This window comes from Panicum virgatum, chromosome 9N (assembly GCF_016808335.1).
Source record: "Panicum virgatum strain AP13 chromosome 9N, P.virgatum_v5, whole genome shotgun sequence".
Taxonomy (NCBI): Eukaryota; Viridiplantae; Streptophyta; class Magnoliopsida; order Poales; family Poaceae; genus Panicum; species Panicum virgatum.
In genome coordinates, this window is record NC_053153.1 from 58,712,383 (window position 1) to 58,781,553 (window position 69,171).

Here is a 69,171-nt window from a genome sequence, read left to right on the forward strand (position 1 = left end):
AATCTCTTTTTCTCCCATTCCTCGAATGGTGTAATTTCTTTGTTCTTTGTGGGCACCCTATTCAGGACATGACACGCTGTCAAAATCGCCTCACCCCACCATTTCTTAGATAGTCCCGCAGTTTCTAACATGGCGTTAACCAAATCAGTTAGAGTACGGTTCTTCCTCTCAGCAATCCCATTGGATTGAGGTGAGTATGGTGGTGTCCTCTCATGAATAATTTCATGCTCCGCGCAAAACTCAGAAAACTCATTTGAGAAATATTCTCCACCGCGATCAGAACGTACCCGTTTAATTTTCTTTTCAAGCTGGTTTTCTACCTCAGCCTTATAGATTTTAAAATAATGCAACGCTTCATCCTTTGTTTTTAACAGATACACATAGCAAAATCTAGTTCAATCATCTATAAGCGTCATGAAATATTTCTTGCCACCTTTGGTCAATATTCCATTCATCTCACAAATATCTGAATGAATTAATTCAAGCGGTGCCAACTCTCTTGCCGCAGCAGCCTTGTGAGGCTTGCGAGGTTGTTTTGCTTCAACACACACATGGCACTTTGAATTTTTGACCTCATCAAATTTAAGAATTAAATTCAAACTAGCTAAGCGAGACATGCAACCAACATTAACATGACATAACCTCGAATGCCAAATATTAGTCTCAACATTACTAACCACATTGTTCACATATTTAAAGCAAGTATCAACCAAAGACAAGCGGAACAAGCCTCCGCTCTCATAGCCTTTTCCAACAAAAGTTCCATATTTAGAAACAACACATTTATTGGATTCAAATACTAGCTTATAACCTTCACAACAGAGTAAGGAGCCACTAATCAAGTTCTTCTTTATTGAGGGGACATGATGCATGTTCTTGAGCTGCACGGTCTTTCCCGAAGTAAGTTTCAGATCGACCGTACCAACACCATGAACAGCTGCACGCGCTCCATTCCCCATCAGCAAGGAGGCAGCCCGCCCTTCTGGTAAAAAGAAAACAAGGAAAAATCAGCACACACATGAATATTTGCACCGGTATCAACCCACCAATCAGGTGAATAACAAACTGAAAATGAAAAGGTAAAAATTTACCATACTCAGAAGTTGCAGCTTCAGTCTCAATGGTGTTGACTGATTTCTGTGCAGGAGGCTTCCATTTAGCCTCAGGACACTCTCTTGCAAAGTGCCCAGTCTTGCCACAGGTGAAACAGTTCATCTTTTCCTTAGTCATCTTTTTTTCCCTTCTTGAAAGAAGTGGAGGGCTTCTGCTTAAGCTCTTGCTGAAATTTCTTTTTATGTGGTTTGGGACAATTTTTTTGCACCACATGTGCGCTAGAACTCCCCTCAATAATCTTCTTTCCTTTGACATCTTTTGCTCTAGCCTTGTCCTCAACATCAAGAGTCCCAACAAGCTCAGCAGTGCTAAATTCTTGTCTCTTATGTTTCAGAGAAGTTGCAAAGTCAGTCCAAGATTGTGGCAGCTTTGCAATTATGCAACCCGCCACAAACTTGTCGGGGAGCGCACACCCAAACAGCTCAAGTTCCTTCCCCAGTGCCTGTATTTCATGAGCCTGTTCGACTACCGGATGATTCTCAACCATCCGATAGTCATGGAACTGCTCCATGACGTACAGCTCAGAACCAGCGTCAGAAATGCCGTAACGGGCCTCAAGAGCATCCCAAATAGCCTTACCAGTCGGAAGCTGAATATATGCATCAATGAGAGAATCTCCAATGACGCTCAGCAAGCCACCCCTACAATTGGTGTCATCATGATCGAACTGACGTTGCTCATCAACGGTTCGAACAGTGGCAGGTATCTCATTCACCACATAAAAGCAACGCATAGAGGACAACCACAGAATAGTTTTCTGGCGCCATCTCTTATAGTGAGTGCCCTCAAACGGCGGTGGTTTCAACATACTCGCAAAGCCAACAGAGGAAAATTGCCTATGATCACGTTTTTGGATTGTTAGAAATCTAGGCAATTTCATGTTAATTTATTCCATAAATATGACGTAAGCAAGAAATACATGAATATGATATCATATATGTGCTTATCAAACAAATTCATCATTAAAGACATCATGAATATGAAACTAGTGCTAACCAGCAATGCATGACATGTAGAATCTCTCAAATAAAGCATGTCAATCACAGTGTTTACGCTAATCACAAAGATTGCAATTTTGAGAATAAGATCAGCATACCCAGCGGCAGTGCCGGAAGCACCCGAAAGCGACATGGTGCTTTGTTGATGTAGTCGTCCCGCTCGATGCCGTGCAGATATGTTGCAGTGCCGATCGTCCGCTCGATGTCGTGCCGCCAGGAACAGGAACGAAAGCCGCAAACGTCGGGAACAGGAACGGAAGCGAGTATTCGTGCTGCCGTCGACACTCCCCAAAAACGTGATTGCCGTCCTCACCCGAGCAGGTGAACCCAGCGGACGGAGACGTTCCGGAGGCCTACTCTTCCATCTCGTGTGCGCGCAAGAGACGGAACGGGAAGAACTCAAAGTGCTGCTGGATTGTGGTGATTGCCAGAGAGAATTTTAACTGAATGAACCCTCTTCGATTTATATCAAAGAAGGGAGGAAAGCGAGGAGTCGTGCTGCTGGAGGCGGAAGGCCATGGGCCTCTAGTCATGCAATGGAGTGCCCGTAGAGTAAGGGAGAAGACAAGAAACTCCCATCATCAAACCTTTGATTGCCACTAATTTTGGTAACTCCCAACTCAAGGTGAGCAAATGGCAAAAATAAAGCCACGTCCGTCCACCATCCACCAGCCACGCCACGGCTCAATTTCTCAAATTAACCGGCCATTTAATGTGCAATATTGTCACGGCTCAAAATAACCAGCCATTTAATGACCATAGAGTTTTATTGATTTATTAAATATTAATGGGCTAAGCCCATTATATCTAACATTATGTGCTGCGGCTATGCCAAAAGAGCTACTGGCATGGCATGGCAGTGACTGGTCAGTTTTTGGTTACCACGAGTGTGGGAAAACATGCTGGTTCACTATTGCTGATGAGTTGTTCTGTTCTGTTCAATGCAATGGCCCGTGGCGTCCTTATCAGTGACTAATCGCTACCTGCAATTTGCAGTACTGTGGAAAAACATGCTGGTTCACTATTGCTGATGAGACTGTTCAATGCAATGGCCCATGGCGTCCGTATCATCAGTGACTAATTGCTAACTGCCCTTGTCTGACTTTTTTTTTTGTCTCGTTTGTACCTGTGCAACATAAGCTGAGGTACCTTCAAAATGTAATTTTATATACATGCTATTGAACATGCCTAAGCTAGGTGTTGTGTTTGGTTGCTTCATATGGTTCCATGAACTCCGAGTGGCTAGTTGAATTTGCTAGTATGGGTTTTTATTTCAAAAAAAAATTGCTAGTATGGTTTGCATGGATGATTTGGATGGGATGATTTGAAGTTGAAGACAACAAGTCTGAACTCTGAACTGCATCCAAGTCTAAAGAATAGTGGATGGGCAAGATGGGACTGCTCACGAATCAATTTTCTTCTTCTTTCATATAATCAGGCTTTCCATGGCCGGTACTGGGGTGCCTGTTCAAGATCGCCGGACTGACCACGCGCTTTGACCTCAAGATGCCCATCCTATTCCTCGTCGTCAACCGTAGTCGGGTTGACGAGTCAACCGGCAACGCCCGCTTGCCGCGAGCCCGGTCCCTGTCCCCCGCGGCGCTGCGAGACAATCCGTCGAGCATGTTGAGGGCTCGGCCCGCTCGTGCCCCTCATGCGGGGAGGGCGGCCGTGCCTACCTGCTGCTGCTCCTTTCCCCCACTTCCCCCACTTCCCCCACGCCGGGCGAGGCGCTCGAGCTCCTCTTCCGCGGCGCGCGCCCGTGCATGTACATCCCTGGCCGGCGGAGTGCGCGCCGGGCCACGACTCGTGTACCGCGGCGCCATGCCGAGCGTGAGCTTGCTCGGTGCTGGTGGAGGCCAGGCCAACATCAGTACGCCGGCCGCCGGCGCGCTCTGCATCGGCGATCGCCAGCCGTCAGGACACGATCCATTTGCGTGAGGTTTTGCTGCAGGTGAAGACTACGATCGATCATCTACGCATTGATTGGATGGAGGCGAATACAACTTTCCATCACTTTGCGTTTATTTGGGAGGTATATATTGGACTAATGTTTGGTTATTACTAACATGGAATTTCTTTTTTTTTTTTAAAAGGGAATGGAACCACACTGACACGCACAACTGAGAAACGACGATCAAACGATGTAGTTGTATTTCATATTAATGGATTGTTCATTCAGCTTACAGAGATAAACATAACTAGTACTCCCTTTCCATATCTGCCATACGTAATAAGGAAGCAAACTAGATTAAGCGTAGTAGCTCGTTCTTGGGTTATTATCAACGGTACTGTCCTCTCGTAAGCTTTAGTTCTTGATATCCGCCTTGGGCGTCTTCAGGAACTTCGGAATTGGCAACTCGCTCGGATCCGGAGACTTGACGAACAAGGGCAGGGGCAGCTCGCTCGGATGTGGCGCCTTGATGAATGCCGGGCCAGCGTAGTATTCCTCCACGGCCACCACTACTGCCACCGGCTCCACATCCTCCTCCGGCTTTGCCTTCTTGTCACTTCGCTCGATCTCCACTGATGACGCTCGGCTCAAGACCCTCTTGACTCCGGCCTGATTGATCTCCCTCGACGGCGATCGCCCCGCACGCTCGTCGTTGATCTCATTCTTTTCAGCATTACCTCCGATCTGACTGACGATCTCCCTCGATAGCAACCGCTCGACATGCTCAGTATCGGTCTCCTTGCTCTCGGTCTTGTCTCTTATCCAATTGTCACTCAGGGACCCACGGCCTGGAAGGCTCGACGAGGTACGGGCGACGAGCTTGTCCTTGGTCCAGCTCTCGCTCGTCGACGCGCGGCCGGGCTTCTTGTTGCTCCAAGCACAGCCTACACGTGACAGAGTAGCAGCAGGGGTGACCGTGCACACGGTAGCCATGAGTGACAAGCCACGCGCGTGCACGTTAACAGGAAACGGATGATGCAAGTATGAATGCGGAAAATAAAAGATATTAAATTGACGATGGAAACTAGACAAGCGCGGAAGTAATAAACTAGACAAGATCTAAGCTAGATGTGAAACACTAACGAAAGGCAAAAACTCACTAAAAAATTAGACGGAGACACCAAACGGAATCTAGTTTGACGGAAGTAGTAACAGAAGATATATAGAAACTAATTAACCTGCAGTAAACAGAAAAATAAACAAATAATAATTAAACTACACGAGAAAACTAAATAAAAGACTACTAAAACTAGATCGAAATACTAATACGAAAAGAAATGTACTAAATAAAAAACTGCTAAAACTAATAATACGAAAAGAAATACTAATAAATTAATTATCAGAAAAAAAGGAAAAGAGCGCGCGAACCGTTGCCTTTAGACGAATCGCAGAAGCTTTCAGACGCAAAGGAAAGTTAATGCGAGGGGGGGAGAGAGGCCTCGGTACCCTTGTTTTTATACCACCATATACCGTATTGTAGTCGAACTCAGCGTATGGCGTATGGCGGTTCGCCTTGTCCCCACCAATCCCGACCGGACCACCAATTGCCAGCGCCGTCCCCCTCGCCGGCGCACCCCGACGACAGCCCCCCTTGGCACCCGCCCCTACCCGCCCGCACCTCCGCGGCCTCCTGGTGTGCCAGCTGGCTACAGCGGGCTTCTCCCCATCCCTCCGCCATTCGGCAGACCGCGGCCGGCGCCCTCGCCGCCGCCGCCGCCCACCGCCTACTGGTTAAACCGCAACCAGCAGCGACCTTGCCGTCTCCCCGGCTCGCTGCCCCGCCACATTCCGCGCCACGCCCCCCCTCCGCGCCCGCTTCAACTCCGCCGCCCAACCCGCCGTCATGCCCAATTGCATTTTCCGGCTCCGATTACTCGGGTTTGTTGCTGCATTGGAAGATGCGCAAGGCTAGAAGAACAGAGCTGCGATCTCCATAATCGTGGATGCGGTGGACGCGTTTGGGCGAAATGTACTTGCCGGAAGATGATTCTGGGATGGTGTTTGCCGGAAGATGATTCCTGGGTGGTGTTTTCCGGAAGAGTTGGACCGATTATGCTGCGGCTCGGCCACTGAGCAGGCGACCCTCCAAGGTGGCCACGCTGATGTGGGCATGTGTCCATTCTTCATTGTTCAATTCACCTTTCTTCAGTGCAGAAGATTTATATTATCCTCCAAGTTACTGTTCTCCATAAGGAAATGGCCGACTGGAAGCAATGCCAGCTCTGTGTGCGTGTGTGTGTCAACATATTAGTTTATCTGCATAGAAGGGTCAGGCAAATTGCATTTGAAGGCCAAAGGGAGGTATGTCCAGAATTGGCAGAAGTGCTGTTGAGAAGTGAAAAGGCTTACCACTGGAATTATGCTGGTGCTTCATTGCACATATCTCCTGGCAAATGAGCTACGGGACATGGAGAAGTCACACGGTGGGATTAAGCTGGTGCTTAACATGAGTTTCCAGCGCATGCAACATGAATGGTGTCTAATTGCCCTGTCTGTCAGACACTCGTTGTCATGTGGTTCCCTTAAGAATAGACGCTTTGTAAAGATGAGGTAAGGTAACTTCTCTGCCTAAGCCACTGTATCCTTCATTCCTTCTCAATGCTTGTAGAAATGTTAATTGTCATGATGGTAATTTTGATCTCAGTGACTTAGTTCAAAATCAGTTCACGAACCTAGTCGCAATTTGTACACTGCGCTTGACCTATAAATGAGCTTGTGCATATTGTTGCTGTATTGCCCTTTAAAGATGTCTACTTGCAATTGATTCTGGCTAACATATCTTTGCACTCGCTTGTTTTAATAATCAGTTTTGACTATAGATACTCCATTAAGTTAATGCTATTCTTATTAGCATGGGTATTTTTCAATCTAGGTGTACATTAATATATCTACACCTAAATACCTAAGTTTTGGATTGCAACTTGTGCACCAACAGAGTTCTTAAAAGTTATACATGTAGAACAAGTGTGACTTCTCCCTTTTCATTCAATAAGATGGTATCTTGCTTCGAGGCTCCAGCAACCTGGCTATTTTGGTAAAACATATGCTCCTACATATTTTGACTTCCATGTTTTTGTTCTTGCAGATACCATACTGTGCATGCCTCCCTTTTCTCTACACAGGTTCAAACTTATTCTCTACGATGTTCTGTAATTAATCTTCTAGTAGATGTGTTCCATTGGCAAATTGCATGGTATGACCCATTGCTCTTCAAATGGCATAATCCTATATTCAGAGGGAAATGACTTGTGTCCTATTTTCCAAGTACAATACTACAATTTGCATAATAATCCTACATTCACTATCATAGCTACTGTTCTTTGTTTGACTTTGTATACAAGTTCTGTTTCGTGAGTGCAGGAGGTTGGTTTGTTCCTTGTCGACAGAGTGAGGATCCCAGTAGTACAGCGTCACGAGGCGTGTCACAGGAGGGGAAGCAGTAATAATAGGTAGGAGATCCTTCATCATTGCTGAAGTCTGAACAGATGGCTGGACTGATAAGTGGATTGCCTCCCAATATGTTCAGGATGCACTTCTCAACCTCCTCTATATGGCCGTGTCCCTAGGCATGGAGGGCACATTTTCAGGATCACAGTCCACAGCCATATCCAGCTGCTGCTCATGTTTAATAATATGGTTGACTGGAGTCAATGAGGTACTTCGTCTTTCTGTTAATATATAATTTATTCATCATCTTGTGTCCTAACTTCTATATTGCATTGTAACCTTGCCTGTCTATGGTTAATTAAAACTGTGCTTCGAACAATGCTGGTTCCAAAAAGAAGATATTTCCAGGGCTTAGCTGCCGTGCCTGGTCCAATTTAGACAGCTACAGGCTCAACACTACGTGTTGACTTTCTGCTTCTGTACAAGCCGCATTCCATGACGAGTGATGCTTCTTGTACGGATAGGTTGAAAATAATCACATGCAGTCTTATCTTCCGTACAGGGTACCCGTGCAGTAGTTAATCTGAACTGAGGGTGAAGGGGGAAGGTGGTTCTTCCCTTGGTTATTTCTTTTTCTGTTACTACAACCTCCGGTTGAGTAAATTTGATGTTTTCAGACAAGAAAAACAAGTAGACCACAAGCTCGTTGTGCTGTCTAAAACGTCAAGTAAAGTTGACTGAGGTAGTATTTTATTTCCTCCTCTTTCTCTCATTGTTTTTTTTTTCATTTGTTTGCTTTGCCTTGCGAGGCTTGTAAACAGTACCAACATTTCTTTAGCTTTCTCTAATACAATGAACGTTTGGCCTGTACGGATAAGACGAAGAGAAGTAGAGGCACACATGCGGACATGCCTAAGCAAGTAGATACCATCCATGTGACCAAGGTTGCAGTGTCTCCATGCTGAAGTTGACCCGTTTGAGAAACTCACATCGATTCTGAATCAGAGTCCCCATGACTAGCTGTCTGAATTTGACCAGGAACAGCATGTAGGCCCTGGAAATTTCCCCTTTTGAAACCAGCCTCCTGTTCGAAGCACAACTTTAATTAACAACAGATAGACAAAGTTATGTAGCAATATAAAGGTTAGGACACAAGATGATGCATAAATCAGCTGTTAACATAAAGACAAAGCACCTCATTGGCTCCAGTCAACCATGCTAAACATGATAGCTGGATATGGCTATAATCCTGAACACCTACCTACCCTTCATGACTTCATGCCCATGGGCACCACCGTATAGAGCAGAATTGAGAAGTGCAGCTTGGACATATGAGAGCTTGAGAAGCTGGTAAGACTACCTTGAGAAGTCTCAGGGAGCCCTCTCATCAGCCCAACCACCCATCTGCTCAGACTTCTGCCATGGCAACCTTCTCCTTAATCCTTCCGATCCTATTATCACTGCTTCCCCTCCCCTCTGGTGCTGTACCTCGCGACACTCTACTGCTGGGATCCTCGCTCTCCATCGACAAGAGTCAAGCTGACGTCCTGCGCTCGCGGGATGGTACTTTCACCTGCGGCTTGTACAGCATCTACACCAACGCCTTCACCTTCTCGATATGGTACACCAACTCAGCAAACAAGACTGCCGTCTGGACTGCCAACCGCGACCGCCCCGTGCACGCCAGGGGGGCGGCGGTCACCCTGCGGAAGGGTGGCGCTTTGGTCCTCACGGACTACGATGGTGCGGTGGTGTCGCAGGCCCAAGGTGACGAGTCAGTAGGCGTGCAGTGTGCTTAGCTCCTGGACTCCGGGAACCTTGTCATGAAGAACTCCAGCGGCATTGTTGTGTGGCAGAGCTTCGATTCACCAACAGACACCCTGCTTCCCACCCAGCGCATAACTGCAACCACGAAGCTGGTCTCCACCACAGAATTGCATGTCCCAGGTCACCACATATTTCATTTCACAGACTCGTCGATATTGTCCCTTATATATGATGATGCCAATTTTCATGAAATATATTGGCCAGACCCTGACAATGGAGAGTATCAGAATAACAGGAATCGGTATAACAGCACAAGGTTCGGGGGTCTAGATGAAATGGGAAACTTCTTTTCGAGTGATTTTGCCAACCAGCAAGCACTTGTTGCCTCTGATCAAGGTCTTGGGATCAAAAGAAGGCTCACTTTGGATCCTGATGGCAATCTCCGGCTCTACAGCTTGGACAGTTCAGATGGGAGATGGTCGGTTTCTTGGACTGCAATGTCTCAGCCCTGCAATATTCATGGCTTGTGTGGTCCAAATGGGATCTGCCGCTACTTGCCTGCACCTACATGCTCTTTCCCACCGGGTTATGTGATGAGCAACCCTGGGAATTGGAGCCAAGGCTGTAGAGCTTTAGTAGACATTGACTGTAATGTTGAGAAAGCGCAGCCTGTCAAGTTCTTGCGACTTCCAGGCACTGACTTTTGGGGATCTGATCAGCAGCATGTTGACCAGGTATCCTTGCAGGGCTGCAAGAACATATGCAGGAGCGATTGCAGTTGCAAAGGCTTTCAGTACCAGCAAGGAACAGGATCATGCTATCCAAAGGATTTCCTTTTCAATGGGAAGGCAGCCACAGCACCTAAAAAGCCATTTTGCACCATGTATCTCAAACTCCCCGCGAGTGTTAATATTTCAGACATCTCCATTCCCCAGATTGATTTGCATGTTTCAAGAGAGTACCATCCTGATTGTAGACAGATGAGCAAAACGCCGATGAAACTATTTCCGGATGTTCACGAGGCGAACCAGGGGGAAGTGAAATGGCTTTACTTCTACGGGTTTGCAGGTGCAATCTTTGTTCTAGAAGTTCTCTTCATTGCTTCTGCATGGTGCTTTGTTTTGAGATGGGAGCTGGGAGCATCTGAAATGCAAGCAGTTGAGGAAGGCTACAAGGTGATGGCAAGTAATTTCAGAAGGTACAGTTATAAAGAGTTGGTGAAGGCGACCAGAAAGTTCAAAGATGAGCTTGGAAGAGGAGGCTCAGGAATTGTCTACAAGGGAATCTTAGATGATGGTTGAGCAGTGGCTGTTAAGATGCTCGAAAATATAAGGCACTGTGAGGAGGAGTTCCAAGCAGAGCTGCGCGTAATTGGGAGGATTAACCATATGAATCTAGTACGGATATGGGGCTTTTGCTCAGACAGCTCCTCCAAGATGTTGGTCACCGAGTATATTGAGAATGGATCATTAGCCAACATCCTATTCAAAGACAACATTTTACTAGAGTGGAAGCAGAGGCTTAATATCGCATTGGGTGTCGCCAAGGGTTTGGCTTACCTCCACCATGAATACCTCGAGTGGGTGATCCACTGCGACGTGAAACCGGAGAACATCCTGTTGGACCAGAACCTAGAGCCCAAAATTGCCGACTTTGGCCTGGCAAAGCTTCTCAACAGAGGTGGCTCTAATCAGAACGTGTCGCGAGTACGAGGAACCGTAGGTTACATGGCTCCAGAGTGGATCAGCAGCCTGCAGATCACGGCAAAAGTGGATGTCTACAGTTACAGAGTTGTGCTTCTGGAGCTAGTTCTGGGACGACAGGTTCTGGACCTGGCTGTTGATGCCGATGAGGAGGTGCACAAGGTGCTCAGGGAGCTTGTAGGCACGCTTGCTCAGATTTTGGACGGAGAGCAATCATCTTCTATCAATGAGGTAGTGGATCGCAGGCTGAGTGGCCATTTCGACGACACACAGGTGAGAACACTGATCAGATTGGCCGTCTCGTGCTTGGACGAAGAAAGATGCAAAAGGCCAACAATGGAATCTGTAGTGCAGACGCTCTTTTTAGCTGATGAGTCTTGTAGCACGCGCTAGGGTGATGTTTTAGCGATTGATCATCGACAGGTAGGATGTGAGCTATCGAGATCTAATTTTCTAGCTTTTCACTGTATGGCTCTATATTTGTGTGCAATGTTGACTTTTATTTGTCTGGCTGGAGCCATTTGCTTTGTAATAAGTATCGGCCACATATATCTTGGTGTGTTTTGCATCACAGATAGAGATAGAGGCTGGGATATTGAGGTGCTATTTTTTTTTTGGGGGGGGGGGGATTTTGTATTCCATTAACTGAGAGGCTCAGCGATATTATTGGCCACTAGGTTCTCGACGCCCGGGGGCATGCCTTCCCAACATAGGTCGGCATTCTGAGAACACATATAACCTTGCGCCGCCAAAGCGTGCGCCACCTGATTACATTCTCTAGGACAAAAACTCAGAACACAGGAGACAAACGACATGTTCATAAGACTTTTGGTTTCATAAGCTATGCCTCCTATTGATGCTAGAGCAAAGGCATTTGTCTCCAATGCCGACTTGGCCAACAAGGAGTCTGTCTCCACAATCACCTTCCACATTCCTTGTTCAGCAGCCTTCTTTATTCCCTCCTGGCACGCCAACAACTCTGCATGCAAGGCATCCATCAGGTGCGAGCAATGTCCTGCTCCGGCCAAGACAACTTCACCTGCATCACTTCTGATTACATATCCCCATCCTCCCACAGCTGTATCAGCATGGAATGAACCATCGCAGTTTATCTTGTAGATGCCTTGGTCAGGTCGTTGCCACTTCTTTGTTTTCGGACCCGGAACAGTGACTGGCCTGCCTATTTTCATGAACTCATCCGCAGTATGTGCGATCAGCACAGCCAGCTGCACCCCTTCTCTACCCTTCTCGCCTTCTCTTCTTCGGTTTCTCTCCTGCCACCATAGCCACAATAAGGTGACAACCTGCAGCTGCTTCTTTTCCGGTAAGCGCAGAATATATTCTATCACCCCCCGAGCCGAGTTCATCTCACCCATTGTTCTCCTTTCTTCTTCCAGTAACATATCCCGCCAAACAGGTTTTACTGCTTTGCACTTGAAAAACAGGTGCCCCCCATCCTCATTCATCCTCTGACACACCACACAGCATGTGTCCACTTCCATTCCTCTCCTTTGCAACCCCATCCGCAATGCTAGAGAGTTGTGAGCCATTCTCCATAGAAAATGTTTAATTTTCCCTGAACATTTAATTTTCCACAGCCCCTTCCAGTGTTCTTCCTTCATCACGGATTCCCCCGATGATGATTGACACCCTCTCGTACTTCGTCTCTGTTCAGCAGCCCTCTGAACTTTGTATGCTGATTTTACTGTGAAAATCCCTCTTTTATCGAAATGCCATGCTAGCAAGTCTTCCAAATCTGGGTGGGTGGGGATAGCAAGAATGGTATTTACATCTTCCAGCCAAAAGGTTTGACTGACCAATTGTTCATCCCACTGTCCCGACTGTCGATCAATGAGATCTTCCACTTTACTTATCAGATTATTACTTCGTGGGGTAATTGGTTTTCTGGACCACTCCCTTGGCAGCCAGGGATCCCTCCATATGTTTATGCTTCTTCCATTTCCCACACGCCATACAACTCCATTTTTCAGAACCTGAATTCCTTTCAAAATGCTTCTCCATGTATATGAATAGCCCCTCACATTCTTGGCATTCATCACATCCCCGTCAGGGAAGTACTTCGCTGGCAACACCCTGGCACACAACGAATCTGGATTGTGGATAAGCCTCCACCCCTGCTTTGACAGCATTGCTAGGTTAAAAATGTGAATGTCCCTGAAACCGAGTCCCCCTTCTCCTTTTGGTTTTGTCAGGGTCTCCCATCCTACCCAATGCATCTTCTTTTCCGCTTTCTGATTACTCCACCAATATCTGCAAATCATAGTGCTAATTTGCTCACACATTTCTTTTGTAATATCAAAGCAGCCCAACGCAAAGGTAGGAATAGCTTGTGCCACTGCTTTGATTAAAACTTCTTTCCCAGCCCTTGACAATAATTTTTCCTTCCACCCCTGGATCCTCTGCCAAATCCTCTCTTTCAAATATGAGAAACAATTCTTCTTTGACCTGCCAATATACACCGGCAAGCCAAGGTATCTCTCATTCATCGTTTCCTTCGGTATACCCAGCACTTGCAGCACTTCTTCCTTCTTCTCTGAAGCTGTGTTTGCACTAAACATAATGGCTGATTTATCTTTATTTATGACCTGTCCCGAGAACTCCTCATACAAATTTAGAATCCCTTGTAGCTGCTGTGCATCACCTCCATCCGCACGAAACAGAATTAAGGAGTCGTCAGCGAACAGTAGATGAGACACACTAGGAGCACTTGGACAGATTTTAATACCCTTCAGTCTTCCCTCCTCCTCTGCCTTTCTCAAGAGAGCTGAAAAGCCCTCAGCACATATCAAAAATAAATATGGTGACAACGGGTCTCCTTGCCTCAAACCCCTCTCCGGAACAACTACATCAGTGAGCTCACCATTCACTTTAATCCGGTACGAAACTATTGATACACACTTCATCATTAGTGCAATCCACCTCTCATGAAAGCCCAATTTCTCCATCATTTCCCTAAGGAATCTCCATTCCACTCTATCATACGCCTTACTCATATCAAGCTTAACAGCAGCGCACCCCTCCTTTCCTCTTTTCTTTTTCTTCATATAGTGTGTCATTTCATACGCAATTAGGATATTATCCGAGATGAGGCGTCCTGGAACAAAGGCACTCTGCGCACTAGAAATGATATCAGGAAGGATTTTTTTCAATCGGTTTGCTAACACTTTTGACACAATTTTATATAACACATTGCACAAACTTATGGGACGCAGGTCCTTGATTTTGTCCGGCCGAGATACTTTTGGGATCAGCACTATTGTCGTGTCGTTCCAACCTTCTGGCATTGGGCCCCCATTCAGAACAGCAAGTACCTCCTCGGTCACCTTAGTTCCCACCACTTCCCAAAAATTCTTATAGAAAATCGATGACATACCGTCCGGCCCTGGTGCTTTCAGGTTACCGATTGAATCCAAAGCTGCTTTCACCTCTCCTGCGTCAAACTCCTTCAGCAACAGCAAGTTCATATCAGGGGTGACCTTCCTCTCCACAGCTTGGGTAAGCTGATCAGAGTTAGTACAATTATTTGACCTGAAAAGATCAGAAAAATAGTTAGAGATAAACTCCTTCTTTTCCTCCTCCTCCTGCACCCAATCTCCATTCTCCCTTCTCAGCCTCCCTACTTTATTTCTCCTTCTCCTTTCTTTACAAACAGCATGGAAAAAAGAAGTGTTTCTATCCCCTTTTTCCAGCCACCGAACATGTGCACGCTGGCGCCAATACATATCCACCTGCTCCTCTAATTTCTCCAGCTTGTATCTTAGCACCTCTTCTCTCATCACCTGTTCTTGAGATATCCGTTGTCTTCTACACATCTCCAATTCCTTTTTGGCATGTTTGACCCTTTTCTCCAGGTCCCCTAGAACATTTCTGCTCCAATCCGTTAACCCCCCTGCCACCACCTTAAGAACATCACGGATTGATCCTGCTCCCCCTTCCAGAGCCTCCTTCCATGCATCCACCACTACTTCTGCACATTTTTCCTCCCCCAACCAACTAGCTTCGAATGTGAAAGATGCACCCCCCTCCATTTCCTCGTGTTTACCGGTTCGTCCGTGCTTATGATCACTGGCCGGTGATCAGAATGGAAAGGATCGCCATTAATCACCCTTACCGATGGGAAGTGTGATCTCCAACTATCATTAGCTACAGCTTTGTCCAGCCTCTCCCGAATATATCCTTCAACACGGTGGTTATTATTACGCCACGTGAAAACATCCCCCTCGAACCCCAAGTCCCCCAACTGACATTCTTCCAACACCTCCCGAAACAAATCCATCACCGCCTGGCTACGCACTCTACCTCCCTCCTTCTCATGGGACATTAAGATTTCATTGAAATCGCCCGCACAGAGCCACGGTTTAGCCGGCGTCACCCTCAAATTGCGCATGTCCTCCCAAGTTTTGTACTTCTGATCCGACTGAGATTCACCATACACGCCTGTAAATCTCCACTCAAAACCATCCTCCTCCTTCACGTCCATGTCGATGTGATACTGCGAATAATTTCTCGGTGTCACATTAACTCCTCTCCTCCACAACACAGCCATCCCCCCCCCCTTTTCCAGCCGCATCCTTTACCACCATGTTCGTCAACCCCAACATCCACTTAAACTTCTCCATCCTTCTGCTGTCCAATTTTGTTTCTGACAGAAAAAGGATGTCCACCTGCTGCGACTTCTGAAAGTTCAGAAGTCCCCGAACTGCCGAGCGGTTGCCCAGGCCTCGGCAGTTCCACGCTGCTACCTTCATTGGTCCCCGCAGGGCTGGTCTGCCAGCCCCGCCTTCTTTGCTTTTTTGCACATTGGCTCAAACTCCTTCTCCCCCACCGCCTGCTCACCGTCCACCAGTCCACCATAACAACATCAGCATCTCTTTCACCTCCCCTCTTTGTCCCACAAACTTGTGTTACATTGTCATCAGTTTTCCCTGCATCACCAGCCCGTGGCTTCTTTTTATATGTACCACATTTTCTCCCTGCCACTTGTGCACCATCACTCTCCTTCTCCTCCCTTTTACCACGTTCTTTCTCCTGTTTATCACCCTCTTCCTTATCCATGGCCACATCTCCATCAACCTTGCCCCCCTTGGCACTTCCACCCTCACCGCCATCACCCTTGAACAGGTTCTTTTTTGCCTTACCTTGCCCTACAACTTCGACTTGTTTCTTTAAGGGACTAGTGACCTCCTCAACATCCCCTTTCCTCACCAATGCTTTGTTTTTTTCCTCGACAAAGCTCTTCCTCCAGGATGGTGCATCACTCCCCGACCTCCCTGTTGATCCCCCCGAGAGCGATCTCGCTCCACCCTTCCATGGTGGCACGTACATGTTCCCTTCAGATCTAGCAGAGGAGCCTGCATCCCACTTCTTTTTTTTCCGGTATAAGCCTCAAGTGCTTTGAGAACTGCTGGATTTCACCTTCTTTCAACAGTACATCACATACCTTATCAATGTGGCCAACCTTGCCGCAAGTGTAGCAAAAGTCTGGAAGGAACTCATACACCAGGGGGCACCAGAGTGGTTTTTCATCTACGCCAATACACAGTGACACCCCTCGCATCAATGGCTTACGTATGTCCATTCTCACCTTGATCCTTAAGTACTGCCCAACCGCAGTCCCATCCTCCTCCACCTCCATCTCTAGAAAATCACCGATCTCCCTACCGATCGCTACTCCTGTTCCTTTTTTCATCAATCCGAACGGCATCTTCAGAGCTCTAACCCAGATCGGTATATGCACAAACTCTAACTCCTCCAAAGTTTTCCTTTCATCATAGTCAACCACTACTACCAGGTCCTTCCCAAACATCCAGGGGCCCTCCTCTAGGGCACGCCGTTTGCCCGACGGCTGCAGAAAAGTGAACAGGAAGTGGTTCTCACCCAGGTCTTTGCAGCCAATTCCTTTCATCGGGCACCAGATCCTTCCCAGCGCCTGCGCCAACCCTTCCGCATTCACCGGATGTTCCGCTAGAACTTTGCCGAAAGCCCTAGGTGCGTGTTCTCCCTCCTTCGCCAGACTTCCCGATCCAATCCGGATTCCTTTCTTCTCTGCCTCCGACAACTGCATCCGCTTCATCAGATCTTCCACCGGTTCCATCTTCCCCACCGGGAAAACTTGCAAACCCTAAATCTAGTGGCGACAGGGAGGGCTAGCAAAAATGGTTGAGGCTCCAAACTGGAGATTTGACGTGGACGCAAATGCAGTATAGGACAGTGGACTCGAGATCACGTCGCTGGGAGCGATCGGATCAGGGAAAACAAGAAGGAGAGAGGAAGGAAACCCTAGTCGCCAAGTAACCTACCTCGAGTCGCCTAGGAGGGCCTAGGCGCCGAGGACGTATATTGAGGTGCTATTGACAATGAGCAAGGAAACCTCTTGTACTGCAATTTATGCTTTGGGTTTTCTTTTCCCTACTACTATTGATTGTTGAGGTGAAGTTCTGCTTTGCATTGTTCTTCAAACAATTTGAACTTTGTTGGAGGTCGCATGGATCCTCAGGGAGTCTTCATCTTCTCCGAAAAGAATATTATTTTTTATATCTAAAAGAACTAATTAATTTCCTAGGATAAGTGCCATATTAAATATCTTTTATAGTCTTTTTGTGCCCGTGCTGATTTCACTATTTTTGCTTGAAATTGTGCCGGTTCTGTTTTAGTTGAACACGGGGGCAAACAGACGACAACTTTGAAAAGATTGCAAAAGCAAATTGTATGTAGGTTGTTTGTACATATTCTTAAGTGCAGCGACGGAGATTTTATCCTTTTTCTAAAGAAACAATATTAGCAAATGTGTTTCGCTTCGCATCTCGTATCGGCGTATCGCCTCTGTCCTTTGACACACACAGCGACGGGCTGTTCTTTCGCCTGAAACCTTCACTACCCACCTACCACGGCACCCAACCTTTGAACATGAACCTCTCCTCCGCCACCGGCTCGGGCCTTCTGTCTCCTATGACACCGCACCATGCACGGGTTGGCTGTCCTCCTCACAGCAAAGGCTTTCGGCGCGCAGGCAACGCTTTGCATCGGCATGACAGCAGGCTGCATCGGCTTGACAGGCTGAGGGCGAAGCACGACGGGACACGCGAAGGTGTCGACCAGGACCAGCACGCGGGCGGCGCCCTGGCGGCGACGCGCTGCTCGGCGCAGGCCGCGCCCACGCGCGCGCAGATCGGCTTCATGCCCGCGACCACGGCGCCGCGGTCGAACGGGTGCGCCACCAGTGGGAGCAGCTCCTCTGTCAGAGCCCGCGTGAGGATCGCGCAACCCGAGCGAGGGGCGCCTCCGGAGCACGACGTCCTCAGAAGAAAATCACGTTCTCAGAAGGAAAAGAAAAACGGAAAGGCTAAAACATCTCTCTACGGGCTGCGAGTGGATGCGACGCCCATGACAGATGGGGCCTTCAAAAAGGAGCCGCAAGAATGTAACAAAGGATTCAATTTAAGATTTAATGTGAAGCCTGTCCCATTCCTAGTGTAAATTCTTTTTTTTTTTGAATAAACGGCACTTGACGAGTGCGTTTCTATTGATATAGCAGAAAAATACAAAACTACGGCCCTGGGAGGCCATAGGCAGGAAACAAAAAGAAAAGAAAATAACAAACTCGCCCGGTTGGATTGGGACGTCAATACGGATCCTATGTGTGAAGTCTGATGTATCATGATAAATATGCAGGATCCTAGGTGCTGAATGCAACTGTGAATGCTTATTTGCATGGTTTTCACCCATAAGTATATAATGCACCTTATGATGTGCGGTATGGTGTGTTGAATGCCAGAGTCTCGTTTATGCAGTGCTCTCGTTTACACTCCATTGTAAATTGACAGTCTGGCTACATTGTTCATATCAGGTATTTGGATTGTCAATAGCAACTAAAAACACTTCAGATCTTTTCAGTTCCGTTGCCTGTTCCATTGCAGGCCAGGTACGCTGTTGGGCGAATTATATCTAACGGTCAACGACTCAAAGAGCATCAGATCTTGCTGAATATGTCAAAACTCGAAGAATTGTTGCGCCATCTATGATCAAAGGTACGATCAAATGGAGATCAAATCCTGACAGCTACACTGCAGGCCATCAGTCACGCTAGTTCTTGTCTAAGTTTTCTGGTTGCCACGCCAAGATCAGCAGTATTGCCAGATTTTCGGTGAAAAGCAAGATCCCCATCAGCCAATCGCAAATGATACGACTTGTGATGACTAAGATTTAAGGACAGAAGCTGGTTGGCAGTTACAAGCACATGCAAGACAAAGAACTAGTATTTTGCAAAACTGAATTTGCATAGATAGGAGATACATCTCGTCGAAGCTACTCTGTCTTTTCAATTCAACGTACAAACTCGACCATTCTACATTCATATCCAGAAGAAATACATATCCGTGGAAAAGGGTAACCAAAAAGATTCTAAAGGTAAAAAAACAGGTTCATGTTTCTTTAGTAGTAGATCCTTCAAAGTTTCCTGCACGGGGCACTAGCGGCAGTGTCGTTCCACTACGCCTATAAACTGCGGAACTGCCTGAGTGTATCCTGCCTATGAACAATCTGACTACATCACTAGAACCAGACCTGACACTTCAGATTCCTCTTCGCAAATCCAAACGTAGTACTGGTTCTTCTTCATGATTGAAAGACGGAGAAGCTGTCAGTCCATCCTGCCATGGTGCCGAACCCTTCAAGTTTCGGCGCCTCCTCCACCACCAGCTTCGGCCGCCGGTCCCCGATTGCGCCGTATGCATTCGGCTTCTTCGTCGGCACCTTGATCTCCAAATCCATGCTCTGGGTTGCAGTCGCGGCGACGAGGTTTCCCGGCGCACAGACGACACGCTGCGGCGCTGGCTTGCGAGGAGGAGGGTGGAACACCACGGGGCAGGCGAAGGTGTCGATCAGGACAAGGACGCACGCGCCGCCGCGGACGATGCGCTGGTCGTCGCAGGCGGCCGCCACGTGCGCGCAAATCTCATCCCGGGCCGCGGCCACGGCGCCGCGGTCGAACGGGTGCGCCACCAGCGGGAGCACCTCGTCCGCGAGGGCTCGCCCCACGCTCTCCGGCAAGCGCAGTCTGCGCGACGGGCGCCTCCGGAGGGCGATGTCCTGGGCGACCTTCTCGGCGATCCGGGTGCCGCCGCCGGGGCCGACGACCGGGAAGTGCCTGCGGATGACGACTCGCACGTCGGCGGTCATCGCCGGGGGCGGTCCTGTCGAGCCGCGGCGCGACGACGGCGCTGGCTCTGCGCCGAAGGTGGTGGCCAGCTGCAGGCGGCTGGAGAGACGAACCGCCGGAACGCCGCGGGGAAGACGATGATCCATCCTGCGAGCTCTCGTGCTGCTGCTGCTTTGCTTGAACGGATGGAGTCGGTGGATGATCAACAGGGGGAGCGGAGGAGATGGATGAGGAATCGACGCCCGACGATCAGATTTATAGTCGTGGCCGGACATCCTTCTTCGACTCGGAAAACAATTCCGAGTTCCGACTCGCGGTACCGGCAGTAGGAGTGCACCATTGGCGAATGGCGATTCGGAGTCGGGTATTTGCCTCGGAACACGCCGTTTGCGTGATGGCCGCCTCTGCTCGTGGTCGGCCCCTTGCTCCCTGCAGCTGCAAGCGCACGAACGGAACGGGCGTGGCGGCTGGGTGGCGTTGCTGTCGGGGAGGGTGAGTTCGAGCCGTCCGGGGATGCAGCTCGTCGGCGGCGAGTGCGAATCGTATGCGGGAGCGGGACTCGGCAAACGGTGGCTGGCCACTGCGGCATCGTCTGTGGCGGACGCGCTGGTGCGGCCGAGTGCGAGCGGATGCAGTGCCTGGCGCGCCTGATACGAGACAAGGAGCGGAGCTGCACGCCGGGCTGAAGCCTGCCAAACAGCTAACAGGGGCCTCCCAAGTCCCAATCCCATCCCATTCCCATGTCCGCCACCGCGCTCTTCCTCCCCGCAAATCCAAACCCGACGCCTAGGCTCCTCCCCTGCTCCTTCCGCCAGACCACGCCGGCTTCCATATCCCTAGCTCCACTTTCGGCTCCGCCTCCCCCGCCATGCCCGCGCTCGGACCCGTCTCCCCGCCGCATTCGGGAGGGGATCGACTGCGGCCGGGCGCGGAGAGAAGAAGGACTACTACGCCACGCTGAACATCCGCCGCGATGCCACGCTGCAGGAGGTTAAGGCCGCCTACCGGACCCTCGCCCGCAAGGTTCCGCTCTCTTCCCTTCCGTTTCCCCTCCCATTGCGTTAGATTGGTTACGTTGTAACGTTGCGATAGTGTGGATAGTTCAGACGTTCAGTTTTGCCTATCTATGTCGATGTGACGAAATATAATGATGCTGTTGATTTGATCCATCTGCATAATTCTTCGATGTTCGATCCCGATGCGGGAGGGTATCATAATTCATAAGATATGCTTTTTATACTTTGTTTTGGGATAAACGGTGTTGGCTGATCATCTGTTATTCTATTGAGACGTTATATGAAATCATTGATGTGTTGGTATCTAAGATTTTCGCATATCTAGTTAATGCCGTGGCTAGAGACCTTCAACATACTTTCTTGGTTTGCTTTCTGTTGTAGTATCATCCTGATATGAACAAGAGCCCTGGGGCTGAAGAAAAGTTCAAGGAGATAAGTGCTGCATATGAGGTATCTTCTGCCGTCTGCATCAGCTAAAAGTCCTGAAGGCGATTGGGGCCACATATTAGATTATTCTACCAAAATGTGGTTATTTCTATGGATCTTGTGATTCTACCCACCGCAACTCTTCTCTGTCGCCATTATGAAAGAACATTAGGATGCTAGTCTCGTGGTACTAGTTTCACACTAGCAATTTTGTTTTCTTACGACCTTATCTATTTTCCCCTAGTCTTCTGGAGTAATATAATATGATCCCCGAGCGCTTCCTATTATTCTTTTTGCCTTTATCTGATATAGCTGAAACTCCATCTAAAAAGTTGCCTGTGAAACTCTTGAAGAACTGGTTTCTCATAACTATCCTAGGATCTTGCAAAGTAGTTATAATGTCTACCAGTTAATTTGGCTATTTTTGCAGAGTATATATGAGTAGAACACATAAAAACTTTGATGGTTGAATGCTATCAGAGGCAAGTGGTTTTCTCAAAACTATCCCGGGATCATAATGGACCTTAAGCCTCTAACTGGTGTGCTCAGAATGTCTGCCAGTTAACTTGGCTATTTCTACAGAGTATACATGAGTAGAACAGTTAAAAACTTTGATGTTCGAATGCTATCGGAGACCGTCCTTGTATGTGATTCATGTTATGAATAGCACTTGTATTCATCATGAGGGCTCTAGGCCCGAATATATACATGTACAGGTATTAAGAAATATGCACAAAACCCCTTATACAATGGGGAAACTACAAGATACACATATACATCTAACACCCCCCCTCAAACTCAAGGTGGATCAACGACACTGAGTTTGGAGAGATAGAACCTGTGCTGAACTCTGGTCTGTGTCTTCGTAAAGAAATGTGCCAACTGAAACTCTGAAGGCATATACTGAAGAGTAATAACATCATCATGTACATGTGCTCGTGTATATGAAGCATCAACACCAATGTGTTTAGTAAGCTCATGCTTCACCGGATCACGAGCAATGCTGATGGCACCTGTACTGTCAGACAAAAGAGGAGTCGGCCTAGAAATAGAAACACCAAAATCCTCAAGCAACCACCGCAGCCAAGTAACCTCTGCTGTCACAAAAGCCAAAGCTCGCAACTCAGCCTCTGCACTCGAACGAGAAACTGCTAGTTGCTTCTTAGTCTTCCAAGCAATGAGAGAACCACCAAGAAAAACACAGTAAGCAGAAAGAGATCGACGATCAGAGGAATCACTAGCCCAAATAGCATCAGAATATGCTTGAAGCTGTAAAGAGCTGGAGCGCGGAAAGAACAAGCGACGAGATATGGTCCCACGAAGATAACGTAGAACACGAAGGAGATGACTATAGTGAAGCTGAGTGGGAGCAGACACAAACTAATTCAGGATATGTACAGCATATGAGATGTCAGGATGAGTAACACCAAAATAGACAAGACTCCCAACAATATGACGATGACGAGTGGGATATGCAAGAAGCACCCCATTAGTGGCACGAAGATGAACATTAAGTTCCATGGGAGTCTCTACAATACGATGGTCAGTGAGAGAAGCACGATCAAGAAGATCCTGAATGTACTTTCCTTGAGACAGATAAAAACCCTGAGGTGTGGAAGAAACCTCGATCCCAAGAAAGTAACGGAGAGGACCTAGATCAGACATAAGAAACTGCTCACTGAGACGTGCCTTCACAAAGGCAATAAACTGAGGGTCATCTCCTATGATGATCATGTCATCAACATAAAGAAGGAGAAGAGTCCGACCACGAGAGGAAGTGTGAGCGAAGAGCGCAGGATCATGAGTACTGGCAGAAAAGCCAGCAGCAGTGACCACAGAGGCAAATCATTGAAACCAAGCACGAGGAGCTTGCTTGAGGCCATAAAATGAGCGGCGAAGACGACAAACCATACCCTCAGAGACCGAATACCCAGGTGGTGGCTGCATATACACTTCCTCACGGAGTTTACCGTTAAGAAAGACATTTTTCACATCAAGCTGAGATATAGACCACTCACGAACAGAAGCCACAGCAAGGAGAGTGCGAACCGTGGTCATATGAGCCACATGTGCAAAAGTCTCATCATAGTCCCGACCATACTCTTGCTGAAAACCACGCGCTACAAGACGAGTTTTGTAGCGCTCAAGAGAACCATCAGAGCGGGTCTTAACCTTGTAAACCCACTTACAAGTGATAGGACGGACATGTGCGGGAATAGGAACAAGATCCCATGTGCCAGTGCGCTCAAGGGCAGCACGAGCATCCTCATCCAACCATGCCCTGTATGCAGCAAACTGAGACACATAGGACTCCATACTGGCATCATAATCATTAAGCATCTTTGTCTTCACATCATCAGAAGCCTTATCAGGAATAGTAGGCTTGACATGAACAACAGGAGGAGATGGGCAGGGTATATCACCAGTAATGAACTCCCAAAGACGAAGACCACGCATGTGCCATCGGAAACGAGGAACCCAATCACAATAATTGGTGCCATTGAAAAGCACCGGACATCGCGTAATCTGCACACCACCGGATGACGGAACGGAAGGAGACGCCATCCTAAAACCTTTAATTGCTTGTTTTAAAACTTAAAATTTTGCTATTTAATGCCAACAGACATATATGTATGTGTTTCACATGCCTAGCTTATCTGCATTGCCCTCGTTCTGTAGAACTTGAATGTGCTTTTATGGTAAAGCTATTGAATAATTCCATTCTTACCATTCTATAGGGAAGATAAAGGGGATCAGAGATTCGCTTCAATCAGTGTCCAGCCTATTATTCCAGAATGGACTTCTTGCCGAGGGGCTGAGCCTGCTGTTCCATTGCTGTTAAAAGGATTACTCGTGATAGCAGCACTATTACTCGTGATCAGCAGAACCACTAAACCCAGGTTTAGTCAGAACCGTATGACCATCCATCTCAGGCCAAAGTAACTGCATAGCGATAGTGAATTTTTGTGGTCCTGTTGCCTGAACGTCAATGGCAATCGCAGTCTGGTGAGCACAAATTTTGCTGCTCAAAGCTGCTGGGGAAAAGTATCTGTCCTGGCTGGCTTTGTTTGTAGTGGTGGCGTCCAGAGTTTACAGTAATAGGCTAACAGCAGAAGTGTTATAGACTGTTTCTCACTAGTCACTTTGTCATTATGCCAACATGGGTCATCGACTCATCGTGTAGAAGAACTTGCGGCAGTTTTTATGAAAGGCAGAGGAAAGGATGCAGAAACATGATTGTGGAGTGTGGACAAATGTAAAGTCTTCCAGCTTGTCTGTACATTGACGTGTTTAAACAAAATATCCTTATTTCTCCTGGAAGTTTCATGGTTTGTTTTGTTTAAAGCCTTCGCCGCAACGAAGTTCATGAGCACTGATTTTTTGCAAGCAAAGCAAAGGATTCTGACGCAAGCCTAAACCTCATTCAATATGATTTTAAATTGGTTCGATCTCTTTTTTTCTCTCTTAGATGTAACGGTAGCGACTCAAATGAGTTGTTTCCCTTTCTCCGCTACCACATTCGATCGGCTTCGAGGCAAGCAGCATCACAACACCCGCCGGCGGACCGGATCCACCCCCGCGCCATGTACTCCCGGCGGCCGCCGCATCCGTCCCACCGGAGTCCACGGCGATCACCCGCCGCCTACTGTCTCCTCCTCACCCTCGCTCTCCTCTTCGCGTCCGCCGCCGCCAAATCCTCTCGCCGCCCCATCTCCGTGCGTCTCCCTCTCCTCTTTCCCCGCTGACGCCTCTTCCAGCCCTTCCTGCATCCGTCTCATCGTGCTTGCGGAACTTCCTGGTGCAGGACAACGAGATCCGGCAGAAGAAGGAGGCCTGCTACACCGACGTCGAGAAGTACGTGCTGTTCGTTCCCCCTTTCTGTTTAGTCGGACGCATTTGACGCGATGTTCCTGTGTTAGTCTGACAGTTTCCTCTCACGGCTGCGCCGCAGCGGGCTGTGGGGATGGGTGTGCAGGTCCTCGCCAACGGAGAAGGAGAACTGCGTGCTGCGCTGCCTCTCCCCGGAGTGCTACGACCTCATCTACGGCGGCGACCCGGTGAGTGGTGGCGTCTGTATGCGCGTTTCCGAGGCTGCTGTTTGTAGTAGGTGCTTTTGTTGCTGATTTTTGCCTGGGTTTGTTGTGCAGCTTGAAGAAGGGGAGCTGGATTATGTCCGCGGCCAGGAATACAAGTACTGCATGCACAAGTAAGAATCACTGAAACATCTGGATTTGTTCGTTGTGTTTTTCGGTTTTGAATTGGATGTGCGTTGTATTCGACTGATGAAGACTAACTCTGTGGATTCACGTGTAGAATGAAAGGAATGATAGTAATACTATTCCTCCCATGATTGTTTAGATTTCTAAACATAACTAAAACAGCCTGACAATGAACAGAGTTGAATTATTTTAAGATATTGGGAAGAAGTTAGAGAGGATTTGGACTTCTGAAAAGGTTCATATACTGATTCCTTATATAAGTGTACTTTGAGCAGTCTTCAATTACTGATTTCTTATAACTCTGTAAATCTCGGGAGTGCTGTGAGCAATTAAACTACAAGGTTGATGATGCAATACCTCATATGCCAGCCTAATTAATTATGTTCACTGCACTCTGTCTGTAACTATACGGTATGAAGGGGGTAAATAGATGTGGTCATAGGTGAGCATATCAGCATCTTTTAGTGTTCGTTCAATGTTATTCCTACCAAGCAAACCATTATGCTAGTCTGCCCAATTGCACATCATCTAAGTTACACAACCTTCATGAACTTCAGACTGCAGTAGAACAAAGGTTCAGTCCTGTTGCCCACTCAGCTATCACTATTATTTCAGTCTAAATATTGAGGTGTTGCTGCGTTCAATTTGGTGATTAACCACCATCTTGATACATCCTACAGTGTTGGTTGCCTGACTGACTGTCAACAATGACCTGTTGGTTCCATTTGGGTTCCAGTTTGCGTTGGTATATTTTCATTTAGTAGCTGCACCCTTGACCACTGAAAAGGTGAGGAATACACATCAGCCAGTTGACTTAGCTTTGTATACATAACTAAACCCTGCTGGCTAAGAAGAGAACTGGATTATTGCCCTTCATTAGTTTATTTTTTTGTACATTTTACCATAAGATAAATTTATATGAACTATTATAAAGCATGGCGTTAAGCATTTATTTCCTTAAGGAACCAATACGCTAGTTCAGGTGCTAGCGTATCAATATTCTTGGGTAATTGTTCTTAACAAAACTTGTAGGGAGTACTTGACTCAATCAAGCTCAGGCTCTGTTATTTTCTAATATTTAGAATAGCTGAGAAGATCACTTTGATCCCCAAGATCTAATGGTCCTCACAATTGTTTCCGCATAATTGATGTTTAAGCTCACCCAATAAGCCAATTATTAGTGTTTACACCTACTGAACTGCTGCACAATGCAGAAGATCACTTTGTTCAACATGGCCCTGTCGTTCTTATATTTGCTACTTACTGAACTAGTATTATGTGAAAGCTCATGGGAGAGGAAACAGAAATCATTTTATTGCTAGAAAACCATGCCATCAAAAGGATAGTATTCTAAGGGGCGCTTATTTGCAGTAATGCATTTACATTTGAGATTTTTTTTATCATTCATTCTGTTATGTTTTCGGAAAAAACTCTAACCTTGGACTCATAAGATATCTAAGTTGTAATTGTTATTACCAGTGTATGGATTTTCTTCTGTTAACTTTAGTCCCTCTGGCCTTGAAGTTGGTTACCTGACATGTTCTCTCACTCCCACATTTGTTATTGTATTTGTTTTGCTTTTCAGATCATCCCTTGGAGAAAGCTTGGATGGCGTTAAGGGGTCCTTCAGCTATTTCTATAGATGAAAGTTGGTTCCCACGGCGTAAGGGGAGGCCGTCCACGTCGTCCAAAAAAAATTACAACGTTCGATCTCATTTTTACGGTGTGGATGTGTGTTTCTGTACCAGCCTTCGGTCTCACCTTTCCCACCGCACCTTCCGCGAAACGGCTGCGTCCTCCGGCCGCCGCCCTCACGCGCGCCGGTTGCGGCCTCCGGCGGCCGCCGTGCCCCGCGGCCGGAGCCTCACAAGAGCCGGCCCCGCGGCCGCTGCCTAACAAGATCTGCTCCATCCCTCGCGGATCCGCCCACTGTCGCGCACGTTCTCCTCCGCCGCCCGCCCACCGGCCCGATCCGCTCCATCCCTCGCAGAGGCCGGCGGACACGAGCGTCGCCGCCGTCGCCGTCAAGAACGCCGACGCCTGACGAGGTGGCCGCTGTGCTCTACCCACGCGCGAACCCGATGGTGTCTGCCGTCGCGCCACCGCTTCCCCTCCGCGGCGACCGGCGAGGGCGTGGCCTGGGACACGACGCCCACGAGCTAGGTCTATTCTCCCTGTGCGCCGCCGCCGCCGTGATGCGCGGGCTGCAGGTAATTCCGTGCCTCGGCCGCCCCTCTGCCGCGGCTGCACCCGCGTTCTCCTACACACCATTGCCCTCTGCAGCTGCCGCCTCCACGCCGTGCGTGGCCGACGACTGCAGTGGCCAGTGGGCCGGGGATCCCTCTCCCTCTTCTTTTCTACTACTATCGCTTTCTCCTTTGCTTCTTCTTTCACTTCTCTGTGATTTGTTTCTCCGTTCAGTTGGCTGCTCCTCTGTAGCTCCAACATTGATTCCGGCGCTCGACAATGTGTACTTCACGCTCGTATCATTGGAGGCTCAAGATCAGATCAAGTTTTCGTCCTTTCAATTTTGCTTCTGCTCATGTTCTTTTCTTTTTCACGGAGTCTTCACATTTAGACTGGTTTTGTACTTTTCTAATTAATCTGGTGATACTGTCGCTGCTTGCTTTCCTCTCCCCTCTTCTTTCTTATCTTCTTGCCTGCAGCTTTTGCAACTTAGCTGTACAATATACCTATGCATATATGGTTATTAGCTTGATTTACCTTTTGAATACATGGTCGTGCCTTCGGATTTGATTTGTTTCTTCCTTTGATTTTAATCTCGATCTGATGTTTCTCCTCATTGTGCCTCCTTTGGTGCGGGCTGAATTGAGATTTGTATGATTCCAGTCCTCATCTGTTTTCTCAGAGATACATTACAATTTGCTTGCTACGTTTGCTGTGGTTGACGGTGTCTGCAACAACAACACTACAGTTGCAGGTAAACAATACAAACCACCCATTCCAAAGTTGCAAATACAGTTAAGAACTATACCTTTCCTTGCTTATATTTTATACCATTGATTCTAAGCTAGGAATTAAATTTAATGTATGCATTTGCCTTCCCTGTAAAACCTGTTTATTCACATCTGTCCAGTTCAGTCATTAACAGGCCTAATGAAATACTGTGGAAAGCTAATCTACCTCTGAAGATAAACAAAAAAAAATGTTTGGTTAGCCCAGCAAAATTACATCTTAACTAAGGACAACCTGTTAAGGAGGAAATGGCATGGGAGTGCTACTTGCCAAGTTTTATCTGACAATGATACTGTTAGTCATTTGTTCTTAGAATGCTCCCTAGCCAAATATGCCCGGAGCATTGTGGCCCTGGTTGTGGGTGTTAACTGCAAACCCTGCTCGGTGGATCAGTTCTGGGTCTTTGCTCAGAGGTTCATGGGTCAGGGAGGAAAATACCATATGGTTGGATTAGCTGCGGTCTGTTGGGCTCTTTGGAGGGCAAGAAACAATGTGTGCTTTGAAAAGAAGATAACTTGATCTCCGACCAAGACCATTTGTTTAGCCTCATCTTTCATTGTTTTCTGGGCAGATCTTCAGTAGGAAGTTCACAGAGATGCTCTGGTGGTTGGGGCTGAAGCTCTGAAAGTGACGGAAGAGATACTAGAGTGGTGCTGCTGAGGTGAATAAAGGAACACATCTTGGTGCGATTCTTTCAGATTATTAGCATAATTTCATTCACATCAGCATGTCTCCTAATAGCCATCACTCAAACTGTGATTTCAACCCCAAATGTGGGCTACACTATTAAAATCTTAAATCTGTTTACCTTACCTTCGCAGGCACCGCATCATGCCAAGCTTATCACCATTAAGGAAGCAGAAACCCTCATTTCCGCATCACAAAGCAGTGATGCCCAGAAAACAACATTTATATTGCCTCAACCCTGCTAACTAGAGTATATATGCAGCACCTTTGCCTCGGTAAGTTTCGCTTACTCCATGCATTATGCTAGGACCATTAACTGCTACTACTTATTTCCTTATCCTCTGAAAAAATATTGGGTCTATCCAAGTATGAACACATAGAAGAAAAACATATAGACAAACAGTATGACCATATAGAAAAATATTGGGTCCATCCAAGTATAGAAAAAAATATTGGGTACGCCGCCTCCCTGATCCAAGTATGAACACATAGAAAAAAAAATAGTCCTTTCACAACAGCGCCTGGCTCAGGTATGAAAACAAAGAAAAAAAATGTCCTTATCAATCTTGCCAAGCTCTTATTCGAATGTGGACGCTATACTCTGCTTCAGAGCCATACGTCAAGGCTAGGGACTAGGGAGGCGTACCTGACTAAGCTTTTCACATATGTAAATGACTCTTTACTTTATTCTGGTGCTCCTGTGTATTACTACTTACTATGCCAGTTCATGTTTTTGCTCACAACTAAATCGTTAAAGATATATTAAAACTGCTGCTTTATGAAACAACCTGTTTAAATAAAAATACATCAGAACTTTTGCGACACAATAAGGAACTAGCTCCTCAGGGGAAAAGTATAAAGTACATACCTTTCCTTGGGAGTTGGGACATAGCTCTTCTTGGTCAAATATATCCAGGTTAGGCATCTCTTAAAAACAGTATGAAGATTTAATATTTATAGCACCTCTGTCTAAATAATATTGATATGAAGTAATTATCATTGCTTCGTTAATGGCACCTTAGCATGCCTTCCAATTTTACATTTCCAGTTTCTACCGACATGTAATTGTTTTGAACTACATATCTCACCCATTAACTGCAACAGGCAAAGTCATTTCATTATAAGAACTACAGCCTCCTAAGACTTACTATAAGAACTCACTTCTGGCATACATATTCCTTTGCGGCTTCTTTAGCCAACAGGAATTGAAGCTGCCTCCAGTGTTTTGCCAAGCACCCAAATGCTACTATAACCTATGTAGGTTACTATCGCCGATGAAGCAATCTAGCATCTTATCTATTTAGTAAACTGTAATATTATGCTCTTTCAATTACATGGTTTGTGACCTACTCATTGCTACTGATGTGGAACACACATCCAGAATGCCCATCGCAGATAAACTGATGTAGAGGTTTGATCCTTTTCAAAAAATATGCTTTGTTTTTTATTTAACCTGCTCTTCCTGTTACCTTTGCAGACAATAAATCTACTCTGCCATTCTTACATCATTTGACTCTATACAACGCTTGTCGTAGACAGCTTGATGCCTAGATCATTTCAAAAACTGACGCATCTCTCACAGGTCCGCGTGCGATTTATGATTGAACCTGTTTTCTGTACATCCAATGCGGCCAGCTAATCCCTTTATTTTCGTTGTTCTCTTAGTATTGTAAAATGTGACAGATAAAACTACCTTAGAATGATTCTGTACTTCATGTTTAATTTCTTTTCTTTCTTTCTTTTTTTTCGAAAGGGAAGATGTATTAAACAGCAGCACAATACATCCCCCCACATTACAAACAGACCCCTGGAAAAATCAAGAATTACAAGTAAGTCCCTAAGGCTACTGTGCTTCTTCCCCCACTCCAGGTTCCTGTTTGTCTCCTCCACCACCTCGTTGATCCACCACCTCCCATCTCGGCAAGGAACTCCAAGCATTGGAAGAGCCGCAAAACGCAACGCCCAGTCCCCAACCAAGCGCATCAACACCATTGAACGCCCATGCTTAATTTCTTATTTACTATGCTCTTCCAATTCTTTTTGCACATAGCATGTCTCCTGCCACCATTACCTGCTCGATCTGTTAACCACGCTTCTAATAATCGGGTTGATGCCTAGATTGTTCCACAAAATGATGTCTGTTTTCCAGGTCCGCGTGCGATAGCACGCGTCATGCACTAGTTCGTGAAGTTAGCAAGAATAAAAGGTGATGTTAATCTGTGGTAAACTTTATTTCACGCTCTTGAACAGACATGCATATGTGTATTACTTTATTTAGACCTTGGACTGATGAGAGGGCTGCTTCTCAGGCTCCCATATGTCCAAGCTGCACTTCTCAGTTCTCCTCTATACGGTGGTGTTCAGCCATATCCAGCTATCAACGTCTCCAAGCATGGGCAATCGATAAGTTCATCGATGAAATCCAAATCGATTAAATGTGAAAATTTTCCTAAACCCTCCAAGCACTGCTGTTGTGCATCCTGATGGGAAAAGAAACCTCTTTGTAATACAATTTCTCCAGCTACATGGTTTGCTTTTTCTTTTCCAAGTAGCTAGTACTATTGATTGCTGAGGTTGTGCTTGCTGAGAGACAGTTTGAGGTTGCCGCGTGCCGTGCGCGCTGACGGCCCACGCAGCCAGGCGGGGCGGACTCGGGCATCCCTATACATCTTCCGTGCAATGGGAAGCTTCATCATCGCACGGCCTGCAGTCGGCCCAGGAGGAGGCCCATATATTTGCTTTCACGGTCTCATCCAATCAATCACATTATCACGGTTTTTCCCTTATGTGTTGTTGGATATGCAATGCCAAAGGGCCTCCACCTGAGATGGTTAGAGGAACCCAGCGGCACTCCTCAGGTCCTGGGTTCGACTCCCCGTGGGAGCGAATTTCAGGCTGAGGTTAAAAAAATCCCCTCGTCTGTCCCATGGCCAAAGCACAGGTCTAAGGCCCGGCCCCGGTCGTGGTCGTCTCACATGGGCTACGGTGCCGCTGTGTAAGGATGGGGCAGGGGTTCGGGGGTTTTCTTGACCTGCGTGAGAAGGTCTTCTCTTAATGCAATACCCGGGGGCTGTCTTACCCCCCGCAGGTCAAGTTGTTGGATATGCAATGATTCTCACTTATTATCCAGCCCAGCAGAATGTTCTTTTCTGCTTTTGTTTCCTAATATTCATGAGCAATACATTATTTGTAATTACTTTTTTGTTTCTGATTTCTTATATATTCAACATTTTGAAAGATTAAATACAACATTTTACATAAACTAATTCAACATTCTAAAAAAACAAGTTCAACACTTAAACTTGAAATGTTGAAACAATATACGCAAAATGTTGAATAGGTATCCACAAAATGTTGAAGTAATACATTTCAAATGTTGATTTTTTAGGTAATAAAAGTAAGTAAAATATATACATATGAGATCTTGTTTTGTTGCATTAATTCTAAACAGCATATTGGTCGAAACGGAATCGAAAACGGAGTCATGATTTGAGAGAAAAATGTGTTTGAAGATTGCAAATCAATTTAAACCTTCCCACCCGCCAGCCAATGTCATCCTAACACCTGTCATCTACTGTTCATAACGGCTCACCCCTCTTCCCACTCGCATGAATCTCAGTTGTCCGATTTAACTCTAGCACCAATTTTAAAGTGGAAGTTAGTTGTCCGATTTAACTCTAGCACCAATTTTAAAGTGGAAGTTTGATAAGAAACTTCCGGGTGTATAGGTTTTCCGGGCGGACTCGGCACAGGTGGGGCGCGCGGCCCAACACAAGGCCATCAGCCCAACAGCGCCAGGCAGCCACACGCGGCCCAGGCAGCTGCTTGGCCAGCAGGCCAGAGCAAGAAGCCCAGCATGGGATTGGCCACCGTGCGGCCCAAGGCATGAGCGTACAGGCAGTGCGGCCCCAAGGCATGACAGCAAGCCAAGCGTCAGGTCTGGGAGGAGCCCAGCTGTGAGCTGGCCAATGGCTCTCGCTTTGCATTTTTCTCTCCTTGCACTTATCAATTAATTCCTGATCTACTGTTTATATTAGTTTGTTGGTGTTGTTCTCTATAATGTTGATTAATATACTGCATGCTTAATTATTTTGTGTTTAATTAGTACTTGATCTTGCTAAATTTTTTTGGACCTTTGCATGCTTAGTTAACAGGACTCTTTAGGAGTAATTAGTTATAATCTTTTTAGTTTGTTCGGCATTTTGGACAAGCTTAGCTTCGTTTGGTTTTGAGAGGTGCTAATCTTTATTAGATCTTTGCATGCTTGGTCAAGTCTAAGTGAAGTCTTGGTAATCGCTTTACATTGGCTTCTGCTTTTGTGTCGTGTTTGTGGCATTCTGGTTAATCTTCGCATTAGATTTACGTTGAGCTTTCCTAACTGTTCCTATGATGAGCTCGTCATAAGTTGGCTTGTGTCAATTTGACGCTTGGAAGAGATGTGTACCAGGTTAATTTCAGGACATAGTAGGTCGAAGATTTTTTTTAAGGCTCTCATTCAGCCTCCCTCTCGGAGCCCGATCCACGCTAAGGATCGAGAGTCTTCATCTTCCCCAACAAGAATGTTAATTTTCTCTGGATAAGTATTTATAGGCTTTTGTGCATGCAGTGCTTTTCTAAAGTACTGCGAGCTTTCAATGACCGAGATTTATCCTTTTTTCTAAAAAAACAACATTAGCAAATGGAGGTGTCTGGCAAAATAAATAAATAATAATAATAATGCGCGAAAGAACGGTCGTCGCTGTGTGAAAGGAGACGGTCGTTCCCGTTCAAAAAAAGAAAGGAGACGGTCGTCGCCTTCCATTTGTCCACAACCACGAGGATCCGACTCGACCGTTGAGGCTGATCGAGCCGAGCCTGCTTCCTGCTGCTGAGGATCAAGAACAGAGCAAGTACTGGAGCAGCTGCATTAGTTAAAAGAGGACAGATCCTGTCAGAACCAAATGACTGTCTCATCTAGCTCTGCGTCTGCCTGCCCAAGTTATTGGTAACTTGAGGAAGCAGATTCTGACGGATCACCAAACAAGCACAGACTACACAGTAGCGTGCCCTTGTTGTGTAGTAGCTAACACTCACTCATTCATTTAGCAGAATAGTACATTGTCTCGACTCTTCCCGACTTTTCCCCTTGCTACAGTTGAGAGGGAAGGAAAAGGGGGGATCGCCGTTTCCGGCGGCGATTCCGGCAGCCTTCTCCCTCTCCGGCGGCCGCTACAGCTCCGGAGAGGGGGATGGGTCACGGAATCGTCGTGCGGATGTATATAGCTTAGGTAGTTGTCCTCCTAGGGTTAGGTTTTGCTCGTCGCCGTTGCTTGGTGGCGGAGCTAGGGTTTGCGTGCCGGTAGTGGCCGGTGGAGCTTGGGTTCTTGGCGTCGGTGGCGAGACGGCGGCGCTTTGGAATAAGTCCTCGCGGACTCGTCCCCGTCCCTGCGGCGTTTCTCTCCGGCGCCACTGGTGGGTCTGTGGAGGTGGTGCTCCCGTGGTGGAGTTGCTGTTCCAGGGAAGTTCGCCGGCGGCTCGTTGTCCTGCGTTGGAGGTGAGTCGTTGTCCGTTCGCTTGGTGGATAGAGGGGATGCTTCGGGGTTGGTGGAGGTCAGGAGGGTGGAGCGGGTCCAGTCTTCCTGCGGCGGCTCGGGTCGTCGACGGCGGATCTGCTTCCACGGCCACCGGGGCTCGGGGTGCGTCCCTGGCCGATGGTCTTCTCGCGGTGGCTTCAGATCGTCCTTGGTGGCGGTTGTTCTTTGCAGTCTGTTTCAAAAGCTTCATAGCGATGGGGTTCCGGCTGGCCATAGGTTCGAGGAGATCGATTCCGGCGGCGGCTGCTGTTCGACGACGGCGGAATCTGGAGCACAGAGGTTCTAGGGACCTAGTTGTATTTTCTCATTTTTTTGTGGACCTTTGTGCAATTTGTTTGGTGGTGTAGGTGTCCTCTGTATCCTGCCAAAATGTATCTATATTTGTACCGTTACCTGTACCGTATCTTTTAGTCTAATACATGTACGTTTGATCAAAAAAAAATACCACTCACTCATTCGGTACCCTCACGGCCTCACCAGCATCGAGCCAGCCACTGGCGAAGGTAGGGTAAAATGGAAGGGGTGCGACAAAGCTATGGCTGAGCTGCCAATCTGGGTGCAGAATATTAGGCTGGGGAGGTGCTTATAAGGCTAAAGTTTAGATGCAGCAACTGATTTTTATTTTTGGGGGTGCAGCTGCACCTACTTCTTTGTACTTGGTTTTGCCCCTACCAGCCAGCTAGCATAAAGTATCTGATTTCACCTTACCCCACAGCTACCACCGGTTGTAAAATAGAAATACCTTCTCATGAGTTTCTCTCTCTCTCTTCTTTTGTGGTCACCACAATTATAAAGTTCTTTATGTAAATATAAATAAAAATATAAATAGGATCAGATATCTACTTCAGTCCCTCTGTCTTAAGTTATTAGTTGTTTTGGCTTTCGTAGATTCATATAATTTGTTATGCACCTAGACATAATACGTATGTAGTTGTGTAGTAAAGTCTATAAATTTAGAAAAGTCAAAATAACTAATAATTTGGGATGGAAGGAGCTATTGTTTATTAGATCATTCGATGCATTTATAACGGGTCGCTCGTCTAGTCCCATGTAAGCCCTACTTAAGATATGACTATACGAGTGTGTTAGCATACCCACTGCACATCCATCATAAGCCTTATCCGAGATCTCATTATTAGGGAGTTCGTCTAAATAATACTTCCTCTGCTTATGCAATTGTATCCGGACATGTCTCATTCAAAAATACATCTTCTTTTTTTTTTTAGGGACAAAAATACATCTTCGAAGCCAATGCAAACGGTTCTAGTAGCCACCACTATTATTTGCAAATAGAAACATTTTAGTTACATGATTCATGATATTTGACCTTTTTTATCTCGTTTGTACTTGTGCAACATAAGCTACGCTGTCTTCAAAGTGTAATTTATACATGCTACTATTGAACATGCCTAAGCTAGGTGTTTTCTTTGGTTGCTTCTTGGAGCCGTGAAATCAAAGTGGCTAGTTGAATTTGCTGGTATGGTTTGCTAGACTTCCAAGAACACACACCGGTGGCGGTGTGAGGCATGACGAGCACGAGTTCAGGTTTGCAGCACCAAACCAACCCGGTGTGAGGCATGACGGGCCCAATTTGCAAACCAGCTTTGTATTTGGCTCGCTGAACTCGTGCGTTTTGATGTTCTAAAAGCACTAAAGTGATAAACTAAACTTTGTGGATTGGTTTGATGACTAGTTGCCTACATGGATAATTGATAAAGGTTGCATCACTTTAATTGGTTTGGCCATTTGACCAAATTTGATCGTCATTTGTTTGGCTATGGAAATTTTTCCAGCAGTTAGGAACTCCTTTTTAAACCGGCACGAGGTGAAACTTGGGCAACCTGCAGGTTTTCGTTTTCGTTTTCTTTTTCTTTTTCTCCTTTTGTGTGTAGGCGGAGTTTGGCTGCACGAACTTTGGTACTGCAAGATGGACGACAGCTCAGAAAAGATGCAGAGGAGCACTTTCGGTCTTGCTTGCCAAGCAAATTCCACGTACAGATTCCAAAGTTCTAAAAATTTTCAGCGACGGAGATTTCATTTCCTTTTGACAAAAAAAAAATCAATGTTGGTCTTAGCCTAGCCGTGGGGATCTTTTTGTTCAAAGAATAAAGAGGAGGGATAGAAATAGAACTTTTTTTTTGAAAAAAGAACGAATAGAAATTGAACTCTCATACTAGTTGGAAGCAAGGATCCGATTCGACTGTTGAGGCCGAACCTGCCGCTGAGGATCTACAACATGAGCAAATACTGGAGCAGGAGAAGCATCAGTTTAAAAAAAAGAATCCAGATCCTGTCAGAACCGGATGGTTTAACTTGAGGAAGCAGTAAAGAAGAACACAAGATTCTGAATTTCTTCTGATGGATGGAAGTAGCCGGCGCAGCGAACAAGGACAGAGCCGCGCGCCCTTGTCCTGTACCCACACGGCTCACCAGCCAGCCTGCCCTTGCGCCGCTGCTGGTGCCCTTCCCCTTCCCCCAGTCTATAACTAAAACTAGGCGGCGCATGTACAGGCTACAGAGCTGCACGGGCACCCCTCCCCTCGTGATTGAACTCGCTGGCTCGCAAGGAACGCTCCAGCTTCCATCTAGGATCCGAAAGGAACTGGCCACCAGCTCGTCCTTCGCTCCTCTTCTTCCCCCAGTGAGGAGCAAGCTTGCGACATCTGAGCTCGTTTCTTTCTTGCTCTGTTCTTCTTCTTCATCTCCGGTGGGCTGCGCGATGGCGACGGCGTTGGCGCTGGCGGCCGCCGTGCTCCTCTTGTCCTCCACGCTCGCTGCTTCAGGTACGCACCACCACCACGAATTCTCTCTCTTTCTCTCCCTTCCCTTTTCCTTTTCTTTTGTTTTCATCAGGGTGCAGGGAGACATCTCCGCCGCTTTTTCCTAGTGTAGTTTTAGGTGTCGGATTTATTTGTGGGAGCTTCTTTTCCTTTTTCATTCCTATATTCAAGATACTAGAACCGAAAAGGCTTTTTTTGTTGCTCCATGGATCATGTCCCCAAGTCCCAATAAAATCCCTCTTCTGTCCTCATTGTCTTCCCCTGACGCGCGCGTTCTGTCCATTCCTTGGCCATGGCAGAGTTCTGCGTGTGCCGGCCGGACCAGCCGACGACGGCGCAGCAGAAGGTGATCGACTTCTCGTGCGGGGACGGCGCGGACTGCTCGTCGATCCTACAGGGCGGCGGCTGCTACAACCCCAACACCGTCGCCGCGCACTGCTCCTGGGCCGCCAACAGCTACTACCAGAACAACAAGGCCAAGGGCGCCACCTGCGACTTCGGCGGCGCCGCCGCCATCTCCACCACCGACCCCAGTACGTGCTCGCTCCCTCGTCTCTGATCTACGCAGAGTTTTTTTCGTCTCATCTCATCTCTGTCACTAACAAATGAACGAACACCATTCTGATGGGCCTTTTTTTTCCTTTTTCTTTTTTTTTGCAGGTTTCTCCGGGTGCACTTTCCCTTCGACTGCCAGGTACGACATTGCCCTCTGCTCCTCCATCGCCAGAGCTCCATAGCACTTGCTCTTTTCTGTTCTTTGGAGATTCTTGTAGTAGAATAAGCTGTGCTCATTATGCCCTCCCTGCTGCCACCCAGGCAATGTGGTCAATTTCAGATTCTCAGAGACAACCTAGTCAATCAGTGTGCCCAGCACCTAACACATTTCAGCCGCCCTGTTAATCATGCATGGTTCACCGACACTAGCATGTAATCTACTACTGATTAATAATAGGAGCAAGATGCAGCAATCTTAAACTGAATGGTTTGCGCCGCATTCTCTAGATCAAGGTTGCAAGCAGCAACAGGCAGAAATCGGCGCTGGCTAGAGTCTACTTCTTGTCTGCATTGCAATGGACTGCATACCAATCGCGCACATTCACCACACATTCCCCACCGACCGACTGACATTGCTTCACAAGTTTTGGCAATTGGTTGGTTTGTTGCGACATCTGAACAGCTAGCTTTGCCCTCGAGCTGCTCCCCCAATCTCTCCCAATCAATTCGAACCGGAGCACACGCTTTATCGACACCCAGTAGCGACAGAAACTTATTTTCCTGGCTTACCAGGAATCCATGAAAGCGATCGGGTGCTCTAATTTAAGAGGGGGAGGGGTTGAATTAGGCACAATTAAAACCTTAACATATGGCTGCAACTAATTTGCATAAAATTTAAATTAAAACAAGCTATCTAGATGTGCAACTACGGTTCACCTTAGTGTGTAACTCTCATTCCAAAAAAGTTTTACAACCTATAGCCAATCCTATCAGAGCATCTCCAAGAGTTTGTCATATTTTACTTGGCATATCTTGTGTTTTGCCAACTTCTAAAAAGATATGCCAAGTAAAAAAAAGTTTATCTCCAACAGTTTGGCATAATTCACTTGCCAAATCCAGATCTAACATACATCAGGAACCCTGAGAGAGAAATAAAATTATATTTATGACCTTCCACCTCTTGAAAATTTAAATCAGGAACCCTACTCTGTTATTTATTTCTTTTTTCAACCTCCCACCTGACTAGAAACTACGATGCCAACCGCGCGCCGCGCGCGTATATTTACGCGCTGGATGCTGGTTTTTCCCAAGTTGCTAAAAATTATCAAGTCTTTTGCCAAACTGTTGGAGGAGTATTTTTAATATTTTTGCCAAAAATCAAAGATGACAACTCGATTTGCCAAACTGCTGGAGATGCTCTCAAGATACTACACTAAGAAAGTAAATACACACAAGTTGCAATAAAAAATGCGGAAGCTTAAAAAAGAGATGGGAGGAAGCGAACTCTCGACACGAGGATTTATCCCGTGGTTCGGATTGCCATAAAGGCGCCCCTACGTCCACGTTGTTGAAACACTCACGGAGAGTATCACTTTCCGGCAATCAAGTCTCTTCCATGAACACAATCACGGTCACCTTGATCCCGATCAACACTAAGGGAGATTGCCCACGAAGGAGGGGTCTCTATCCCCCGCACAATGTCGTCGACGCCGCTCCACACCAAGCCGGAGGGTCGTTGACTTGCCGGCGAGCTACCAAAGTTCCAAGGATGGCCGGCGCACCAAGATACAAAGATGGTTCACTATAGAACCACAGCATAATGATCTAAACCTTGCTTGATTACTCACTCAAGAGCTAACCTTGCACTAACACTCACAAAGCTTGTGCTAAGGAATAAGGATTTGATCTTTTATGCTCTTGGATGGCTTGGAGGTGTTCTTGGGTGTGTGTGTGGGATGTCCAGCAACTCCAGCAAACTCAAAATGACCGGGGTGAGGTGTATATATAGGCCACCAAGTCTTGTAGCCGTTGCTCCAACGGTCAGCAGAAATCAGCATACCATCGGATGAACCGATGCCTCTGCATGGGGTGGTGTCGGTTCATCCGGTCACTCTAAGACCTGAAGTAGTCGTTGAGCTTCTGACGCACTGTCTGCAGCACCATCGGTTTAACCGATGACTGGGTGTCGGTTAAACCGGTCACTCACAGCACTCAACTAGCCGTTGCACCTCTTTCTCTCCTGCTGACGTCATTACACCGGTGCTATGCTCCAATGCACCACCAGTTCAACCGGTGCTGAAGGCGTGGCTCCTGCACGCTTGACATCGTCTCTGGAACATAGTACATTGAATGCACCGATGCCTCTCTTGACACCGTCGGTTCATTCGGTGCTTCAATTCTTTCTTCACTTGATCTCCAGAGACGCACAGACATGTGCCAAAGTCAGGGCGTCGGATCTTCTGAAAACCATCGGATGCACCGATGTTATAGGCATCGGTTCTTCCGGTGCTCCTGATTTCAGTAGAACTCGTCCAATTCAACATTTCTTTGAGTTTTTTTTTCGTGTTTTGCTTTGTATAGCCTTTTTACTTCATCCCTGGGGTCTAGAAATGTTCACTTAACAAAATCATTAGTCCCATTGATTGTATTGTCATACGATCACCAAAATCACTCGAAATAACATAAAAGATGCCGTGTTTGTTACAATCCAAATCAACTACTTTATGCTGGACCCCTTTTTCCTGGCTGGTGGTTTTGTCATACTAGCTACTAGTGATTCTCTGTAAAAGAGAATGCACTGACTTTCCACCATTAGGCTGATTGCTGCGTCTGAACAGAAAAGAGCTAGACCCAGACAGCCTTTCTCCCACGTGCGTCTTGTGCGTAGTATGCAGCAGACAAAAGAGCGCTATTATTATTTATTTATTTTCAGACGGAACAAACTCCCATCGCATAAATCATCAGACACTGGCAACTGAATGAATATAAACGCAACCATATGCATGCTGCTGGATTGGTGGTTCCGTATTAATTCTCTATTGGGAGTGGGACCTGAAGTATTTTTCCTCCTGCTTTGCTGATGCGCAGTGCTTCCGGGACGACGGGCACCACGACCGTTGGCGGCGCGACGTCGACGGGCACCCTGAGCCCCGGCGTGGGCACCGGGTTCAACGGCACGGCGGTGGGCAGCGGCGGCCTGGGGCCGGCGGGCACCATGGACAGCGCCGCGGCCGGCCTGCTCCCCGGCACCTTCCTCGCCGCTGCCATCCTCTCGCTCCTAGCCCTGCACTAGCTCCCCCCTCCTCCGTTCTCAGTAGTTCCGTCCTTTGGTGTCCAGTAGTTCCTTCTCTGAACGACATCAAGAAAGGAAGAATGGGATGGGAATTGGTTGTTGGAGGGTTACAGTTTCAGCACTAACCCACTACCCCGTGTGGCTGCTTCTTCTTGTAGCTGCCTTGAGCCTTCCTAGTGGCATCGGTGGTTGGGTTGGGGTGTATTTTTGGCGCCTTTTCAGCATGATGGTGTATGATTTGATTTTATGCGGTGGTGGGATGGCTGGCTCTGCTGTCCTGCAAGGACCATTGTCTTTTTTGTTCCTTTCCTTTGGTCACATACATCAAGAGTTTTGTACTCTCCTTGTTTATGTGATTTGCTTGTATATAAGGCCTCGTTAGTTGCAGATGTAAAATTTTTGAAATGGAATCTTTGCACATTTAAAGTATTAAATATAAACTAATCATAAAACTAATTACAGAACTCGTCTATAAACTACGAGACGAATTTATTAAGACTAATTAATCCGTCATTAACACAGATGTACTGTAGCAATTACTATAGGAATTTAGTGTCTAATCACAGCCTAATTAGGCTCATTAGATTCGTCTCGCAATTTACAAGCAAACTATGCAATTCGTTTTTTTATTTCGTCTAGATTTAATACCCCATGCATGTAAGATTCCTTTTCGATGTGATAGTTTTATAATTTTGAATTTTGCAACAAAACAAGGCCTAAATGTAGAGGAAGCCAGTGGCTCTCTTTCAGGATCAGTTGGGATGAGGGTGGTGTCTGTCAGTCTCTGGATGACCTTAGGTCTCTTTCTGTTGTAAATCTCTCTCTATTGCTTGACGGTGGTGGTTGCTTGTCTCGCAGAATATGTTCATTCATATGGTCATGTACATATATTGTAGGGTTTTTTGTCTACAGGACACTGCGAAAACACTATTTTGTGCGCTGCACACTCTCATTGTTGAAATAGTCTGCAGCCCACCGTGACTTATAAATTTTGTGCGCTGCACATTGCTCCTATTAAACTAGTCATTTGCAATATGAAAGGAGAGAGAACAGGCCCTAAAAAGACTAAAATACCCCTGGTTGTCTAAAAGAGCATTCTGAAGCCATTACCCCGTCTTGCAGCCACAGCATCCGGTCAACATATTTGAGGAGACAATATATGTACAATAATTGACTAGCATATCATAATTGTAAGGATGCAAGTTCATGATGCAAGTTGCAGTGCCATTACAAGTCCAGTCAACATATTTGAGGAGACAACATGTCCCAAATTACATCAATTTGGCATGCCAAAAGACGTTGACTGGATGCAAGTTCGTGATGCAAGTTGCAGTGCCATTACAAGTCCATTTAGGGATCTAATTGCCATTAAAAATTACAAACAAACAACCACACGCATCAGGCATTCATTAGATAGTCAAGTGCCATTGTTCCATGCACCTCAGCCTCCTCCACTGCAATTCTCCTAGCTCGGCTGTGAAAGAAAACAAAGATTAGGGAAAAACATAAGTCTGGATATTGATATTAGAAAATGGTATAGATGGTGCATTGCAGTGGAGGAGTAGGAGAATAAAGTCTGGATGTTTACCGCCTAGTTAGTGCTCCAGGACTACAGTTTAGATCAAATGGGCTAGTTGGTGTTGATGGTGCATGTAGCAGCTTCTCTAGTGTACTTGGGCTGGCTCCTACTTTTGTGTTCACTTGCTTCTTGGTCTTCTTATTTTTAGGTGTGCTTGTGCTGGTTGCTACTTTCTCCTTCTTGGTTCTCTTATTTTTAGGTGTGCTTGTGCTGGCTACTACTTTCTCCTTCTTGGTCCTCTTATTTTTAGGTGTGCTTGTGCTGGCTGCTACTTTCTCCTTCTTGGCTTTGTTACTGTTTGGTTTTGGTTGTGCAGGAGGTGGATCATCTGAGTCATACACTGTCTCATTGCAAGTTTTTTGCATATGTCCCAACTGACCATATCTCTTGCATCTCTTTCTTTTCTTGCTACCACCCTCAGCAACTGATTTTATTCTCCTACTCCTTGGTCTACCTGCTGCCCTCTTGAGTACTGGAGGCCACAGCTTGAATTCTAGTTGTACTTGAGGCCACATACTCTTGTCTGGTATTGGTTCCATCCAACCTTCATATGCTGATTTGAACTTTGACACAAAGTAGCAGCTGTCGACATAATCCTCCAACTCTAGACCCCTATAAGAGCATATCAAACTGATTGCATGATTACATGGGAGTCCAGTGAGCTGCCATCTCTTACATGTGCAAGTTCTTTGTTCCAGATTAACAGTATGTCTCCAAGGTGTCAAATCCCTATAAACACCACTGATATCTGCCATGTGACCAACACCTTTGTGGATTGAATATCCAACCAGCCCTCTACTCTTTGCATTGAGAGACTTTATTATGTGTGGCAGGACTTTACTAGTCAACTTCATGGCTAGAGTTCTTCTTGTGATTGTCCTCAATCCATTTCATTGATTTTGTGGATGATGCCTTCATGATGTTATAGTGATTGTCAAATATGTCCTTCCTGTAAGCTCTTGCAGCTGGCCAGAGGTTCTTTTCAAAGATCTTTCCACGATATCGCTTCTTAAAATTTTTGTAAAGATGCCTCATGCATTCCCTATGCTCTACACCATTGGTGAAGACTTTTGTCAATGCTATGTCAATACCTTTCCCTGCATCAATTGAAATGACAAGTCCAGGTGGAGATCCAATTGCCATTGCAAGCTTGTTCATGAACCAGCCCCAATTATCTTGTGTCTCTGATCCAAATACACCATATGCCACGGGAAACATCCAGTTATGTCCATCAATGCCTATAGCTGCAGCTAGCTGCCCCTTCCACCTTCCAGTAAGAGCAGTGGAGTCAATGCCCAAATATGGTCTGCACCCATTTTTGAATCCATCAATACATGTCCTCAAAGCAACAAACATCTTACTAAATCTCATCTTGGACCCAACTTTTTCACAATCTATCTCTACTATGCTGCCAGGGGCCTTTCTCTCTATCTCTGCCTTGAATGCAAAAGCATAGTCAAAACTATCCTCCCATTTGCCCAAGACCTCATCAAGTGCTAACCCCCTGCCATTGTAGACAATCCAGTATGACAACTTGATCAAGTACTTCTCCTCCAACTTGTTCTTCAAAGCAGAAGCTCCAATTGTGGGATCTTGTCTTAACCATTGGATTACTCTATCCCTAACCCAGAATTGATTAGCCATGCAATTGTTCTGTACTTTACTTGTGCTCTTGCAATAATGCTTGTTAGGCATCTTCTTAATCTGCCATGTCCTTTCATCCTGCAGTTGTGATACATGTATTCTCCACTTGCACTTCTTGGCTTTACAATATCCTCTATACCTCCTTGCTTCATTATAACGAGCTACAATTTCAACCTCATTCAGAATAGCATACTGTCTAATAGCTCTCATGAAAGTGTCTCTATCTTCAAATGTCACCCCAACAGCAATCTTGGGGTTTTCTAAGTCAGTTATATGCTCAACCACATCACAACTTTCCTCATCATCAATAGCACATTCATCATTATCTTCTTCATCAGTGTCAGAAATGTAATCAAAGCCAATGTTAGAAGCAGGTTCAGCAGGCTCAACAGGCTCATCATCTACTCCAACGTACTCTATTTCATCATTTTCACCCCAAGGATCATTGGTACGAAAATCAGGATAATTAGTCTCATTAGTAACAAGATCAAGTGCACTGTCAACTAGATCTGATTTGATTTCAGTGCTGCATATCAAAAGCTGATTTGATTTCATATCAACAATATCAACTTCACTACATAAACTGCTATTATGATTGGGCTGGTTAATGATTGAAACTACCACAGGAAGCCGTCTAATGTCCCAATACATATCAATTGCAGCAAGCAATGAGGAATCAGAATCAATGTCGCTATACTCACATGCAACCTTGTCCCAAAAGCTCACCGATAAAGTTTGGGCACTGCTTCGCTTTATCTCAGCATCTAAGTCAGCATAGAAATCCATCCATGAAATTGTATCCTTATCACGAACCCAGTTCTTATTGCAGGTGGCATGAATCACATGTGTACCATGCTCCTGATAGCTAGGGATGCGGATGGCAAATCTACAAGCCGTGTTGCGGTCCATCCTACAAAACAAAAAAGAACAGACAAGGATGACCCCAACAGCAATCATGAACGCTACAACCTCAATGACAGCAAGAGTGACCTTAACTTACCCATCTGGAACCCATGACAAATCCAGCGCTTTCGTCGGAGATCCGGTGCTGTGTAGCCACCCCACACCACGTCGGGAAATTGGGGATCGATGCGACGACATCAGACCAAGCTGTAAACAAAGCCACCAGAACAGTTCATGTTTAGGTGAGGAGTAAACTTCTCATGGCCTTAAGTAGAATCCACCCATCGAATCCCCGCCCCCCAAATCGAGAGCAATCAGACCTAGCGCAAATCGCCGATAATCCCGGCCCCCAAAATCGAGAGCAATCAAACCTAGCGCAAAAATCCACCGATCGAATCAGGGCCACTAACGCCGCATCCATAAAATCTGCATTACCGCGAGCTACCTGCGAGAACTAGGCGCGGAATCACAAAATAACTAGGCGCGGAATCCACAAAATCACGAAAGAACTAGACGCGGAATCGGAAGGGGCAGAGCACCACTACCTGCGAGCGAGGGGGTGCAGACTGCGTCGTCGAGGGGGCCGCGCGGGATCCACGTGCAGGCCGCCGCCGCCGTCCCGGAGACCCGGACACGCGCGCGGGGGCTCCGGATCCGCGTGCTGGCCGCCGCTGTAGTCCCGGACCCGCGTGCAGGCCGCCGCCGCCGTCCCAGACGCGCCCGCGGACGCGCGCGCGGGCTCCGCGTGCAGGCCCAGGGGCGCGGTGTGCTTGTGCGTGGTGGCTGTCGCGGGCGCGGGCGTGCTGGCCGCCGCCGGGTCAGGGGCGGAGTTGACGAGGCCTCCGCGTGAGCACGCGAAGGGATAAGGGTCCGGGTGGGGAGCAGAGGCGTCCGTGTGCGAGACGAATGGATAAGGGGTTACGGTCACGGGGGCATTTTAGTTTTTTTAGGGTCTGTTCTCTCTCCTTCCATATTGCAAATGACTAGTTTAATAGGACCAATGTGCAGCGCACAAAATTTAGAAGTCACGATGGCCTGCAGACTATTTCAACAATGAGAGTGTGCAGCGCACAAAATAGTGTTTTCGCAGTGTCCTGTAGACAAAAAAACCCTATATTGTATATGCTCGCTCCACAGGGGGAATCTTGGGAATTTGGTGTCAACCTTGATGTGGTCATGTTTCTTTTCTAAGGACCATTACCCACAACACCACAAGGTACATACTCGTAGCCGGCGTACGTGCCTGAAGCGCGGCACAACACTTTGCGGGGTGGCGTCGTTGGACAGGAATCGCAGGATGGGGCCGTCCAGGAAAGAAGTAGGCGGAATGTCGGTGGGTTGTCGGAGCGGAAGCTGCCTGGCTTCCTCGCCTCTGGCCGCAATTGCAATGCAATGCTTGCAAGCAAGCAACCAGTGCTGCTCTCGTTTCGTTTCCACGAAGGGTGTGTTTAGTTCGCGAAAAAATTGTTGTAGCACGTTTCGGTTTTATTTGGCAACTATTGTCCAATCATGCAGTAATTAGTCTTAAAAAATTCGTTTTGTCATTTACAACCAAACTATGCAATTAGTTATATTTTTTAATTATATTTAATACTCCATACATATATTGCAAGATTCGATGTGATATACGTCAGTGAAAAATTTAGAGAACATTTCGCGAAACTCAACACAGCCGAAGCAGAGCAGGCACGCATCGCCGGCGGGCAACTACCGGATCCAGATTATCCCAACTCACTGGCTCCGCGCTTTCCGCGTTACCATACCTAACACGGTTTGAGACAAATGCCGACGCTTATGATATTTTTTTTATAAAAAAACGAAAGCCTGCATCGTCTCTCGCTCTCTTGTGGTGGATCATCGGACCCATGTGATGTGATGCCTTTCAGCCAACTAGCCCAACTCGACTAAGGATTCGCCTTTTCTTCCATGGGCCTGGCCCAAAACTTCACCGTAGTCAGCAGGCTCCGAGTGTCTTTCTCACCGCACCAAGGCGAAATCCTACCTGTCTCCCACAAAATTTATTCTGACACATGCACATTCTATTATTTAATAAGATAAAATACATGGCTGGTCTTGGAACTTGTCTCGATGTGTCATCTAGATTTCTAAACTCTCAAAATATATTTTTAAATATATCCATCTTCTTCGGTATGTTTTATTATTTAGGAAATTTTTTAACTAAAAAATAATAGGAACCTCGAGCCTAGTCCTAAGTTTCCTATCATATAGGATTAATTTGAGTTTGAACTTTAGGGATGAAGTTGGCCTGTGGCTACAGGACGGAATTGAGGGTGAAGTTTGGGCCTCATGTTAGATCTGTTTAGTTCCCAAAATTTTTCACGTGTTACAGTAATTTTGAACGTTTAACCACTAATTAGAAAAAATTAAATATGGATAACTGACAAAACTCATTTCATAACCTCCGAACAAAATCGCGTGACGAATCTAATGAACCTAATTATGCAATAATTAGACAATGTTGTGCTATAGTAAATGGCCTCTAATTATGGATTAATTAGGCTTAATAGATTCGCCTCGCAATTTTGCGTCCATCCGTGTAATTAATTTTATAATTAATCTATATTTAATACTCCTAATTAGTGCTGTAAAAGTTCCACAAAAATTTTGCAAATTTTTTTGAGAACTAAACGCGCCAGTTTTCGGCTCTCTCTGAAAAATGTTAATGTCTAATGGGTTATTTCGACCATTCTTATAGAAATGGTCTTTCAATAATTTTCCTTTTTCTTTATAAAATTCTCCCAAACTTTATAACTACAACTATTTTACATTTCATTTTCACTTGCTCGCTGCTAGCAGGAGTCTTTTCCAGGAAGGATCCCAAGTCTACAAGACAAACCGAGATTCCGAGAAATCTCAAAAGCACACAGAAAAAAAAGAAAGGCAAAAAAAAGGAAACATCTGAGAAGCTTTAACTTTTTTTTTGAGGGCCTGAGAAGCTTCAACTTGAGACTGGACTAGTACTTGAGTTCTTGACCCAACTCGCAAGCCACGACAAAGGCGCGCGAGGATAGGCACGGCCTTCGTCCTCGCCGTTTCGCCCGCCCCCCACCCCCTCCCTCCCGCATCACTCCCAAGCCGATCGAAACCCTAACCCGACCTCCCTCCCCTGGGCTGTAGGTTCCCAGGGATCCCCTCGCGATGTCGGACGTCACCGCCGACTCGGCGCAGAGCCGCCGCTCGCCGCCCCCGCCGTCGCCGGCCCCGTCGATGGCGCGCTTCCAGCAGCAGCCGAGCGGGCGCCAGCCGCCCCCGCCGGGCGCCGACCCCTTCGCCTTTGGCGTCGTCGCCTTCATCGGCATCTGCTTCGTCCTAGTGAGTGGCAACCATTGACCTCCCCACCCTCCCTAATCCCCGCCTGTTTCCGTTCTGTTTCGCCCGATCGCGAGTAGGTGGGTGCCTAATCGCGCGTGCGCTCCTGATCGGCTGCTCATAGGGGTCGGTCGGTGGGGCTGTGGTGTGGATTCGCAGTGGGACCTTGGGGGTTAAATGGTTACTGGTAGGTCGTTGCTTGTTGGGGTTTAGGTTTGGTGCGTTGGGGATTACGGGTGCTGATTTGGTTGAGTTCCCATATGGACATTTATGGGTCATCACATTCACATTGTGTGTAAGTGATGCATATGCCTGAATTAACTGGGCTAGTGATATGATCGGAGTGGTCTCGGTCAGGGGCGGGGCCAGAAATGGAGTTGGGCTGGGTCTGAACCAATGGAGATTGATCTGATGTATGAGTTACATAGACTAATTCGGAGATGCATGGGCTGATTTTCACTATATACAACATGAAGGTTAGCGGTCTGGATCTGGGCTGCGGCACTCCCAGTCTGGTTCCTAGATCCGCCCCTGGGGACTCTCGGTTATCTATTGCATATGCTAAAATGAGTTCATGCTTGTGCCTTGCGTTTTGCCACATTTGTTAGGGGAACTGTGATTTTAGATACTGCTAATGCTCCTAACGTCCACATGTTTAGCACCAACACACTTTAGGTCCGAATTGCATCAATATGGCCCTGCTGCCTGTTCGGGTATCTTTTTATGCAACAGTTAGTAACTATTGGCTGTGTGGGCCTGTTCACCATTTCCATCTTGTATTAATCTTATTGAAAAAGAATATGAAGATGATATGGGGATGCACCTTACCATGTTCATTTAACCTATGAAGATTGATTGAGGGAAGATGCAAGGTTTTAAAAAACGCTAGACGCTAGGTGAACGCTAGCCTATGGTTTAGAGTTTTTTGTGATTAAACGTAGATTAAACGTCTTTTGTGATTAAACGACACTGTGATTAAACGCAACGCTAGGCCAAAGTTTAGAGTTTAATCAAGATTAAACGTAGTTTTAAAACGTTTTTAAAACAGGGGGAAGATGGCACTTTCAATTGGCACCCCTTTGTAGAACAGCCATCATCCAAATATTTGTTCTTGTTAAATGTATTAAAGGATTTATTAAATGTGATACTGTTTGGAGATCAATTTACTAGAAGCGCATTGCAATTCTAAAGTTTATAAGTGCAAATTGACATTAACTGCACTACCTTAAGGCAATCAGCTGCATTATGGTCTTTTACTGGCTTTACATAGACACATTCTACTATTGGTTCAAAATGGGTGCCTCCAAGAGCACTCCTCAGGTCTTGGGTTCGACTCCCGGTGGGAGCGAATTTCAGACTGGGGTTAAAAAATCCCCTCGCCTGCCACCACGCCAAAGCACAGAAGGAAGGTCCTGGCCCACACTCACACGGGTAACGGCGCCACCATGTAAAGGTGGGGCAGGGGTTCGGGGGTTTTCTCGGCCTCCGTGAGAGGTCTTCTCTTATTCAATGCTGGGGGGTTTCTTCCCCCTGCAGGCCGAGTTTTTAATTTGAGCATGCTATTTTCCTATTTTCATGTGTATTTGGTGGGTGATTTATTTTAATCCAGTGACTTGCGTTACTCAGATAGGAATTTAATTAGTTTTACTGCCTCCTCAAACTTACAATGTAGTGGTTGGAGTAGCACTCAGAGTTCAAAACTCTGAAGGAAGGTTGATCTATTAGTGTACAGTGCATACATTCTTGCTCTAATTGAGGAAGCATATGAACTCTTTGGTATTAACCTTGTGTTTTGGTAAATATGCAGATTTCACTCTCAGTTCCATCAAGCGTTCTGCATCAAGTTCCTGAAGGACATGTTGGGGTATACTGGAGAGGAGGTGCTCTTCTGAAGACAATCACTCCTCCAGGTACCTCCTTATTATTGTCATCCTCCTTTTCTTTTTGTTTGAATGCATCTTCATTAACCTTTTTAATCTGCTTCTAGGGTTTCATCTGAAGCTCCCTTGGATCACCCAGTATGAGGCAATACAGGTTACACTTCAAACAGACCAGGCAAGTGATACTCTTTGCACTTTGTTTGCCATCCTATGTTTGCACTAAAAATGTAGTTCAGTTCACCTGCAAATGTTCTGTCTATTCCACTCAAACAAAAAGCCTCTTTCTCTTTATTTGGATCACACCTTGTTTGATTTTTGAACATATAAGTTGAAATGTTAATATTTTCTATTTCAGATGAGTTAATGATATATTTAGATTTAATCCATCAAGGGTGCTAAACATATGTTTTAGAAATATATTTATTCTGTTCGTGATGATAAACCAGGTCAGAGATATTCCTTGTGGAACAAAAGGTGGTGTTATGATAAGCTTTGACAAGATAGAGGTATAGTGCTACCCTTCTTTTTATCATAACTTCTTTTAACAAAGATCATCTGTCTGTTTCTGAACTGCTTGACACTGACTGTTGCACATGCAGGTTGTAAACCGCCTCCGTAAAGACTATGTGCATGAAACACTACTCAACTATGGCGTGCACTATGACAAGACATGGATATATGATAAAATTCATCATGAGATAAACCAGTTCTGCAGTGCTCACAGTTTGCAGCAAGTTTACATTGATATGTTTGATCGGGTTAGTAATTGTTTTAGTGCAACAACTTCTGACTGCCTTGTACACAGGCGTGCAATGTAGAAAACCTAAAACCCGTATCCACGGTTCATCTTCTGCCAAAATTTTCAGATTGATGAAACAATGAAAGAAGCTATTCAAAGAGACTGCACACGCTATGCTCCTGGAATTGAAATCATCAATGTTCGTGTTACAAAGCCAAATATACCTCCTAGCATTAGGAGAAATTTTGAACTTATGGAGGAGGAGCGTACAAAGGTATGTACTTCAAGTTACCAGATCACAAGTTTCACCTGAACTTTTCAAACATTATTGGCAGTTCATGTGGATTTTTAAACTTCTAGTGTCATTGTTGAGGACAGAACTTGTGGTACTATTGATGTCATTGCATATATATCTTACGAGGATTAAACAGTGAATAAATTTCTGTAATTGCTAGTAGGGTTCTTATTTTGCAATTAGCTGAATTGGAAAGTCACATAATTGAAGTCTACTAGTTTCTGAGGTGCTTCATGGACACCTTTTTTGAGGGGCTGAATGCATGTATGCCTACTGGCACCTCAATACTAAAGTTCCATTCATGTTTCTGTTCTATTATCTTAAAGCAGTGATGTTTATTTAGATCACCGAATTTTATTCAAACCACTTTGTTCATCATTAGACAGATACCGTACTACTGGATAGTTTAGTGAGGCTAACTTAAATACTTGAAGATAAAGTGCATGCCACATACTTGCGTGAATGAAATCATGTTGATTTAGTACTGCAAAAGCACAATGCTCATTTAAATCAACTTATCAGTTTGAATTGAATGTATAGTCCTGTATGCTTATGCTATCCTCAATGCATAGGCACTGATTGCTATTGAGAAGCAAAAGGTAGCAGAAAAGGAGGCAGAAACACAGAAGAAGATTGCGCTATCTGAAGCAGAGAAGAACGCACAGGTGAGCAAGATCCTGATGGGGCAGAAGCTGATGGAGAAGGACAGTTCCAAGAGGCAGGAGCAGATTGACAACGAAATGTACCTTGCACGAGAGAAAGCACTGGCAGATGCAAACTACTACAGGCATGACTGGCATCATTATATTCCTTCTCGAATTTGTTCTGACCATGCATCACACCTTTTGATACTCCTACTGATAGCTGAATTTGGGTTGGGCTGTGCAGGATCTTGAAGGAAGCTGAGGCTAATAGGCTCAAACTTACACCAGAATATCTTGAGCTGAGGTTCATTGAATCCATTGCCAATAACTCAAAGATCTTCTTTGGTGAAAAGGTACATACTCCGGCTTCCTAGTTACCATTTTTGTTTTGTCTTGCTCATATTTCCTGAAGCCTTGTGCTGAACTGTGAACTTCACTTCTCTGCAGATTCCAAACATGATCATGGATCAAAGGTTGCTTAAGAACTACCTTGATGATGTTTCGAGGAAGGACCATTCCGAATTATAGAAGCTCCTTTCCATGAATCAGAAGCAGCGCAGGCTATTTTTGTGACCCCACGTGGTAGATAGGATAGGAATCCCAGGAAGCCGCCAGGAGACCACAGAAAAGGAGGGGAGAAATCAGGAGTCGCCCCTAAAGATTAGAACTGGCAGTTGGTGTTATGCAAGAAAACCTTTGGTTTATTTTTTGTGTAGTGTTAGCGTTAGCATAGATGGAGCAATCTGCAATCGGCTGACATTGATGCTACCATCAGACATTGTTGGGCTTGGACGTGTCCTAGACGGGTGGCTAAGGTCACTCGTTTCTACTCCATCTTTGTTATTACGTAATAAGGGAGGCACGTGCGGCTGGCAGAGTTCGCCTTTAGATGTTAGCGTAATTATGCTATTATGTGACTTCTAAAGTTTTTACGTATTACCTGTCCACGGAGGAAACGTGAGGTCCTGATCCCCCTTCTTTCCTATGCTTCCTCTCTAAATTTCTGGGGGAGTTGTTCCTCTCTAATTTTCTAATTCCCTGTGCGGCGCCGACCTTCTTGGAGAAAGGGGTAAGAAAGCGAAACCGCAGTGAGGGGACACCACTAGTTTTGTCCTGTTCAATCCACCCGCCAATCGAATTTTTAGAACCATCCACACGGTAGTTGCGGTGCGGTGTGGCCGTTGCTAGCTCGTCGCTGAGTGGACTGACTTCAACACTGATAGGCAAAAGCAAAATTGCATCGCGCACAGTGTTTTTGCGATGAAAAACATCCTCCAACAGAAGAGGCAAATGAAGCAGGCATTTTGCCTCCGACGCCAACGGCGATGCAAAAATACATCTTCTCTCTCCACTGATGCAAATCGCTGGCGCGAGCTCCGCCGTCGGGCCTCGCCGGGGCGCGGGAGAGCTCTGCCCCTAGGCGCCTCCTCGCCGCTGCCCTTCGCCTCCTCGCTCTGGTCTTTCTCCCTGGCGGCCTGGAGGCACGGCGCTGTGGTGGCCCGCCTCTTCCGGCGCCTCTCTCCCTCGGCGGCCGCCGCACCTCCCGGCGGCCTGGAGGCGGGCGCTCGGCGGCTCGGTAGGGAGGGAGCCGGAGGCGAGCAGGGGAGGAGGGGGGTGCAGGCGGCGGCGCGTCGATTCGTGGCGACCGGAGACGAAGACGACGACGGCGACCGCACCACGGGGAGGAGGTGACCGTGGCCGTCCGTGTGCGCCTGTGCCTGCTGTGGCGGCAGCGTGACGCCTCGCCCCCAGACGCCACTGTCGCGGTCGCCGCTGCCGCCGCCCCGCCCGCGCACGCGCACGCCGCGGCCCCTGCTCCCTCCGGCCGCGCGAGGGTCGCGGAGCTGCGTCGGGAGAAGCTCGCCGAGATGCGCATGCGGCGGCCGGGGACCTGCGGGCCAAGTCCGGGTAGCGCTCCAGCACGCGCAGCACGTCAACGGACCTGACGTCCATCCCCTGGAGGTACTTGACGACGGGGGCGAGGTCGACGACGACGCTGGCGTGCAGGACCATGTTCTTGCGCACGCTGCAGCCGAGCGCGAGCGGGTAGGCGGCGAGGTCCTCGCGGGTGAGGCCGAGGGAGGCGAGGAACTCGGCGTGCTCCCGCATGACGTCGACGGTGACCGGGAGCTCGAGGCCCGCGAGCTCGCCCGGGTCCACGCCGAGGGAGGCGAGGAAGGCGTCGACGTCGGAGGCGGAGGAGCCTGCGGAGGCGCGGGGCGGGGAGGAGTGGGGGCGCGGGGCGATGGGATGCAGGGGAGGAGGCGGCGGCGGAGGCCGAGTCCTGCACACGCAGGATGGAGGCAGGGCCGGCGCGCGGGAGGGAGGCGGGGCCGGCGCGGATGGAGGCGGGCCGGCGCGCATGGAGGTCGGGTCGAGGCGGAGGGCGAGCGGCGCTGTGACGGAGGTTGATTTGCCTCTCCGATTTGACACCGCTGTTGGAGTCGTCTACGAAAATGGCTTCTTGGCGTCACTGTTCATGTGAGTTTGCCTCTCCAAAATGCATCTCCGCTGTTGGAGTCAGTCTAAGGAGGAAAGAGAGATTCCGGTGCTGGGGGTGAGTCGATGAGCCAGACGACCCTAGTGGAGCTGATCCCGATGCCAACGATGGAGGGGAGATCAAAGGGCAGGACATCTGGAACAACTGCACGGTCCACAGCATTGTCGGTGGCGTTGAGCGACACTCCTCTAGCTCGGAGGCTCCTAGTTTGTTTATTTTTCTTTAGCGTTGTAAGTCATAAATTTGTAGCTAGTCTCTCCAATGGGCGATGTGTTGCAAGAAAACATTTTCAGTGGGAGTTTGGAGCTATGTGATCTGAGTATACTATGAAGAAATTTTGCAGTTACATGCTATGGACCAAAAAGTTTTAATCTATTGGAGGCTTGGATATTGAATGGCTTCGACGAGGCCATCTCCAGGTACTTCCTCCTTACACTCTACGAGGAAATTAGCACTGGCCGCGTCTGGCCTCAGTTAGCGTATGAATGGTTCTTAAAGTTCCAGAGGTGGAAGGTTGAACACGACCCAGAGCGCGTAGTGTCGAAGAGGGTCGGCGCGCCGTTGGGAATAAGATGAAGAGATCGAATTACGGATCTCATGTGAGCCGCACGTGCCTCCCAAACAGGTAATGCGTAAAGATTTCAGAGTTCAAGTGCCGGGACGAGTCAGCGAGGTCTACTCCTGCTATTTGGTTCCCTTCAGCCTGACACTCTGCGATGGAGTTAGCACCAGCCACACCGCACTGCAGCTAGCGCTAAAGATAGTAATGGATAAATCTGCAAGGATATGCACTTCATAAACTCGTACCCACGTGCTAAAATCTGCATCCATACCTGCGCCCACAACCGGCTACGAGTAGGAAACGACACTCGTACCCTCTATCCGCGGATATCACATACATGCGGGCACGTCTATGTACCTGCAAACTTTAGAAAATCAAGCACACAAGCAGATTTTAATAGTTTGTAAATATTAATATATCAATGAATGCACCTCTGTATCTCAACATTAATAAATTATAGCCCAATAAGCAACATGTCGACACCATTTATTTGATGAAACATTAAGTTTGTGCAAATAAATGAACTAGTCTCATACATGATACATAATAAGAGTCAATGTTTGAGAGTTTACGGATTCGGGTATCAATATTTCAAATCCATTAGAAGATATCAGTTAGGTTTAAAATTGTATCTGTGCCCGTGCCCATGGGCACAAACTCATACCTGTATCCACGTCCATCAGGTTTGGTATTCGCAGGTACACGAATATTTTGTACCTGTTGCTATCTCTACGCAGCGCGTGGATGGTTCTGAAAATTTGAGATTCGGGTGGGTTGGACATGATCTGGTTAGCATCCTTCGGCAACGGCTTCGTTTTGTTACCCTCTTCTTCAAGAACAGGATCAGGCGCCGCTTATGAAATATGCAAAATTGGCTGAAGGACATCATTCAAATGCGACTTTGCTGGTAGCCACTAAAAAAACATACCTTTGTTAGAAAACGTTCTTCAATAATTGTAATTTACCACAAGACACCAAGTCTATTGTTTATTCATATTAATTGTCAAAAACATGAAATGACCAAATTACCTCGCTGCCAACAGCTGAATCGTCAATCCATTCCATCGCATCCCTGTAACACCTCAGGTGTTTAAAAATAATTAGCAAGGTCCTTAACCATGTCATCATGCATAATCATCAAGATTAAACTAAATAATGCATTTCTTGTATGTTTACAAATGCATGTGTATGTATGTATATGTATATGTGTATGTGTGCAAGTATAGTGTGCCTTGGTAACTTTTTATAAATAACTCAAAACAATGGCTAATAAAATGCATCTACACATTCCTAATTATAGGGTCTACAAAAGCCTAGTTGACATCATGATCAAAAATAATGATGACACCTCATGAAATGACAAGTATTTTTGAATCATAGTTTTAGAAAATTTAAAATAACTTTCAAACCATTGTTCAAATAAAATTTTGCCTAAAATTTTGCCTAAAATAACTTTCGTATTCAAAGTTTTTTGAGTTTCAATTGAAAATTTTGAGAAGATTTTGGTCAAACCTCGCTCTCTCTCTTTCTTTCTCTCTCTTCTCTCTCCCCTCACTCTGCTCCCCTGCTTCGGCCATGGCAGAGCAGCTCGCTGCGCCCTGCTGCTGCCTGTGCCGTCGCTGCGGCCACTGCCGGCCATGAGTGCCTCTTCTGCACGCCCCGCTGACCTTCCCTCCCGTCCCGTCGCCGCAGCAACACGCCTCCCACTCGCTGCGCCCCTAACCCGGCTTCAATGCCGCTCCACGACGCCACCATGGCGACAAGAGAGTCCTGCCGCGCGCATGCTCGCCACCACTGCAGCTCGTCTTTCCCTCTGCCGTGCCCGACCTCTCCTCCGCTCCCTGGCTCGCCTATAAAAGGGCCTGCGGCCCTCCAATGCCGCGCCCAAGACCCGGCGCACGCCCACGGCACCGCCGCCCCGCCATTGCCGCGCCAGCTCGAGCTCCACGCAGAGCCGCTCCTCCGGCCTCCCTCTGCCCGAGCCGGCCCGAGGAACCGCTTCCCCACCTCCCACCGAGCCTCCCCAGCTCCACGCCTCTGCCCGCTCGCCGCCGCCACCGGTCCCAACGGCCGCCGCCGTCACTGCTCCGTGGCCGGCCCTCCACAAGACACCCCGACCCCGATTCGACCCACCACGGGGTAGCTCTCGGTCTCCTCTTGCTCCCCCACCCCTTTCTCCTCGCCGCCGGCGAGCCTAGCCGCCGGAATCGGCCGTTCCCCGTCCGCCCCCTTCTTCAACCTCCATCCAGGGGCCTCCCTATAAATAGTTTCAGGATTTCAGTGGCCTCTGTGTAAAAAGTTCTTTTTCCTTTTTGTTTTCCAAAGCAGCGAAATTGTAAAATCAATATAAATTCGTAGAAAAATCAGAATAATGCAAATTCAATTTTTTTGTGTTCCTAGTCAATATATCTACAACTTTTGTTACATGTACTTTTTCTTTTTCCTAATATTGTTTGCTCTATTTTAAATACAAAGAAAAGGTAGCTTTTATTGTATCTCAAGTTGTATCCACTAAATGTCTACCATTTTTGGTCAGTATGTTTAATGCTATGGTAGTAGACTTGTGTGAAAATTTTGTGACCATTTGACACTCCGAGCTATAGGATTTATTTAGGTCTTGATGTATGCCTAGGATAAATAGTTATAATTATCCAAGTTGTTTTGCTTTGATTCATGGGATGAATATTTTACTGTACCTTTAGTTTGGTTTCCAGTTTCTACATAAAAAGTTTGAGAATTTTTAGTTAAACCCAACTGGACCAAATGATTTTTGGTAAGGAGAAATACATTAAATCAAGGAAAATAGTCTCTATACCTGGAAAAATATAGTATTTTTACCATAGGTCTATTATGTTCATATAATCACTCTTTAAAAATTTGAGACTCGGTATCTCAGTATAATGGTCTGTATAAATTAATCTTGATCTATGCCACTATAGTTTGCTTTATTTCTCATGCCTTGTGTAATGCTTAGTTAAATCTGAAATTTTTACAGAAGCTTCATAATAGGATCATCAACACTCAGGTTAAATCTCATTATTATTACTTGCATATTTTCGCCTATACAATTTAATCTTGATTCTAGTAGTAGCAGCTTACACTAGTTTTAATGATTAATATACTCGATGAAAATGGCTGAAAATTTGACAGCAAGTTTGTACTCATGTAGTGTACTCTGCATAAAAATTTCACCTTCAGCGGGTGCAGAGTCGTCGTACTTGTAGTCGAGGGCGGTGGGCCTGTCCCGCGAAACGAGAAGAAGGGGGAAATATTGCGTGGGTGACTTCGCTCCCCATGCGTGTGGGTTAGGTTTGCCTTGCAAGATTAATAAAATCGATTCGAATCGTTCCGCCGATCACGGACAATAAGACTGATTAACACTTTTGCCACATAGAGTAAGAAGTGGAACATTGATGATGAGGAATATGGTTGAATGATGAAAAATAATTATTTTCCACCATGTATGCTATTGGATAGATGCTCACTTAGGGGGGGTTAATTGAACTAGAATTTTGAAGCTAAAATCGGAAATTAAGGATTTACTCTTAGTTGCTTTTTCGGCGAAACAAACCCCTCCAGCCAAAAGCCTTGCATGTCTAGGTAGTGGGCTAAGTATACCCATAGTCGGATAAGCCTTACTGAGTATTAGTGTACTCATTCTTACTTGTGGCTCAACTTTGTTTTCAGGTGATACGTTTGAAGATCAGATAGCTAGCTTGACTTGGCCGTGTACTTTACCACCTGGTTGGTCGGTGGAGTGGCATCCGACTCCGGCCAACGATGACAATGCCGAGTGATGTCATGTACGGGCTTCATCATGACATCTTGTATCGTCGTTTAGAACTCGCTTTATTTCTGCTGTAGTTGAACTCTGAACTACTTTAAATTTGAATTTCACGTACCTTTCTAAGATTTCGAACTTGGTTTGTAATAATTAAGTTAAGACTCGGTAATGTAATATATTTGTGAAATGTTGTACTCTCTGGACTCACTTTCGTGTGAGTTGCATGTATGCTTTGGGTTTTGATCGACGTGTACGTGGATTATTCGGGATTTTACCCGACAACGCTGCCGGATTACTCCGTTTGAAGTGCGTGTTAACCCGTATTGCCTTTATGGAAAGGGTTAGCGCACTTGAGCCGGATTAATTAGGGCGGTTCTGCCACAGCTGGTATCAGAGCCGAACAAAGCACACACCCGAGAGTGCGACAAGATTTCAAAAGTTTTCCTTAAAACTTGGCCACAAAATCGCGTTTGGAAATGCGTTGGTTCGCTAAGGATTGTGCATAGTACGTAAAGCCCTATGGAAAATTATGAGAATATAACTAGGTGGCTATCTAACTTATGGTTTATTTATGACTGACTTCCAGTACATTTGTTTTAGTAAATTAAATTCAGTACTTTACAATCTGTAACGACGCACCTACGCTAAGGTAAGACGGTAAGGATCCTCAGTCAACTGAGAGAGGTTGACCTTCCCGTCGGTGATGCGAACCGAACGCTGCGCTCAAGTAGTGGCATACTTGAGCTGCTGCCAATATACCAACCATTGGTCGATTATATTGGGAGTGAAAGAAACTGGGAATACGTTGCCTCGGTAGCGTATGAGCGTTGTCCATGCAGTGTCGGACGCATGGATGCCTCTTCTATAGTGAGCGGTAATGTATGGGAACGCTTTCATGAGTGCTGGCATGGGAGGTTCAATGAATATATATCTGTCAATCTTCTGCAGGTACACTAACCACGATTACGTAAGTTAAGAATGGATAGAATTCGGCTAGATATATATGTAGGGAGAGACGCAAAATTGTGCCTTGCCACCGGCGCTAACCCCGTAAGTCCAAAGCTATTTGGCAATTATTTTATTTTGTGAGGGATGAGTAGGACGTGCATGCATCATGTCACCTTGAAATTGAATCTAAATTGATGATAAAATGATGTAAAAACGAGAAAGTTTACATGTGGGCACAGTTATAAATCACTTATGGTTTACCTAGCAATTCTATTACAAATCTGTCACATCCGAAAGGATGAATTTATTGGATAGAGCAAAGGACCTTATCTACAGAAGTGCACAAGGAAAAATTTACTCCAACACTTGTCTACTACTTGCTGTTAAAATTTGAAAGGATTTGGATGAACAGAATGTGAGTTATGAATTTTATCGTAAGCTGCAGCTTCCTGCACACTTGTTTAACCAAGCCTTTTAAATTCTACATCTTTCCGCACATGTCATATTGAACCTTGGAAGTATTGTGCATCACCTTGATCATGAAAAACTTTCACATTCCAGATGGTTGGAGCAACACGCGGTACCCCGAGTGGTTTTGGAGCAAGTGGCAGTGAACCATCGCCACCGCCACCCCCGCCACCCGGCTTCACGGAAATAATTGCCGCCCAAACTGAGTTGCCTCACCAGATTGTTCAAGGACAACAGCTCCAGCAGCAACAGCGAGATGGACACAGTATCCATCAACCTCGAGCTGCAGGGTATCGGGAATTTCTGGACACTCAGCCCCCTCTGTTCAACCAGACGGAAGAGCCCTTGGATGCGCACGCTTGGATTCGTACAATCGAGTCCAACTTTTCTCTACTTGTGGTGCCCTGTTCTGATGCAAACAAGGCCCGCTTTGTCGCGCAACGACTTCGCGGTACTGCTCATCTTTGTTGGGATCATTACAATGCTATGCTCCTGGCTGATCATATTATCACCTGGGATGAATTCAAGAATGCATTCAGAGCCCATCATATTCCGGAAGGGCTTATGGAAAGAAAATTGAATGAGTTTCTGGCTCTTACTCAGGGAACTCGCACTGTTATCCAATATGTCCAGGCTTTCAATAATCTATGTCATTACGCGGGCTATCATGCTGACACTGATGCTAAAAAGTGTAATCACTTTCGTAGAGGACTAAGTACCAAGCTCAAAGAACGTCTTAACCCTGTCAAGGCAGATACTTATACTGAGCTAGTCAGTCTGGCAATCACTCAAGAGGACTGTATTATGCCTCACCGTGCTGAGAAAAAAAGGAAAGCACCAGCCGAACCCTCTAGTGCTCCGCCACCAAGGTATCGTTTGGTGCAGAATGTTACACCTATAGCTCCTCAGAAGGCCCCTCAGCAAGGGCGTTGGGTATTCCGGCCACCTCGGCAGCAGGGCGCCTCACACCCCCCTGCTCCTCAGCAAAATGGCCCAGGGCTGAATGCTCCACCATCCCTTCGACCGAGCAGCACCAATCGTTGCTTCAATTGTGGAGATCCGAATCACTTTGCTCGTAAATGCCCTCAGGGCCAAGATTCCGGGCAAAACCAAGATAACAAGGACAAAGGGGAGACTGTTCATGTCAGGCATGGAATGATTAATTTAACTACACTTACTGATATTCCCGAGGGTGCACCAGTTACGACGGGCACATTCTCTATCCACCACAAGCCTGTGGTTATATTGTTTGATTCCGGGGCATCACACAGTTTCATTAGTCCAAAATTTGGTGCTCGCATGGGATTTGATTTCAGTCACATGAAAGGATCATATATGATTTCAACGCCAGGTGGTAAAGTTGCTTCCAATCAAATAATACGGCTTGTACCAATCAAGTTGGGAAGCATAATCATCAAAATCGACCTTATCCTTCTACCACTTGAAGGCATGGATATTATTTTGGGGATGAATTGGATGGCTCAACACGGAGTTACACTTGACATTCCTGCACGGATTGTTGAAATAAATTCACCCAATTATGGAGCCACAACTCTTTATTTACCTTTCCGAGAGTGCATAAATTCTTGTGCCTTCGCAATGGAAGGAGTCAAACTAGAAGAAATCCCAGTGGTATGCGAGTATGCCGATGTTTTTCCAGATGACTTGCCTAGAATGCCACCAGATCGGGATATAGAATTCGTTATTGAACTTCAGCCCGGTACCGCTCCTATATCAAAAAGGCCGTACCGAATGCCACCCAAAGAATTAGCTGAACTGAAAATACAATTGCAAGAACTTTTAGACAAGGGTTATATCTGCCCAAGTTCTTCACCATGGGGTTGCCCAGCACTGTTCGTGAAGAAGAAAGATGACAGCTTGGGGTTGTGTGTTGATTACCGACCTCTCAATGCGGTTACGATCAAAAATAAATATCCCCTTCCTCGCATTGATGTACTGTTTGATCAATTGGCTGGAGCCAAGATCTTTTCCAAGATCGATCTTCGTTCAGGTTATCATCAAATTAAGATCCAGCCTTGTGATATTCCGAAGACCGCTTTCTCGACAAGATATGGGTTATATAAATATCTAGTCACGTCATTCGGTCTCACCAATGCTCCTGCCTATTTCACGTATCTCATGAACTCGGTATTCATGCCGGAACTTGATAAATTCATCGTGGTTTTCATTGATGATATCTTGATCTACTCCAAAACTAAAGATGAGCACGCACAGCATCTGCGTATCGTTCTTCAACGTCTCCGAGACCATCAACTGTATGCAAAATTTTCCAAATGTGAGTTTTGGCTGAACAGTGTGAAATTTTTGGGTCACACCATTTCCAGCGAAAGCATATCAGTAGATCCCAGCAAAGTACAAGAAGTGATTAACTGGAAACCTCATACTTCCGTTCATCAAATCCCCAGTTTCCTCAGTCTAGCGGGATATTACCGCAGATTCATTCCAGACTTCTCCAGGATTGCTAAACCAATGACTGAGCTTTTAAAGAAAGGTGTGAAATATAATTGGGATGTGAAATGCGATGAAGCTTTCCACACCTTAAGAGCACATCTAACCACATCACCAGTCTTAGCTCAACCCGACAATAGTAAGTCGTACGGTGTATATTGTGATGCATCGGGTACTGGTCTTGGCTGTGTTCTTATGCAAGAAAATCAGGTTATTGCTTATGCTTCACGAGCTCTCAGACCTCATGATCTCAACTATTCAACCCATGATCTTGAACTAGCAGCGGTTATTCATGCTCTCAAGATTTGGAGACACTATCTTATGGGTACTCATTGCAACATCTACACCGACCATAAGAGTCTCAAATATATCTTCATTCAAGCCGACCTAAATATGAGATAAAGAAGGTGGCTAGAATTAATCAAAGATTATGATCTTGAGGTGCACTACCACCCAGACAAGGCTAATGTCGTAGCGGATGCACTGAGTCGCAAAGCTCATTGTCATTGCCTATCTGTGGAATCCTATATTGAAACCCTGTGTCATGAGATGATTAAGCTCCATTTGGAAATGATTCCCCAAGGCACTTTAAATCACATCTCAGTTGAACCAACTCTTCATGACCAAATCATTATGGCCCAATTACATGATAAAGGTGTTGGGACCATCAAACAAAAACTCTTTCAAGGAGAAGGGAAATATAAGTGTTTTCGTCAAGACTATAACAGAGTCCTATGGTTTGAAGTCGTCTAGTTGTTCCGAAAAATCATGACCTTCGAAACCAATTTCTCGATGAGGCACATCTTTCCAAATTCTCTATTCACCCGGGCAGTACCAAGATGTACCAAGATCTTAGGCAAAATTTCTGGTGGACTAGGATGAAAAGGGAAATTACTAAATATGTCTCAGAATGTGACACCTATCAGAGAGTAAAAGCCAACCACTTGAAAGTAGCCGGTTTACTTCAACCTTTGCCTATCCCATCGTGGAAATGGGAAGACATAAGTATGGATTTCATTGTTGGATTGACAAATACAACCCAGAAGCACGATTCCATTTGGGTTATCATGGATAGACTCACCAAGACGGCACATTTCATTCCAGTACATACTACTTACGCTGCCAAGAAGTATGCTGAGATCTATCTCGATCGCATTATTTGCCTGCATGGTGTACCCAAGACAATCATTTCTGATCGTGGTACACAATTCGTTGCACGCTTGTGGGAACAGTTGCAAGCATCTCTTGGGACCAAATTGATTCAAAGATCAGCTTATCACCCCCAAACTGATGGACAAACTGAGAGGGTGAACCAAATCCTGGAGGACATGTTGAGAGCTTGTGTCATTCATTATGACAAGAGTTGGGACAAATGCCTAGCTCTAGCGGAGTTCTCATACAATAATAGTTACCAAGAGAGTTTGAAAATGGCACCATTTGAGGCCTTATATGGTCGATGGTGTCGTACCCCTTTGAGCTGGTCGCAAATCGGAGAACAAATGGTATTCGGACCCAATCTTGTAGCAGAGGCAGAAGAAAAATTAAGAGTAATACAAGAGAATCTAAAAGCCGCCCAGTCTAGACAAAAGAGCTATTTTGATAAAAGGAGAAAGCCTTTGCAATTTGAAGTGGGTGATCATGTATACCTTTGGGTTTCTCCAACCAAGGGTGTACAAAGATTCGGAGTAAAGGGAAAACTAGCTCCCCGATATGTTGGCCCTTATGAAATCACTGAAATTTGTGGACCCATGGCCTATAGAGTGCGACTTCCTCCTCAACTTGCAGCGGTACATGATGTTTTCCATGTCTCTCAACTCAAGAAATGTGTCCGAGTTCCCACTGAGATCATTGAACAAATAGAAATATTGGTGGAACCATACCTCTCTTATGTTGAGTATCCTATCAAGGTTCTTGATCAAAAGGAAAGGGTCACTCGAAGAAAAGCAGTTAAAATGTACAAAATTCAATGGAGTCACCATACCGAAGAGGAAGCTACCTGGGAAATTGAAAGCTACCTAAACCAAAATTTCCCCAGTTTTCTAAATTCAACTATAGGTACGCACGCACTTCCTACACTCAGCTTACTTATCCGAATCTCGAGACGAGATTCTTTTTAAGGGGGGTAGGCTGTAACACCTCAGGTGTTTAAAAGTAATTAGCAAGGTCCTTAACCATGTCATCATGCATAATCATCAAGATTAAACTAAATAATACATTTCTTGTATGTTTACAAATGCATGTGTATGTATGTATGTATGTGTATATGTGTATGTGTGCAAGTATAGTGTGCCTTGGTAACTTTTTATAAATAACTCAAAACAATGGCTAGTAAAATGCATCTACACATCCCTAATTACAGGGTCTACAAAAGCCTAGTTGACATCATGATAAAAAATAATGATGACTTGTCGGTACCCTGCAGCTGGGGTACCCACTCCTACTGTGCCAAGACTCGCGTAGTTATCCGTAACTATGCCCTAAGGAGCTGAGCAGCCGGACCCCCTGGGGTCCGACTCCATCTCACTAGACCAACGGTCCTGGACCCGCTTCCCGCTCGGGGACGGGTCCGGTGTCACCACATGTCCCAGAGGTGGAAATGCTCAGCATCTGTGGCCGCGGACCCGGACCCCGCAGGTGGGTCCGGGACCTCCACGTGCCATCCAGACCTCCCGCAGATGGGACCGGGCCCTCCACGTGCCTATCCGGACCCCTGTGCGCTCTCGGCTCAGCTAGCTGCTCGGGAGGGGTCCGGAGCCGCCACGTGTCACGCAGACACGGGAGCGGGCGCAAGCCTTTCGCTGGAAGCTCCCTCACCCACCCGCATTAAGTGCGAGTGGTTGAGGCGGGCTCTGCTGCCTCTGGGCACGGGGCAGCTTTTGTCAGTCCACACTGTGGATCGCCAGTTACCGAGGAGGCTCGTCAATTACCAAGGAAAGCATTAAAGACTCAGCGCCGCGCGCATGGGCGACGAGTCATGATGACCAGCTACTGACTGGAGCAATAGTGCACGCTGCTACAGTGACTGAGCCAGTAGTTCGGTGCTTCATCATGACCTCGACGCGCAGCTGCAGAGGCTAGACTCTACTCTGACAGGACAGCTCAAGACCATCCCTGGTCTGAAGCTATGCACGGAAGCCGACGACAAGATCTCCGGATCTGAGGCATTGAAGGCCAAAGTGTAGTTTATAATACATCGCCGGGTCCATATGTCGGGGCCCCGCTCAGTGTACGTGCTCCCCTTGGACATATAAAAGGGAGAGCACGCCCGCTAGAATAGATACACACGGACTCAGCATCAGAAGCCCTCTCAGACTCTCTTGAGCAATACAGCACATAGTGGACGTAGGGTATTATGCTCCAGCGGCCCGAACCACTCAAAACCCGGTGTGTTCATCGTGTTCTTGGTGTTCTTGGGCGAGATTGAACTAGTCCTAGCTAACCCCCGAGTACTCACCCTCTGGGCTTAGGCGGGTGCATTCCGCCACCTGGCTGTGGTTAGCCACACCACGACATGACTCCTCATGAAATGACAAGTATTCTTTAATCATAGTTTTAGAAAATTTAAAATAACTTTCAAGCCATTGCTCAAATAAAATTTTGCCTAAAACCAAAGTGGTAGGGTTTCAAATGATGAACAACTTTCGTATTCAATGTTTTTCGAGTTTCAGTTGAAAATTTTGAGAAGATTTTGGTCAAACCTCGCTCTCTCTCTTTCTTTCTCTCTCTTCTCTCTCCCCTCACTCTGCTCCTCTCTTCAGCCATGGCAGAGCAGCTCACTATGCCCTGCCGCTGCCTGTGCCGTCGCTGCGGCCACTGCCGGCCATGAGTGCCTCTTCTACACGCCCCGCTGACCTTCCCTCTCATCCCGTCGCCGCAGCAACACGCCTCTCCCTCGCTGCGCCCCTAACCTGGCTTCAATGCTGCTCCGCGACGCCGCCGTGGCGACAAGCGAGTCCTGCCGCGCGCATGCTCGCCACCACTGCAGCTCGCCTATCCTTCTGCCGTGCCCGACCTCTCCTCCCCTCCTTGGCTCGCCTATAAAAGGGCCTGCGGCCCTCCATTGCCGCGCCCAAGACCCGGCGCACGCCCACGGTGCCGCCGCCCCGCCATTGCCGCGCCAGCTCGAGCTCCACGCGGAGCCGCTCCTCCGGCCTCCCTCTGCCCGAGCCGGCCCGAGGAACCGCTTCCCCACCTCCCACCGAGCCTCCCCAGCTCCACGCCTCTGCCCGCTCGCTGCCGCCACCGGTCCCAACGGCCGCCGCCGCCACTGCTCCGTGGCCGGCCCTCCACAAGACACCCCGACCCCGATTCGACCCACCACGGGGTAGCTCTCGGTCTCCTCTTGCTCCCCCACCCCTTTCTCCTCGCCGCCGGCGAGCCTAGCCGCCGGAATCGGCCGTTCCCCGTCCGCCCCCTTCTTCGACCTCCATCCAGGGGCCTCCCTGTAAATAGTTTCAGGATTTCAGGGGCCTCTGCGCAAAAAGTTCTTTTTCCTTTTTGTTTTCCAAAGCAGCGAAATTGTAAAATCAATATAAATTCGTAGAAAAATCGGAATAATGCAAATTCAACTTTTCTGTGTTCCTAGTCAATATATCTACAACTTTTGTTACATGTACTTTTTCTTTTTCCTAATATTGTTTGCTCTATTTTAAATACAAAGAAAAGGTAGCTTTTATTGTATCTCAAGTTGTATCCACTAAATGTCTACCATTTTTGGTCAGTATGTTTAATGCTATGGTAGTAGACTTGTGTGAAAATTTGGTGGCCATTTGACACTCCGAGCTATAGGATTTATTTAGGTCTTGATGTATGCCTAGGATAAATAGTTATAATTATCCAAGTTGTTTTGCTTTGATTCATGGGATGAATATTTTACTGTACCTTTAGTTTGGTTCCCAGTTTCTACAGAAAAAGTTTGAGAATTTTTTGTTAAACCCAACTGGACCAAATGATTTTTGGTAAGGAGAAATACATTAAATCAAGGAAAATAGTCCCTATGCCTGGAAAAATATAGTATTTTTACCATAGGTCTATTATGTTCATATAATCACTTTGTAAAAATTTGAGGCTCGGTATCTCAGTATAATGGTCTGTATAAATTAATCTTGATCCATGCCACTATAGTTTGCTTTATTTCTCATGCCTTGTGTAATGCTTAGTTAAATCTGAAATTTTTACAGCAGCTTCATAATAGGATCATCAACACTCAGTTTAAATCTCATTATTGGTACTTGCATATTTAGGCCTATACAATTTAATCTTGATTCTAGTAGTAGCAGCTTGCACTAGTTTTAATGATTAATATACTTGATGAAAATGGCTGAAAATTTGACATCAAGTTTGTACTCATGTAGTGTACTCTGCATAAAAATTTCACCTTCATAATTTATCTCTAGTAGCCGTTTTGTTTAATCCATGCTCACTTTTGAAAAATGGCAATTCTAAAATTACAACTCCCACTTGCTTAATGAGTTTAGTGAAATTTATTAACTACTCAATTAATGAATGCCCCTGTAACGATAGCAAGGTTATTCCATAGTTATAACTTGAGTGGTGTTGTAAATAGTTATATACCTTTTACCATCAATACAACTCATGCATATGCATTCATGTAGATTCGACTACTCTCGCTGACGGTACATACGAGCTGGTGCCGGAGTCCGAGAGTGAGCAGCGTGAAGCTCAAGTTAATCTAATTGAAGTTGCTGAAGACCTGAATCAAGTTTCGGAAGAGCCCAAGGCTAGCTACGCTTAGGAAGGCAAGCCTCGGAGCATAACCTATTACTTTCAAACTTATGCAATTTAATATTCCTATCTATTTGTGCATTTAAGTTTACAGGAGTTGATTGAAACCTTAGTTG

General features: G+C 46.4%; 5 protein-coding genes, 1 long non-coding RNA gene and 1 pseudogene across 9 annotated transcripts; 4 read left to right on the top strand and 3 right to left on the bottom strand.

The window, feature by feature from the left end:
* Positions 1-4,289: 4,289 nt before the first annotated feature.
* Positions 4,290-5,497, bottom strand: LOC120688366. The gene has a single exon (XM_039970662.1). The coding sequence runs from the start codon at positions 4,996-4,998 to the stop codon at positions 4,420-4,422; it is 579 nt and encodes a 192-aa protein (XP_039826596.1). The 5' UTR covers positions 4,999-5,497; the 3' UTR covers positions 4,290-4,419.
* A 3,338-nt stretch (positions 5,498-8,835) lies between these two features.
* Positions 8,836-11,505, top strand: LOC120688365 (annotated as a pseudogene).
* A 9,244-nt stretch (positions 11,506-20,749) lies between these two features.
* Positions 20,750-32,162, top strand: LOC120688367. 4 transcript variants are annotated; one of them, XM_039970665.1, is made up of 11 exons: positions 24,149-25,258; positions 25,348-25,397; positions 25,495-25,600; positions 25,691-25,749; positions 27,348-28,703; positions 29,310-29,421; positions 29,560-29,700; positions 30,903-31,007; positions 31,179-31,254; positions 31,575-31,647; positions 31,735-32,125. In XM_039970665.1, exons 1-5 carry the CDS (start codon positions 25,127-25,129, stop codon positions 27,406-27,408), a joined length of 408 nt encoding a protein of 135 aa, XP_039826599.1. In that variant the 5' UTR covers positions 24,149-25,126; the 3' UTR covers positions 27,409-28,703; positions 29,310-29,421; positions 29,560-29,700; positions 30,903-31,007; positions 31,179-31,254; positions 31,575-31,647; positions 31,735-32,125. The 4 variants fall into 4 exon arrangements, with proteins under 4 accessions (XP_039826598.1, XP_039826597.1, XP_039826599.1 ...); XM_039970664.1 differs by lacking the exons at positions 29,310-29,421; positions 29,560-29,700; positions 30,903-31,007; positions 31,179-31,254 and adding an exon at positions 20,750-21,123 and having other exon boundaries at positions 21,498-25,258; positions 25,471-25,600; positions 27,348-27,395; positions 31,607-31,647; positions 31,735-32,162; XM_039970663.1 differs by lacking the exons at positions 29,310-29,421; positions 29,560-29,700; positions 30,903-31,007; positions 31,179-31,254 and adding an exon at positions 20,776-21,123 and having other exon boundaries at positions 21,498-25,258; positions 25,471-25,600; positions 27,348-27,395; positions 31,607-31,631; positions 31,735-32,162.
* Positions 32,163-37,397: 5,235 nt separating this feature from the next.
* Positions 37,398-41,952, top strand: LOC120691497 (PLASMODESMATA CALLOSE-BINDING PROTEIN 3-like). Its single transcript, XM_039974572.1, has 4 exons — positions 37,398-37,781; positions 38,078-38,311; positions 38,439-38,472; positions 41,361-41,952. The coding sequence occupies exons 1-4, from the start codon at positions 37,502-37,504 to the stop codon at positions 41,563-41,565; spliced, it is 753 nt and encodes a 250-aa protein (XP_039830506.1). The 5' UTR covers positions 37,398-37,501; the 3' UTR covers positions 41,566-41,952.
* Positions 41,953-42,725: 773 nt separating this feature from the next.
* On the bottom strand, positions 42,726-43,963 carry LOC120691498. The gene is made up of 3 exons (XM_039974573.1): positions 43,274-43,963; positions 43,154-43,222; positions 42,726-43,039 (listed from the first exon to the last, which is right to left on the bottom strand). The coding sequence occupies exons 1-3, from the start codon at positions 43,897-43,899 to the stop codon at positions 42,964-42,966; spliced, it is 771 nt and encodes a 256-aa protein (XP_039830507.1). The 5' UTR covers positions 43,900-43,963; the 3' UTR covers positions 42,726-42,963.
* Positions 43,964-45,574: 1,611 nt separating this feature from the next.
* On the bottom strand, positions 45,575-46,443 carry LOC120691499. Its single transcript, XR_005682263.1, has 3 exons — positions 46,237-46,443; positions 45,789-45,898; positions 45,575-45,698 (listed from the first exon to the last, which is right to left on the bottom strand). It is a non-coding gene; the product is annotated as an uncharacterized LOC120691499 (long non-coding RNA).
* A 2,222-nt stretch (positions 46,444-48,665) lies between these two features.
* LOC120691328 (erlin-2-B-like) lies at positions 48,666-53,488 on the top strand. Its single transcript, XM_039974370.1, has 9 exons — positions 48,666-49,024; positions 50,829-50,931; positions 51,009-51,076; positions 51,348-51,407; positions 51,501-51,659; positions 51,768-51,914; positions 52,508-52,722; positions 52,824-52,932; positions 53,027-53,488. The coding sequence occupies exons 1-9, from the start codon at positions 48,851-48,853 to the stop codon at positions 53,105-53,107; spliced, it is 1,116 nt and encodes a 371-aa protein (XP_039830304.1). The 5' UTR covers positions 48,666-48,850; the 3' UTR covers positions 53,108-53,488.
* Positions 53,489-69,171: the final 15,683 nt, after the last annotated feature.

What these genes read in the sequence shown, in the direction of transcription:
- LOC120688367 (XM_039970664.1), top strand. Translation starts at nt 25,127, where the DNA reads ATGTACTCCCGGCGGCCGCCGCATCCGTCCCACCGGAGTCCACGGCGA. An exon ending in CCTCTCGCCGCCCCATCTCC is followed by an intron (nt 25,259 to 25,347) that starts GTGCGTCTCCCT and finishes TTCCTGGTGCAG; the next exon opens with GACAACGAGATCCGGCAGAA. An exon ending in TCATCTACGGCGGCGACCCG is followed by an intron (nt 25,601 to 25,690) that starts GTGAGTGGTGGC and finishes TTTGTTGTGCAG; the next exon opens with CTTGAAGAAGGGGAGCTGGA.
- LOC120691498 (XM_039974573.1), bottom strand. Translation starts at nt 43,899, where the DNA reads ATGGCAGATATCAGTGGTGTTTATAGGGATTTGACACCTTGGAGACAT. An exon ending in CCTAAAAATAAGAAGACCAA is followed by an intron (nt 43,223 to 43,273) that starts GAAGCAAGTGAA and finishes ACTAGAGAAGCT; the next exon opens with GCTACATGCACCATCAACAC. An exon ending in CCTGGAGCACTAACTAGGCG is followed by an intron (nt 43,040 to 43,153) that starts GTAAACATCCAG and finishes TTTCTTTCACAG; the next exon opens with CCGAGCTAGGAGAATTGCAG.
- LOC120691497 (XM_039974572.1), top strand. Translation starts at nt 37,502, where the DNA reads ATGTACAGGCTACAGAGCTGCACGGGCACCCCTCCCCTCGTGATTGAA. An exon ending in CTCCACGCTCGCTGCTTCAG is followed by an intron (nt 37,782 to 38,077) that starts GTACGCACCACC and finishes TGGCCATGGCAG; the next exon opens with AGTTCTGCGTGTGCCGGCCG. An exon ending in CATCTCCACCACCGACCCCA is followed by an intron (nt 38,312 to 38,438) that starts GTACGTGCTCGC and finishes TTTTTTTTGCAG; the next exon opens with GTTTCTCCGGGTGCACTTTC.
- LOC120688366 (XM_039970662.1), bottom strand. Translation starts at nt 4,998, where the DNA reads ATGGCTACCGTGTGCACGGTCACCCCTGCTGCTACTCTGTCACGTGTA.
- LOC120691328 (XM_039974370.1), top strand. Translation starts at nt 48,851, where the DNA reads ATGTCGGACGTCACCGCCGACTCGGCGCAGAGCCGCCGCTCGCCGCCC. An exon ending in TAAGCTTTGACAAGATAGAG is followed by an intron (nt 51,408 to 51,500) that starts GTATAGTGCTAC and finishes TTGCACATGCAG; the next exon opens with GTTGTAAACCGCCTCCGTAA. An exon ending in GCAGATGCAAACTACTACAG is followed by an intron (nt 52,723 to 52,823) that starts GCATGACTGGCA and finishes TGGGCTGTGCAG; the next exon opens with GATCTTGAAGGAAGCTGAGG.